Source organism: Mixophyes fleayi, chromosome 8 (assembly GCF_038048845.1).
Source record: "Mixophyes fleayi isolate aMixFle1 chromosome 8, aMixFle1.hap1, whole genome shotgun sequence".
NCBI classification, from domain to species: Eukaryota; Metazoa; Chordata; class Amphibia; order Anura; family Limnodynastidae; genus Mixophyes; species Mixophyes fleayi.
The window spans coordinates 22650603-22722691 of record NC_134409.1 but is presented as its reverse complement, the minus strand read 5'-3'; the positions used below and the strand labels follow the sequence as shown (position 1 = coordinate 22722691).

The 72089-nt window shown below is 41.1% G+C and overlaps 3 protein-coding genes across 12 annotated transcripts in view; 2 read left to right on the top strand and 1 right to left on the bottom strand.

Annotated features, from left to right (window-relative positions):
• The window catches only part of RAB3B (RAB3B, member RAS oncogene family), a 72420-nt gene extending 47460 nt beyond the window's left edge, over positions 1–24960 (top strand). For both annotated transcript variants that reach the window (XM_075182082.1, XM_075182084.1), the window contains exons 3-5: positions 7612–7730; positions 9779–9903; positions 24321–24960. In XM_075182082.1, the coding sequence (XP_075038183.1) occupies positions 7612–7730; positions 9779–9903; positions 24321–24508 (432 nt within the window). In that variant the 3' untranslated portion in view covers positions 24509–24960. The remainder of the gene's footprint in view (positions 1–7611; positions 7731–9778; positions 9904–24320) is intronic.
• Positions 24961–35676: 10716 nt separating this feature from the next.
• Positions 35677–60412, top strand: NRDC (nardilysin convertase). Its single transcript, XM_075182081.1, has 31 exons — positions 35677–35945; positions 37335–37593; positions 37923–38004; positions 38376–38529; positions 39980–40053; positions 40152–40247; positions 40914–41036; positions 41162–41219; positions 41401–41474; positions 42701–42770; positions 43037–43114; positions 44389–44509; positions 45873–45931; positions 46010–46064; positions 46303–46407; positions 47658–47781; positions 47891–47977; positions 48080–48199; positions 48510–48561; positions 49607–49757; positions 50489–50616; positions 52161–52323; positions 52662–52693; positions 53045–53183; positions 53331–53378; positions 54074–54126; positions 54546–54629; positions 55937–56027; positions 58313–58429; positions 58689–58778; positions 59464–60412. The coding sequence occupies exons 1-31, from the start codon at positions 35800–35802 to the stop codon at positions 59662–59664; spliced, it is 3234 nt and encodes a 1077-aa protein (XP_075038182.1). The 5' UTR covers positions 35677–35799; the 3' UTR covers positions 59665–60412.
• A 4472-nt stretch (positions 60413–64884) lies between these two features.
• The window catches only part of OSBPL9 (oxysterol binding protein like 9), a 95929-nt gene continuing 88724 nt past the window's right edge, over positions 64885–72089 (bottom strand). For all 9 annotated transcript variants that reach the window (XM_075182075.1, XM_075182071.1, XM_075182072.1 and 6 more), the window contains 7 exons: positions 71704–71814; positions 71266–71329; positions 70769–70909; positions 70205–70283; positions 68716–68807; positions 67560–67695; positions 64885–66527 (listed from right to left, as the gene is read on the bottom strand). In XM_075182075.1, the coding sequence (XP_075038176.1) occupies positions 66453–66527; positions 67560–67695; positions 68716–68807; positions 70205–70283; positions 70769–70909; positions 71266–71329; positions 71704–71814 (698 nt within the window). In that variant the 3' untranslated portion in view covers positions 64885–66452. The remainder of the gene's footprint in view (positions 66528–67559; positions 67696–68715; positions 68808–70204; positions 70284–70768; positions 70910–71265; positions 71330–71703; positions 71815–72089) is intronic.

The following is a 72089-nucleotide window of genomic DNA, read 5'->3' as shown; positions in this document are numbered from 1 at the left end:
GCCAGGACTACTCGTCTTCCAATCTATCCTGCAGTGGTTCAACTGGACACTCAAAGGAACAATCACCACATCAGACATTACATCAAAGCGCAAGTATATTAACCAGTGTACTGTGGACATCAATTTTACACGCTGGACATTTTCTATCTCTAAAGACTATTATCCGTTCTGCTATTATATATATATATATATATATATATAGGGGGATTATCTGATCCTATCCTGGATCACAGCTTTTGTTCTGCCAATAGTGCACCCTGCACTCCACAAATAGGTTTAATATATGAACTTTGACATTAGATAATGTTTGTAAGAGATGTGCATTCTGTAACTTATGCTTATTATTCATGTTGTCTACCCATGTTTTTATCAAACCCTTGATAAAGGTTTTTTTCCCTCATACATTAGGGTCATATTTTAGTTTTCAATTTAATTTACATTCACAATTTAGATTCAAGCGCAGAATATTCTGTATTAACATAATTGTCCTTCACGACTTACCTGAAATGTTTTATTAAATGAACCAACTTCCTGTTCTGGTTCCAGAGAAGGCTCTAACTTTCCTGCAGCTCCAGCGCTCTTGTGGCTCTCTGCCAACTTGTAGAAGCTGCGTGCAGCTCGCTGTTTTTCGTTGGCATCATTCCTGCTGCTGGAAACAGAGCCGGGACAGTTGTTCCCCATGGTCGGTGGCAGCTGCTGAGGAGTCAGTGGAGATCATTGAAGGAGGAACAGAGATAGCAACAGCAATGACATTGAACTAAGATGATATTCAGTAGGTTTTCTAAACAACCCAGTGTTTTATATAATGACTACAATGTAATTTCCCATTAAATACTGTGACATCAGAAATACAGAACAGAAGGCCAGAGAGAAATCCAATAGCTGGTCAGCAGAGTTGCTTGTGACTACTAGAGACGTCTGCAGCCACAGACTACCTGTTCACTACTGGCATAAATTATAGTACAAAGTACACACAATAATCTTATTGGGCAACGGTTACATTCAGGGGACGTGATGAGCCTGCTGCTACTCTGACCACATGAACATTATTATATTTAAGCCAGCAGCATTTCTTGGTATGCTGTGTACATATCATAGTTATGTTCTTGCAAGCCTATACCCTCTGCATTTCAGCACTAGTCCCAGGAGGGGGATCATGTCTAATAATGGCTGGTAGTGCAAAACCAAAATATAAAATAAAATAGCATGTACACACCAAAAACACTTTTATAAGTGTTCAGTAATGTGAAAAAGAAAGGACACGATCTTTTACATCTATGTTTGTACCTATCAGGACATAATCAAAAATCATCTAGTCCTTACTATGTCTTAAAACTTCAAAAAATTTAATTTCATGTGATGTGTGAAAAACTAAGTACACCCTTGCAGCTTCCTTATACAAAGATACTTTGAGACATAGGCTATTAATCACGTGGAATTTCTTATTTGATCAGGAAGAAGCGCTACCCTCTATATATAAAAGCAGAACTGTCATCAGTCCAGTACGGAGCATTTAGCTTTGTGTTAACACCATGCCAAGGAGAAAAGATATTTGAAACAATTTTCGAGAAGCAATTGTTGCTGCTTATCGGCCTGGGAAAGACAATTTCCTTACAACTGTAAGACCATCATTGTACAATTAGAAAGGCTTTACAGCAGGCTTGTCCAACCTGCGGCCCTCCAGATGTTGTGAAACTACAAGTCCCAGCATGCTCTTCCAGCTATCAACAGGTTGTCTACTGGCAAAGCATGCTGGGGCTTGTAGTTTCACAACACCTGGAGGGCCGCAGGTTGGACAGGCCTGCTTTACAGATTAAATCCACTGAACATGGTCCCAGGGGTGGTATCCCAGCAAATTCACCCAAAAATCATAGTAAATGTATATTATACTAAATAACTAATGCTCTCATGGAAGTGGAGCCAGGAGAAAGCCACCTCTCCAGCATAAACATTGGAAGTAAGCAGCAGAGCTGAGGGGCTAGATTTACTAAGCTGCGGGTTTGAAAAAGTGGGGATGTTGCCTATAGCAACCAATCAGATTCTAACTTTCATTTATTTAGTACCTTCTACAAAATGATAGCTAGAATCTGATTGGTGGCTATAGGCAACATCCCCACTTTTTCAAACCCGCAGCTTAGTAAATCTAGCCCTAGGTCTTCAAAGTTGCACCAAAATAAAGCGCAAGGCTTCTTAAATGTGCAATGGGCTTCGTACAGATAAGAAGAGAGTGGAGTTGTTGTAATGCAGAGGAGAATGTAACACAGATTGGTACTGGACTATAGGTTTTTAATTAGAACCTCTGGGCTAGATTTACTAAGCTGTGTGTTTGAAAAAGTGGGGAAGTTGCCTATAGCAACCAATCAGATTCTAGCTGTCATTTTGAAGAAAACACTAAATAAATGATAGCTAGAATCTGGTTGGTTGCAACATCCCCACTTTTTCAAACCCACAGCTTAGTAAATCTAGCCCTCTGTGTCCAAACTCCCTGCTATGGAGAAAGCTGAGCAGTGCTGATGGTGAACATGAAAGGTCCAGACAGGGACCCCAACCAAACTACTATTATTGGTTAGGGAACACCCTTTAAGGTGACATGGGTCCAGGTAACCCTCTGTATGTGCTATCCATATATAATGGGTACTTAGAGTATTGGGTTATAATGCTTCATCACAGCACATACCGCTGAACAATTTGTCTGAAACAAATGTTCTAACACTGAAAGGATCTCTCACAGCTGTAAAGAATTAACATACAGCCTCTCCAGTCGTTTTAATACCTTTTAGCTTTTGTGTCATTTGCAGGATATAATGTGATATTCAGGTTGTCCTGAGTGTAAGACAAAATGAGACACCTGGTTTATTTTTGTCTCTAACACATAACTGTTCCTGTCATGTAACATGGAATTATTCTGTGTTTTTAAATAATTTATGACAGATGAACAGCAGTTACATTAGAAGGTGAACAATGCTTCTCTTTCTGTGATCTAACGGTTTCTTTCTTCTGTTATTGGTGATCTCCTCTAGTGCGCTGCTGTGGGAACCGCGTGAGGAATTCTCTATGCGTCCTGACCTCACAGCACAGTGGCTTAGTGATTAGCACTTCTGCCCAACAGTACTGGGGTCATGAATTTGATACCCGACCATGGCCTTATCTGTGTGGAGTTTGTATGTTCTTCCAGTGTTTGCGTGGGTTTCCTCCGGGTGCTCCGGTTTCCTCCCACACTCCAAAACCATACTAGTAGGTTAATTGACTGCTATCAAATTGACCCTAGTGTGTTTGTCTCTCTCTCTCCCCCCCCCCCCCCCTTAGAATTTAGACTGTAAGCTCCAACGGGGCAGAGACTGATGTGAGTGAGTTCTCTGTACAGCGCTGCGGAATTAGTGGCGCTATATAAATAACAGGTGATGATAAACGCTAAGAGATTGCATCGCAGCTCATTAGAAAACCTTGGCTTCCATTACAGCATTGGATCCTCATAACCCTGGCACTGCCAAGGCTCATTTATTAACAATATTTTTCTCTAGTCACTGACTTAAGATTTAGGGCCACAGTTTATGTATCTCTACACACTCTGCAACTGCTAGATCCGCATACCTCCTGACATTTGGGAATCTGGACAGGGCATGGCCACATCAGATGGGGGAATAGCCACACCTCCAGCGGCATTGTCTGGTGCTTTTGAAGTACAAGGCTGCCCCGTACTCTCCCCCCTCCCCAAACACCTTCATTGTCGTGTGCAACTCTGGTCAAAAATTAACAGGAACATGTTGGGCTTCAATAATTTGTTGTCATAGACTTTAAAAAAATGACACAAAAATATAACGCAAAGTTTATTTGTATGTGTGTCTAAAAAAATATATAGATAGATAGATATCTCTAGCTATCTAGATATCTATCTATCTATATGGATATATATCACAATGTATAAAAGAATATATAAAGATGCCACATGTACTATATGCACACTGATCAACTGTTTCAGTTTAATAATAAAATCATGATACAATTTAATTACGCAGAATAACTGTTCAGAAATAACAATATTAAATTGATTTTAGCAGCAACTTGAGGTCAAATGAAAATAGTTATTTAAATTAGGAGTGTGCAGATTAATCGGAACAGTCCTGTCCCTGATTACAGAGCAACAGTCTCATCACTCCAGAATGACGTGAATCCCCCTCTATAATTGCTGCCTTATAGTAGTCCTGGGTCTTTGTAGTCTCACCCATGTTGCAATAAGGACGAATCGGTCTCTTTGCATTGATTTGAGTCCCGACTAACTGTGTCAGAAAGACACTAGCGCTTTCTGACACAAACCCATTTCTGTGCAGTAACCCTTTCCTCAGGAGGGTTTGTTATGGTCCATGTGTTCCCGGTATTGCCCCGTGGGACAGAAAGTTGGGCGGTATGTCCCATTCACAGCTGCTGGGCATAGCAGAGCAGTTATGAGCGGGTGACTGGTGCACTGGTCACTGGTGGGCATAACAAGTGTGCCCATACTTCCATGATTCCCAACGCTCCATTGTTCCAGAGGTAATTGGGACAAGTTTAGAGCACTGTATTCCAGTGATACTAACATAAAAAGGGGTTGTGACCACATTGGAGCAATCGTTAATGTGTATCCTTGTTCTAGGAGGTCCCAAAAAGTAATTACTCCCGATAGAATGTAATGCATATTGGGGGACCCCCAAAAAACAGATTCATGCCTCATTTGGGGTTCTGACATCCGGAATGTGCACCTACCCTCTGTATCAGAAAAGCTGCCTATTTTCAGAACTTCCATTTGAACAGATTGTTCGGTGTTTTGTCACTGGCTGTGACAGCTCATCAGTATACACAGCATAGGGAAAGTGTGTGTTTGCCTGATAAGGACCTGATTGTAGCCAGTTATTCTGAGCCGAGCTTGGGGTGTTTCACAAAAACATGTCAAATAAGACACTTTTCATTCCTCTCACTTGCAGTTATCTTCAATAGAACAGCAGCTAGGTATACCACTGGTGCTGGCATGTCTCTGTGGAGAGGAAACAAAAGGACTTGTATTATTATATATCTATTGCTTTTAGCTATTTCTGAGAATTAATAAGTTGTTTGTGTGTGTGTGTGTGTGTGTACATGTAGAAACAAATGTAAAGCAAATGTAGAAACAGTAAGTTGTGAGGTCATCACTTTGATGTTCATTCACAAAACCTGGGTATTAAAAGGAATAATACATCCAATACTGTAAGTTATTAGGGATAGTGGCAGGGGCAAACGCAGGATTTGTAGAGGGGGGGTTTCCACACCATGCCACCAGTAGGCGTGACCAGTATGCATGGGGGCGTAGCTATAATTTTAGACAGTGCTTGGTTGTTCTTTAACTCTTCCTATCCCCATAATATACATGGGCAATGCTGCTTGCACTACTGTTAGATGCACACAGCTCTCCCTTTTCAAGCAGAGCCGGGGGCAGGGTCTAGCCACTTCAATTATACAGTGCCCCAGGTTTGGAGGGGGGTTTTCCAGGCACTGGGAAACCCTCCCTCAGTTTGCCTATGAGTGGAAGTCAACTTGGATTCAACTTCATGCTTTTATACTGTCACACAACTCCTTCTAATATCCATATAGTTTACAGTAGGGAATGCACTCTCTATCTAATCTAGCTACCTGTCAAAAACTAGTTAGACCTATAAAATTGTTGGAGATAGCCCTGAATGCCTGCTATCCATGAAGTAATTATGTGTGTAAGCTCCTTTTGATGCGACTGTAGCCTATCCATCCACACTTTGGCTTTGCACCAGTGCACGTTCAAGTACAAGCCAACCCTCCGCTACCGAGAGACACCTCCCCAACCTAGGGGATGGAAACTGTATTCTCCCATAAATCTATTACCCTGGTTCGTTTTCTTTTTAGTGTTGTCCACTGATTAAAAAAAGCAATCATTTTGGAACCTCTCCCCCTCATCATAAGGGCATTCTTTATATTCATTTTGACATTAATAAAATTTTGAAAAGAATCAGTAACAAATGTGATGATGAGTGCTTATTTTATAGGGGATGCTAATTGCTGCGCATAATCTCTGGATCGTTATGAATCATTCTGCTCAACTCCTAGCAAATGTATCTGGTCATTAGCGAAATGACTTTTCATCAAAGATTGACTTGACCTGTACAGTAATTCACAGTGACCCTTTAAAAGAACAGAGCTGTACTGTTGAAACTGCAGCTCTTAAGCGCTAATATTAAGTACTTCAAAGGCAGATCATTAAGATATATCATATATATATATATATATATATATATATATATATATATATATTTTAATATCTTGTTCTGGGATCATACTTTTTTTTTCATCTGTGACATTGAATGCTGTATGGGTTGGCTATTACCATTTATTGAAAGATTTACAGATGTTCTCTAAGAGCCTTTTTAAAGGAGCAATTATGTTTGACAGGATATTTTCTCAATGTCTGTTTTATTTTAATTGTTTGATGTAACATGTAGTTACACTACAATGAAGGGTTAGAGGACAGTCTTTATAATACCAGCACATAGAGAAGAATGCACAATGAATCAGGGCAAGTTGAGCCTGTATTAAAGATTAAAAATGTTAAGTTTTAAATCTTAGAATTGTAAAGAGATTGGGATACCATAATAAGACACTAATAAGTAACAAAGCCTATGTATTTCTGATTGAATTATTATAATCTGTCCTGTACGCTGATTGTTGGATCCACATTTATATTTGCATTACCTGCAGCCGCCTTCCTATCTCATGTGTATTTATACATCTAGATAGGTGCTAATGGCAAGAGAAGAACTGTTTTGCACAAGCCAGTGTATTTGTTCAACTTTATGATTGTCGCTAATGACCTGTAAAAGTCATTAATGGTGCAGTGAGGTAGCAAAATATGTTGGCACAAAAAGCATTTGGTGAATTTGACAGGCAGTGCCCTGGGTTATATAACGGTATCTACAGACGCACTATAATCTAGGAAGAATGAGTGTCTAGGAGGCCACAAACTCCTTTTATACAGCTATAGACATGTGACCTATCTCAATGCTTAGTGATTGGTTTGTCTACATTCCATGTGCTGTGATTGGCTTCTCTACATTCCATGTGCTGTGATTGGCTTCTCTACATTCCATGTGCTGTGATTGGCCTGATGTCTCCAGTGGGGAACAATGTACCTCTGAAATTTGGTGGAGCCTCAGAATCGGCTGAATCATTTACCAATATCTGCCCCCCAGTTGACTACGTTGACAAGGGTTCAACATAGGTTATGTTCACCCATATATTTGTACGCGTTTGTGCTTGGAAAAGCAACCAGTGCGGCCAGATGGATGGGTGATAAACTGACAACAGACAGGGGTACTGGGCATCGGATCAAAGAGGTCTCTCTAGCTAGTTGGAGGGGGTTTATTGGTAAAATGGTTTAATTCAAGCTTGTATAGATGAGCCATAAAAAAACACACTTCCTTCTCTTCTTCCCCGCTGTTCGCAAATTTAAACTACATTAAAAACCGCACACTTGAAGTAAGGTTAAGTACGAGTTAAGTATACAGCAGACTCTTGAATGAAGAACCATTAGCGCTGATCTTGGTCTCTGACTCATCGCTCTGTGATTTTGTACAGGACACAGCTGGACAGGAGAGATACAGGACCATTACCACTGCATATTATCGAGGCGCCATGGGATTCATACTGATGTATGACATCGCCAACGAGGAGTCGTATAACGCTGTGCAGGACTGGTAAGTAGTTTCTACTCACTATAATGTACAATATGCTGACAGCTCCATATGTTGAAAAAAATATATATAGGACTTTAAGGTGTCCAAGGTACATTGTGTTGATGAATTTTATTAGCTATTATATTCAAGAAACATTTTAGAAAGGTTATAAGCAAATAAAATACTACAATAACGAACATAAAATTGATAAAACAATATAAAACCACGCCACTAGGCTCCCAGGGGTATATTTACTAAACTGCGGGTTTGAAAAAGTGGAGGTGTTGCCTATAGCAACCAATCAGATTCTAGCTGTCATCTTGTAGAATGCACTAAATAAATGAAAGCTAGAATCTGATTGGTTGCTATAGGTAACACCTCCACTTTTTCAAACCCGCAGTTTAGTAAATCTAGCCCCAAGAGTTGTCTTGGTGTGATCAGGCAGCAGATTTCATAACGTGTTCAGCATGATCAAAACGGTCTTTAGAATTATCAGGAATAAAGGTACAACACTCCTGGCTTATATTACAGAAGTCTCTCCTGTATCTGGCTAAAGGAGTTACAATCATACCAAAAGGGCAAGTGATGTAAAATATGTAATAGAAAAATAATTTTGTTTTGCTTTGATAAATGAGGTTCACATACAATGGGGCATATTCAATTCTCCGGAAGTCCCGTCGCGTAAAAACTACTACCATTATTACGGTAGTAGTTAGCTGGATTTCAGCTCGCGGCTCAGGGAGCTGCGAGCTGAAATCCAGCAAGAAAATTACCGTATTAACGGTTTTTCCCACGCACTATTACCGTAATAACGGTAATAGTGCGCGGACCGCGGGATTTCCGCCATTTCCGCCGACAATTGAATATGCCCCAATCAATGATGGATCGCAGGGATCCCACTTTGCCTACCCCCCTTCCCCCACCTCCAGGCCCCATAGCCGTTGCACCTCCTGCTAAGACCATAGCTTCACCCCTTATAGTACCCATAAGGGTATTTAGAGTATAAGCATGAGTAATGTCTAATAAGATTACCAGAGAAAGCAAATATAAACGAGATGCAATTCATGATGGTCTTATTCACAGCCTGACTTCCTGAAATCAGGGCACGTTGGCAATAAAGAGGATACTTTGGGGTAGACTTATCAAACCGTCTAAAAAAAAAAAAAAAAAGGAAAAGTGGATGTGTTGCCCATAACAGCCAATCAGATTCTAACTATCATTAATCTAGTACATGATTGGCTTCTATGGGCAACACCTACACTTTCCTTTTTAAAAGGTTTGATGAAACTACACCATAGTGTTTCCGAGGTGTAATGAGCCCAACTTGGTGAAGTTCTGCAATAAGAATATCGTTATACACTACTCTTAATATTTCCATTAGTCAAATAGAAGAAGAAAAAAGAGATTTAGCAGCGAGGTGTCTCCGGAACGTCCGCAAGACACTTTGCGGCGGAGATTCGCCAGAAAGCTCTGCTCATTTTTCCTCCCAACTGAAGATGAGCTGAGATTTCTGCTGTAATTGCCGGCAATGTGCGCGGCGCGAAGTCCACGCACCACATCGCCGACAATTCAATCTCCCCCTAAGCGTTGGATTATATTTCTATTATCACATGGTATTCTTCCTTGTCATTTTACCATATTTGTTTATTTATTGACCAAACCAATTTATGAATAACAGCAGCAACAGTGAAAGTTGTAGGCTATGTAACGGTAATGACCAACTTATTCAATTTGTGGACAATATTACAAATGAAATCTAATTAAAACTTGCAACAAGTATTTTTTTTTTTTCTAGTGGAAGGTTGTTATAATTTATATATTACACCATGAGCCATTGATCTATGAAAAATATATTGCAAAACATAACCTTAGGTTTAAGCAGTAAAGTAAGAGCAATAATGTTAACCTTGTAAATATTTTATATTCGGTGAGGTGTGATCTTTGGTCACATGACCTATTTTAAAGCGTTCTATATTAACACGTTGAACGTGATTTGCTGCTGATGTCAATAAGATGCAGACATTCTTATGAGAACGCATTTATTACTTTCCTATTTTTGTTTCATGTAGGGCTACACAGATCAAGACCTATTCTTGGGACAACGCACAGGTCATTTTGGTGGGAAACAAGTGTGACATGGAGGACGAGAGAGTGATAGCAGCTGAGAAAGGGAAGCATCTTGCTGATCAACTTGGTATGTGTTATACTGCAACACCCCCTGCTGGCTGTCAGCAGAATTGCATGCAGTTTAAATAGTCTGCTTGTTTATGTGCTGCTATATTACTGCAAGAGTCTGACTCACATTATGCATTTCAGCCCTAGACTGAGTATCTATTTGCCCTGTGTCTCCTTTAAACAAACTTACACTTCCAGTTTTGGATACATTTGTTTCCATTGCTTTTGTCCATATATAATGAGAAATTTGACATCTTGTTCCCTATTAAATTGCTCCAACATCAAATTATAATTCAGCTAGAGAAACCCGGGGGTAACCACCTCAAGCTGATATGTAATGACTAAATTACTTTATTGACAGAATTCAATAACTTTTTTTTTTTATACACTACATTACATGTAGAAATCTTAACAACGGAGTATAATGTATAAATAACTATATTATAAATCACTATATTAAAGGAAGTAAAGAATTTCTTTGCACACCACAATATATGTATAACTTCTTCCATCAAAGTTACATTGCTGAGCTTGGTCCCCGCAAAACGCGCTGTTATACGAGGCTGCAAATAACTGTCACAGTTTCCAGACCACCCAGCAGGTCACCTGTTCCAGGTCACCCAGCAGGTGCACAGGGAGAGTTCACTAACTGTCACAGTTTCCAGAGCAACCAGCAGGTGCACAGGTGTATTGCCAGCTGTCACATTTTCCAGAGGACAATGGTAATGCATTGTTGTAAAAGGGCGGGCGAACATTTTGCGAAAAAACTCAGTGCAACAGATTACGTCACCAGTATTTTTCTGCAACTCTACAGACTAAGACTTTTAACTTGGTCGTACTTATGCTATTAATATATAGATATGGCCCTATATTTGATTATTTATTTTTTTGTAATTCTGAAATATTAGTTAACAAATAAGACTGTTATTTTAATTGTAATTTTTTCTTAATCTTTAAATTCTTATCAATTCATAATTCACACATAATATAATTATAATATTTTACAAAAACAATGGCATACTCTCATAGATCTGAGTATACTTGGTTGGGAGAAAGCGAAGTTATTTTTTTTTATCTCCACTTAACGCAGCGATAAATTGCTGCAATAACTGCTTTTTTTATTATTAAAATCTCACCGAGGCAGATGAGAGGTGAGGAACATTACAACCCAGCTAGCCGATTCGCGCAAGCTGACCTCCATAACGTCGCTGTGTGTTATATTGGCTTACCTGTGCTTTGCATGAGGAACCTCTGGGGGAAACCAGGCGAATCTTATCGTCCACGAGGGTTTCCTATTTTAGTATAGGGTGATTTTACCGCCCTATGATAACTATGCCTTTAAATCTATTTACTGATATTCCGGGATATTTTTGCATATTTTTTTTTGAAGGGGATGGAGGAAATACTTCATGACACTTTACATTTAAGCAGAGATGCAAAGAAAAATCAGAACACAGCATTGTAACTCATGTTTCATGTATGTAAAGGTCTACATTTTCTTTTTAAGTTTTGTGTAACTCGCATGTATTTAATTCAGTAGGTAAACACAAATGCAGCCTCTACAGTTGAGCACAATTTAGCAGTACTCTGAGCCATCAGGACGATCTAGCTCAGTGTTGGCTAACCTGTGACACTCCAGGTGTTGTGAAACTACAAGTCCCAGCATGCTTTGCCAATATACAGGGTGATTCAAAAGTCGCAGTACACCCTTTTATTTCAAAAACTCTACAGGAATTGGGCAGATTGGCTGATTTTAAGATGGCGCCCATGTTTGGTACATACCGTAAAAGATAGACCACGTCACCCATACCTTACTGGAGTATTCAGGTTTCCCAATTTCCTGTAGAGTTTTTGAAATAAAAGGGTGTACTGCGACTTTTGAATCACCCTGTATAACAACTTATTGCTGGAAGGGTATGCTGGGACTTGTAGTTTTTTACAACACCTGGAGTGTCACAGGTTAGCCAACGCTGATTTAGATGGTATAGTCTATTTTTATTCACTAAACTTCTCTTATCGCTGAAGGCAAGGTTATGATTTAAGAGGGAGGATAAAATAACTCCTGTGGGGCCTGAGTGGGTCTTTCAGTATGCTCACTATAGGGATGATATGAGTGCCCCTAGTACATGTCATCACAGTCTCTCCCCCAGCGTCCTGCAGCTCAAATCAGCAATCAAGAACAATGGCGGCTGATGGCTTTGTAAAGAAGTTAGAAGTACAGCATCAGCTGAAACCTGGGATCCTCTTTGTTATCGTTCCAGCTGATTGTGTGCATTGTATTATTGCTCTATAGAAGATCCCTAGTCATCGTTCTACATTGTAATACGGCAGAGTTGCTGTGTGCTGAGTAGGTCCATGCTGGCTTCTAAACCAGGGACCCACAGGGCCAGACACACATCTCCCAGCTCTTTAATCAGCCAAGTACAGGCACTTAGAGTAACACAGCCCGAAGGGCAATACTCTTTTTAATTAGCAATTTAACGTTGGGAGTGTGTGTTCTATACTGTAAAATGTAGCACATCATTTATTAGCAGTGGATCCAGTTCAGTGGGTATCCTCCAGGTAGTCCACTTACCTCCCAGACTCCAAAACCATACACGTGGGTTAATTGGATTCTGATGTGTTTCTGTGGTAGGGAAATTAGACCAGTATTGGCTAACCTGTGACACTCCAGGTGTTGTGAAACTACAAGTCCCAGCATACCCTTCCAGCAATAAGCTGACATATATTGGCAAAGCATGCTGGGACTTGTAGTTTCACAACACCTGGAGTGTCACAGGTTAGCTAACACAGAACTAGACTAAGCTCCAATGGGGCAGGGACTGATGTGAATGAGTTCTCTGTACAGCGCTGCGGAATTAGTGGTGCTATATAAATCTCTGTTGATGATGATGAAACTCCACTGGGGTAGGGATTGAGGTCAATGATGTTCTCTGTAAAGCACAGTGTAACTTGTAGGTGCTATAAAAATAAAAGGTAAAATTAAGGAGCTGTGGCTGGAAATTTTATCTCATCACTTAAATGACACAATGCAAGATATGGTGCTTTCTACTCCTCCCCTTTACTTTCTGGAATTTCCCAGGGTCCTATGGGTAATAATCAGGTGATCAGGTGCATTGCCCATTAGGTATAAAACAGATCCTTTATCTTTTGTTCATAGATGCACCTGCGTATAGCTGCGTATACAGAGTTACAAATGCAATAAAACATCTAATAAATCACAGGGTGAATATGAGTATAGGATATAGAGGATTTGTGCAGCCAGTGGATGAGTTTATCCATTCAGATATCTATGTGTACATTGTAAATGAGTCATATAAAAGGATAGAGGGACCGTCAGGCAGATTCTTCAACAACACTGCTGTCAACCAGTAAAAGAACTGCTATTCTATTTGTGCATAAAATGCAGAATTGTTAGTTACACACACACACACACACACACACATTTGCAAATGCATGATAAGCCACCTGCCTTGTCAAGGTGCTTCTGCCAATAGAGTGGTCCTAACTCTAAACAATGGGATATACTGTATGGGATATACTATACTGGTCTTCATCACCACCATTTAGTTATATAGCGCCACTGATTCCGCAGCGCTGTACAGAGAACTCATTCACATCAGTCTCTGCCCCATTGGAGCTTACAGTCTAAATTACCTAACATACACAGACAGAGAGAGAGAGAGAGTGAGACTAGGGTTAATTTTGATAGCGGCCAATTATACAGTGGTTCCCAAACTGTGCGCCTAGGCTCCCTGGGGTGCCTTGGAGAACTCACAGGGGTGCTTCGGTCAGGGCCAGTGGTAAGCAAGGAGGTGGACTACTTGGTAATTATTTTGGCTAAGGGGTGTCTTGAAAAAATTTTGGAGACCCTAAGGGTGCCTTGAGCTGAAAAAGTTTGGAATCCACTGTACTAGTATGTTACGTGCGTTTTGACTGGGGTCTGACCATCTGTTACCTCTTCCCAAACTGTACCCATGGATGAACAGTGAGTGGAGTTAAAACAACCTGGAGTCATAAACTACCTGATTGCAATAAAGACACAAGTACATAAAGTTCAACCTTTTTATAAGTATTAGATGTGTTTTATCCAGAAGAAGGAGAAACAGAACCACTAGAAGCATCTGCCAATATATCTCCACAGGGTAGAAAAATGCCACAATGCCATATAAAAGGCAATCAGAATAATTTCCTGGATCAATAACTCCAACTGTTTATCAATTTTTAAATCCATCCATCAATTCATATCCATTCTGCCTTTATTACCTCTCTTGACAGTATACTCAAATGTAACGAACTACACACACTCACAGTGAAAAATACATGTCACTGGACGCCAACTTTTCTCCTGTACAGTCCTGGGTGTAAAAAGCTCACCAGACAAATCTTTCTATGGTCCTTGAATATATTTGTTAAATTTACATTTGCTTCTCGTGCATTTCTGCCCTTGTTTTTATGTATGCTAAGATTTCATCAGCTTTCGCTGCAGCCACCTGACCCTGGGTACTGCTATTATTGTCTACTAGTATACTCAAGTTCTTTTATATCTTGTTTAATTATAGAGCTGGGACATCCCCCTTGCCCCTAGTATCTTCAGCTGTGTTGCTCACATTTTTAAGATTTACCTTTAATAAAGGGACCCAATTCATTCTGCACTAAGGGGACTATTTATTATATAAACCCTACCTCCAGAGAAAACTGTTATGTTCGACAAAAATAGGGCTTCTCCCTGTCACTTTCGCTGGTTGTCTTCGGAGAAAACTTCCCCAGGCCAAGCATGTACTGCCCCGTCCTCCTACTGGCTCGGCAAAGCGGTAAGTTAACCCTTATCTGCTCCCGGCCAGTATTGGCTCTACTGTCTGGATTTTATTGTTTTAATTAAAGCGCCATCAGGTTTTCTGTTGCAACGATACAAAACTGGTCCCATCGCTTATTATTAATAAATAGACACATAAGACACATTCATGTTCTGCTTCTTGCGTTGTCAGATCAGTCATTTAAACATGCACATGTGAAATACATATGCTGCAAAGTTCTGTGCATGTTAGTCAAGATGTATGTAATTGCTGCATGTTGTTCAGATGAATACTGCATGTTAGCATGATAACAAAGCCATGGAAGATGCATATTTCTATTTCATATCTATCTAGAATTAAATAGCTTATTTTGCAGTCCTGCCTTTTCTGAAATTGGCTGTAAGATGTTAACTGGCCAGGTGGTTGGGAGGCAGCGACCAGACGCACATCTGACGTAGAGGGACCAGATTAGAGGCCACATGGGTCTGGAGGTGAAAATTATGAAGGGCCTATTGTGACCAGCACCGTTCTGGCCAACATCATAGAGGGCGTCTGGTTGTGCCTCACTCCAACCACCTCAGCTTCCTCTCTCCTCCTCTCTCCTCCTCTCGCACACTATGTACACATCACTAACTGGTTCATGCGGCATTTAAGGAAAGCGAAGAGTGGCAAATACCTCCTGTTACACAGGGTCCTGCCGGAACAGGACAGTCCCCCCAGATTGGGACTATCCTGATGGAATCAGGGCAGTGGAGAAGTGAAGTTGTGTTATTTTACGGACCTTGAATGACAATTGACACCATTTATATGCAGCTTCTGTTTTCTTAATATAGACCGTAGACTGCATATAAATGGTGTCAATTACTATAGACCGGAGCCTGCATATAAATGGTGTCAATTACTATAGACCGGAGACTGCATATAAATGGTGTCAATTAATATAGACTGGAGCCTGCATATAAATGGTGTCAATTAATATAGACCGGAGCCTGCATTTAAATGGTGTCAATTAATATAGACCGGAGCCTGCATATAAATGGTGTCAATTAATATAGACCGGAGACTGCATATAAATGGTGTCAATTAATATAGACCGGAGCCTGCATATAAATGGTGTCAATTAATTTAAACCAGAGACTGCATATAAATGGTGTCAATTAATTTAAACCAGAGACTGCCTATAAATGGTGTCAATTAATTTAAACCAGAGACTGCCTATAAATGGTGTCAATTAATTTAAATCAGAGACTGCCTATAAATGGTGTCCATGTATATAGACCGGAGACTGCATATAAATGGTGTCAATTTATATAGACTGGAGACTGTATATAAATGGTGTCAATTTATATAGACTGGAGACTGTATATAAATGGTGTCAATTTATATAGACTGGAGACTGAATATAAAATGGTATCAACCAAATTAGTGAGGAGTAAATTATGTCAACACAGATCGGAGACTGCACATTGCATCCTAAATGATATATAACAGGGTTGTATTGCTAGTAAGACCTAGCAGGTATTATACTTTTATGCATAATAATTTGCCCAGCGCTAGTGATAGATCTACAATACAGAGAGCATCCTAGTGACTGCCACACAATACAGAGAGCATCCTAGTGACTGCCATACAATACAGAGAGCACCCTAGTGACTGCCATACAATACAGAGAGCACCCTAGTGACTGCCATATAATACAGAGAGCACTCTAGTGACTGCCATATAATACAGAGAGCACTCTAGTGACTGCCATATAATACAGAGAGCACCCTAGTGACTGCCATATAATACAGAGAGCACCCTAGTGACTGCCATATAATACAGAGAGCACCCTAGTGACTGCCATACAATACGGAGAGCACTCTAGTGACTTCCATACACTACGGAGAGCACTCTAGTGACTGCCATACAATACGGAGAGCACTCTAGTGACTGCCATACAATACGGAGAGCACTCTAGTGACTGTGATACAATAGAGAGAGCACTCTAGTGACTGCCATACAATAGAGAGTGCACTCTAGTGACTGCCATACAAAACAGAGAGCATCCTAGTGACTGTCATACAATATGGAGAGTATCTTATTGACCGCTATACAACGCAAGGAGTATCCTAGATAGTGCCATACACTACAGAGAGCATTTTAGGGACTTACAGGCCATATAATGCAGACACCAGTGCACAGTCCATGCGCAGCCTCTGCTCAGCAGCCTTTGTGCAGGTTGCCCAAAGGATTCCCCCACCCCCTCCTCCTTCCCGATACTGAACAGAATCACTCCGCCTCAGTCTGTGCGCTGAGCCCCGATTGGAGGAGCCCAGGGCTTATCCACAGCACCTGTAATAATTATATTCATTCAAATAGATCGGTAAGAAATATTCCCAGGAATCACACAGAACCAGTATGTGAGTATAACCCGGTTCTGTACTAGAGTGTTAGTAATCACACACAGAACCAGTATGTGAGTATAACCTGGTTCTGTACTAGAGTGTTAGTAATTACACACAGAACCAGTATACAAGTATAACCCGGTTCTGTACTAGAGTGTTAGTAATTACACACAGAACCAGTGTATGAGTATAACCCGGTTCTGTACTAGAGTGTTAGTAATCACACACAGAACCAGTATGTGAGTATAACCCTGTTCTGTACTAGAGTGTTAGTAATCACACACAGAACCAGTATACAAGTATAACCCGGTTCTGTACTAGAGTGTAAGTAATTACACACAGAACCAGTATACAAGTATAACCCGGTTCTGTACTAGCGTGTTAGTAATCACACACAGAAACAGTATGTGAGTATAACCCTGTTCTGTACTAGAGTGTTAGTAATTACACACAGAACCAGTATAGGAGTATAACCCGGTTCTGTACTAGAGTGTTAGTAATTACACACAGAACCAGTATACGAGTATAACCCAGTTCTGTACTAGAGTGTTAGTAATCACACACAGAACCAGTATGTGAGTATAACCCGGTTCTGTACTAGAGTGTTAGTAATCACACACAGAACCAGTATACAAGTATAACCCGGTTCTGTACTAGAGTGTTAGTAATTACACACAGAACCAGTGTATGAGTATAACCAGGTTCTGTACTAGAGTGTTAGTAATCACACACAGAACCAGTATGTGAGTATAACCCGGTTCTGTACTAGAGTGTTGGTAATTACACACAGAACCAGTATATGAGTTCTGTACTAGAGTGTTCGTAATTACACACAGAACCAGTGTATGAGTATAACCCGGTTCTGTACTAGAGTGTTGGTAATTACACACAGAACCAGTATATGAGTTCTGTACTAGAGTGTTCGTAATTACACACAGAACCAGTATATGAGTATAACCCGGTTCTGTACTAGAGTGTTAGTAATTACACACAGAACCAGTATGAGTATAACCCGGTTCTGTACTAGAGTGTTAGTAATTACACACAGAACCAGTATATGAGTATAACCCGGTTCTGTACTGGAGTGTTAGCAATTACACACAGAACCAGTGTATGAGTATAACCCGGTTCTGTACATAGAGTGTTAGTAATCACACACAGAACCAGTATGTGAGTATAACCCGGTTCTGTACTAGAGTGTTGGTAATTACACACAGAACCAGTGTATGAGTATAACCCGGTTCTGTACTAGAGTGTTAGTAATCACACACAGAACCAGTGTATGAGTATAACCCGGTTCTGTACTAGAGTGTTAGTAATTACACACAGAACCAGTATATGAGTATACCCGGTTCTGTACGAGAGTGTTAGTAATTACACACAGAACCAGTGTATGAGTATAACCCGGTTCTGTACTAGAGTGTTAGTAATTACACACAGAACCAGTGTATGAGTATAACCCGGTTCTGTACTAGAGTGTTAGTAATCACACACAGAACCAGTATATGAGTATACCCGGTTCTGTACGAGAGTGTTAGTAATTACACACAGAACCAGTGTATGAGTATAACCCGGTTCTGTACTAGAGTGTTAGTAATTACACACAGAACCAGTGTATGAGTATAACCCGGTTCTGTACTAGAGTGTTCGTAATTACACACAGAACCAGTGTATGAGTATAACCCGGTTCTGTACTAGAGTGTTAGTAATTACACACAGAACCAGTGTATGAGTATAACCCGGTTCTGTACTAGAGTGTTAGTAATTACACACAGAACCAGTATATGAGTATAACCCGGTTCTGTACTAGAGTGTTAGTAATTACACACAGAACCAGTGTATGAGTATAACCAGGTTCTGTACTAGAGTGTTAGTAATCACACACAGAACCAGTATGTGAGTATAACCCGGTTCTGTACTAGAGTGTTGGTAATTACACACAGAACCAGTATATGAGTTCTGTACTAGAGTGTTCGTAATTACACACAGAACCAGTGTATGAGTATAACCCGGTTCTGTACTAGAGTGTTAGTAATTACACACAGAACCAGTATATGAGTATAACCCGGTTCTGTACTAGAGTGTTAGTAATTACACACAGAACCAGTATATGAGTATAACCCGGTTCTGTACTGGAGTGTTAGCAATTACACACAGAACCAGTGTATGAGTTCTGTACTAGAGTGTTCGTAATTACACACAGAACCAGTGTATGAGTATAACCCGGTTCTGTACTAGAGTGTTAGTAATTACACACAGAACCAGTGTATGAGTATAACACGGTTCTGTACTAGAGTGTTAGTAATTACACACAGAACCAGTGTATGAGTATAACCCGGTTCTGTACTAGAGTGTTAGTAATCACACACAGAACCAGTGTATGAGTATAACCCGGTTCTGTACTAGAGTGTTAGTAATTACACACAGAACCAGTATATGAGTATAACCCGGTTCTGTACTAGAGTGTTCGTAATTACACACAGAACCAGTGTATGAGTATAACCCGGTTCTGTACTAGAGTGTTAGTAATTACACACAGAACCAGTGTATGAGTATAACCCGGTTCTGTACTAGAGTGTTAGTAATTACACACAGAACCAGTATATGAGTATAACCCGGTTCTGTACTAGAGTGTTAGTAATTACACACAGAACCAGTATATGAGTATAACCCGGTTCTGTACTGGAGTGTTAGCAATTACACACAGAACCAGTGTATGAGTATAACCCGGTTCTGTACTAGAGTGTTAGTAATTACACACAGAACCAGTGTATGAGTATAACCCGGTTCTGTACTAGAGTGTTAGTAATTACACACAGAACCAGTATATGAGTATAACCCGGTTCTGTACTAGAGTGTTAGTAATTACACACAGAACCAGTATATGAGTATAACCCGGTTCTGTACTGGAGTGTTAGCAATTACACACAGAACCAGTGTATGAGTATAACCCGGTTCTGTACTAGAGTGTTCGTAATTACACACAGAACCAGTGTATGAGTATAACCCGGTTCTGTACTAGAGTGTTAGTAATTACACACAGAACCAGTGTATGAGTATAACCCGGTTCTGTACTAGAGTGTTAGTAATTACACACAGAACCAGTATATGAGTATAACCCGGTTCTGTACTAGAGTGTTAGTAATTACACACAGAACCAGTATATGAGTATAACCCGGTTCTGTACTGGAGTGTTAGCAATTACACACAGAACCAGTATATGAGTATAACCCGTTTCTGTACTAGAGTGTTAGTAATCACACACAGAACCAGTATGTGAGTATAACCCGGTTCTGTACTAGAGTGTTGGTAATCACACACAGAACCAGTGTATGAGTATAACCCGGTTCTGTACTAGAGTGTTAGTAATCACACACAGAACCAGTGTATGAGTATAACCCGGTTCTGTACTAGAGTGTTAGTAATCACACACAGAACCAGTATATGAGTATAACCCGGTTCTGTACTAGAGTGTTAGTAATCACACACAGAACCAGTATACAAGTATAACCCGGTTCTGTACTAGAGTGTTGGTAATTACACACAGAACCAGTATATGAGTTCTGTACTAGAGTGTTCGTAATTACACACAGAACCAGTTTATGAGTATAACCCGGTTCTGTACTAGAGTGTTAGTAATCACACACAGAACCAGTATACAAGTATAACCCGGTTCTGTACTAGAGTGTTAGTAATTACACACAGAACCAGTGTATGAGTATAACCCGGTTCTGTACTAGAGTGTTAGTAATCACACACAGAACCAGTATACAAGTATAACCCGGTTCTGTACTAGAGTGTTAGTAATTACACACAGAACCAGTGTATGAGTATAACCCGGTTCTGTACTAGAGTGTTGGTAATTACACACAGAACCAGTATATGAGTTCTGTACTAGAGTGTTAGTAATTACACACAATCCAGACATCTTATAAGTAATAGCAGGTTTCCAATACTTGTATACCATAATATAATTTAAAACCCTTTGATATTCCCCAGACACACTTTTCTCGAGTCTCTTGAGATTGGAAATCTTTCTCACTGCCTGATATGTGAATTTGTTTAAAATCCGTTCTTGAAGGAATACATCTCCGTATTAATGACTTTAAGCATAAATGACAGTTTTAATTACAAGTAGGAAATGTGGTTTTCCTGGAGCTGTACAGAGCCAGGAATAAGGTTTAATTACAGAAAACTCATTCACTGAGGGGTATTTGTGCTTCTTTTACATTTTTGATGTGATCTTTTTTAACCTTGTTGATGCAAAAATATCTTCAGCTGTAAAAATAAAATATCCCAGTTTTAGCTTTTAAATACATGAGAGATGATTCAAGTTTAAGGGGTATATTTACTAAACTGCGGGTTTGAAAAAGTGAAGATGTTGCCCATAGTAACCAATCAGATTCTAGTTATCATTTATTTAGTACATTCTACAAAATGACAGCTGGAATCTGATTGGTTGCTATAGGCAACATCTCCACACTTTCAAACCCGCAGTTTAGTAAATATACCACTAAGTATGATGCTTTAAGCCAATATAAAGGACATCTACAATAATCACCATAGGGGGACATGTGACTATGACAGAAATTAAGCAGTGGAATAAATACAAGTTGTATCTTTAGTTGTGACAAATAACTAAAACATACGGACGTCACAAGTTATCTAGTCATAAATATATGGGTCAATTAGTAATAGTAGACACACTGATGTTTCATATTGATCTGTAGGGACGACTTCCTATAACACGCTTTGTAGTATTTCTCTCCGATCCTAATTGCTGGTTATGTAGAGTGGAAAATCCTATATGCTGCCTGTCTTCAGCCAGCACTAAAGCTGGGTACACACTACAGAAATTTCAACCAACTTTTTATGCCAAGCGATTTTACATGCGATCGATGTTCCGATCGCTCGGTCCATGGACTGCATACACACTAGCCTATTTTAGGATGATAAAGGGAAGAACGGACGTCCCTTTAGCGACTTTTTACAGCCATGTTGTCGTGAGCAATGACTGTAATTTCGTACTCACTGTTGTGGATCGGTCGGAAGTTTATACACACTGCACAACGGAAACGAGATTGGAACGAAAATATTAAACGGTACGACCAACCAAATGAGGCGACAATCGTCCATTTGGGCAGACTTTCGACCATCGTGTCACTGCACACACTGACCCGACTTTTGAACGAGCGGTCATATGTCGGCTGATTTAGCCGATTATTGGATTAAAACTGTGTAGTGTGTACCTAGCTTAAATCTAGTGGCCGCAGAAAAATCCCTGGGACAGCTGTGAACATATAGGGCCTGAGTCATTAAGGAAAGTAAGGCAAAAAAAGGAGTAAATGTTCTTTGGGACAAACCATGTTACAATGCAAGGGGTGCAAGTTAATGTATTATTTTACACATACGTTAAATACTGGCTGTTTTATCATCTAGCACACAAATACTTGATAGTTTTATTTTTACACTGAAATTTAAAGTTGATCTATGACATGCCCTACCCCAAATATAAATCTGTTCCCACATTTTAAATTTACCTCCCCCTCCAATGCAACATGGTTTTGCCCAGGTGCAAAGTTACTCCTTTTTTATGCTTTACTCTTCTTAATGACTCGGGCCCATAAACTGCATCTGAAAACCCAAAGGAACAGAACCATAAATTGATATAATAGTTCATTTTTTTAGATAAATAAATAAGTTTAAAAAAGTAAGTACAAGAAGTGGCAAAGGGGAGATCATGATTCACTTTATGGAGCTCTGTATGTAGGAGAACCAGTTAAGTAGGAGGTACAGATAAAGCACCAATAAGTAGGTTGCGGTAAGAAAGAGTTCCAATGAGCTACATAAGTTAGATTAAGAGTGTCTTCCGCCTGGTGGATGGCAGTGCTTTGTGTCAGTCAAAATGAGGCCGTGCTCAGAAGCTGTGACATTGGGGGTGTCGTCAGTGCTTATGTTATAACCCCAGAATGAGAATGTGTATGTCAGGGGAGAAGATCGGTGAGAGCCAGAAAGCAACATTGCCAGGTCATTAGGAGGTTGTGCCCTCCAGGGGTTATAAATGACTGCAACGATGGTGAGAATAGGCCTATTTAGTGGAGGACATGGTAAGCCTAGTGGGGTGACCATTGCCGGGTTTGTCACCAGGTACTGAATTATGCATAAGGAACAGACCTGTGTTGGAGAGCGCTGCAGTAGAGGTGTTGTCTGTTGTCTGACTGACCGTTCCAGTATCCGGTCATTTGAGGTATCTGGACATAAACATAGTGTGAATGGAAGTTAACTTAGAGATAGAACAAGCATTACAGGGAACAGAAACCCGTAGGAAATATAGGTGTAAAGTCAGGAGAGACCCAAGAAACAGGTTCCAGATTACCGTATTGGCTGAGCTGTTTTAATTTATTCCCACACTGTCAAGTGCTGCTTAAAACAGAACTTACACTTGACCAGTAAGAGCCAATATCTGGTTGGTTGCTATGGATGGGTTGCAGTATTGAACAGGTTGCTTGGTGGTCAGGCCAGGTGACTGGATCACATAATCATTCCAATTAAAGCAAAGAAATCAGAAACAGATCTGCCATGCCCCCTATCAGCCCAAACCGTGCCCCAATTTACAAGGACCACATCCTCAAGCACTACACTCCTATAAATATGAACTTTCCCATGTAAAACAGGACCGTTGTATCATCCTACCCCCCTCCCCCAACTGTCTCTGACCCACTACAATCCCCACCCACCCTCCACACATCCCACCCATAACTGCACAAAAAAAAACCCAGTTTGTTAGTACCAATGAATTGTTCCCTCTTGTGCACAATCTTTTAAAACAGTCCTCACATATTATCCCTTGTTCTGTATTTTTATTTCATCGTTAAAGTTTTGAAAATGCACTAAATAAAGAGAGCAAAATAAAAAACAGGACTGTTGTGTGGATATGGCCCTCATGTGATCACAAATATTTGACCTAATTTATACCAGATTGTTTTCGGGCCACACAAATGTATTTATATATAACTGCATGTGTAGCCAGCATCAGGTAAATCATGTTTTTACTATATTATGTAATCTTCTGTTTAAAGAACAATTTTAACAGGAACAACAATCCATTAGAAATTTAGAACTAACGCATCTGAAGTAGTGGATAGAAAAGGAGGGGGGACATGGGGTTTTAATAAAAGGAGGGGGGAGAGCCAATGCACCATTATACAACTGTGGACAACACCTCTAAATTATTGCTCTGTTTTTACTTACAGGGTTTGAGTTCTTCGAAGCCAGTGCCAAGGAGAATATACAGGTGAAGCAGGTCTTTGAACGCCTGGTGGATATAATCTGTGATAAGATGTCGGAGAGTCTGGACAACGAGCACTCGTCGGGCAGCGGTGGGAAAAACATGCGTTTTACAGACTCTGCTCCCCCTTTGCAGCAAAAATGTTCCTGTTAACCCATTCAGCTCCATCCGTGGACCGACCAGTGCACCTTGAACTCCCAAGTTGTATTACCGTTACTTGTTCGCTGTTTAGCAAAACCTTACCAATCTGAGCTGGGCGTAGGATCGGAACCACTACTCCAAACCTCCGTAATACACCTCTCACAGATGTCCCCAGATACAACGGCTGGAATCTGATCCCACAAAACCCAACGTCACTGACCTATAGGTAGTAAGGATGGAAGATTACCGTAATTTGTAAAGTGACTAAACAGTCTTACTCGTGTGTGATTGTAATTGTGGTACAGAATTAGTCTTTGTTATGAGAATTGGTGTTTTTATTGTTATTTGTAATCTTTTAATGTCAATAAATGAGTGCGGTTTTTTTAAATGTTGTCATAGGATGTAAATATATAAATATATATTTCCATGTTCAAGCTGTGGACAATAAAGTCATTTGTTAGGAATGAATACGGGTCTTTTTTTTATTAAGATATGAGCAAAATTTTTATATAATGACTTGGTTATTAATGCAGAACAGCAGAACAACTGTGGAGGCAGCCATTTTCCTTGTGTCAATATTCAGTCTATTACTTAGGCGTAAGACAGGCTGCCTACATTCTATATAGGCAATGTAGCCTCCTCCATAACTTCATCATGTTGCCATGTACCCACACAAGCAATAAGACGTATAAAGACTCCATAACATTTTTTAGTTGGGTCATGCGGACTGAGAGGTATATTTACTAAACTGTGGGTTTGAAAAAGCGGAGATGTTGCCTATAGCAACCAATCAGATTCTAGCTGTCATTTTGTAGAATGTACTAAATAAATGATAACTAGAATCTGATTGGTTGCTATAGGCAACACCTCCACTTACTCAAACCCGCAGTTTAGTAAATATACCCCTGAGACTAAAAAAATAACCCTGGTATAAAAGTCCAGACAACATTTGCATGTGTATTTTCATGTTATAATAAATTATTGTTTTATGGTTTTATTAGCCATGGAGGGTTTTTGTTTTTTTCTTTTACTTTTTCCCGACAACTACATTTATCAATCTAATTAAGGTGTTATAAGGTTATGGGACATTACAGGAACTATTGAAGAGGGAAACAGTAGGGCAAACTTTCAGAGAACAGATCCTATAAGAAGAAGGAACATTCACCATATAGTGTAAGTTATAATTCACTAAAACTTCCATTAATTCTATTGGAGAGCAATTATTAAATAGCCAGTGATTGAAGACTCAATTCTGACCTTATTAATATAGTGATCCCACAAGGTGGTGTAACTTACGCTGGGTACACACTATACCAAATTTCTCCCGATGCGATATTGTTAACGATTTTAATAATGACTGCAAAATAGTCCCGATCAGCTGCCGATTCATGTCTACACACTAAACATGTTTTAAAAGATTTACCTTTACATCTGTGCTCTTCATCTGTCATAACCATTGTCTGAAAAGATGGTGACTCTGCACACTCCATAGAGATCTATGGACACTGCCGGTCCTGAGTACATAAACACTGCAGGATTGGAATGACATCGTCCCGTCAGTGAACAAGATTTTTAGTCCGGCTTAAAAATCATGTGAAACAATACGCTGTGCTTTGGAACGATAATCGTTCCTCATTGCAACGTACAGACTAATGCGATATCAGGCTGAATGGTCGTTTATCGTGTGATTGGCCTGATAATTGGGCAGCATGCTGGCTAAGTGGTTAGCACTTCTGCCTTACAGCACTGGGGTCATGAGTTCAGTTCCCAACCATGATCTTATCTGTGTGGAGTTTGTATGTTCTCCCCGTGTTTGCGTGGGTTTCCTCTGGGTGCTCCGGTTTCCTCCCACACTCCAAAAACATACTAGTAGGTTAATTGGCTGCTATCAAAATTGACCCTATCTCTATCTCTCTTTCTCTCTCTCTGTCTGTGTGTGTGTGTGTGTTTGGGAATGTAGACTGTAAGCTCCAATGGGGCAGGGACTGATGTGAATGAGTTCTCTGTACAGGGCTGCAGAATCAGTGGCGCTATATAAATAAATGGTGATGATAATCATCTGAACACCCTGTAGTATGTACCCAGCCTTAGTCACTGTTATCTGATCCCTTTGGAGTTGAGGTTGATAGATAGTAATTTTCAGATAGAAGAACAACGTGTAGATCCTACTCGGATGAACCACAAACGAGAACGGATGCATCAAGTAACCGATTTGGGTGAATAGGCAAGTATGGGCATTATACTTCTGTATGGTACACTGGGACAGTATTGTGCATAACCATATATGCTCTGCAGTATTAAGTCCCTGGAAAATATTACTATCAATCTAGCAACCGACTAGAGCACCCAGAGCGCTAGTGAGAGGTCATAATGTGTCACTAGCCACCGCAGGGGAAGGCAGAGATTACTCATGTTCAGCACTATTATTATTATTATTATTATTTATTTGTAAGGCGCCACAAGGTTTCCGAAGCGCCGTACATGGTACAAACAGTAGACTATACAGGGTAAAACAGTACAGAACAATAAACACAAAGTACCAGTACTTCAGAAACTCCAGGCAGGCAAATACAGTAGAGACGGAGCGTAAGAACAGGTATGGAGACAGGAGGGAAGATGGGCCCTGCTCATACAAGCTTACATCCTAACTACATGCAGCTTGGGGACAGGTGAGAAGAAAAACACAGAATAGTGATGAGTTAATAGATGGAGCTCCATGATGCTGGGCAGCAGGTTTATGAATACAGAACCAGGCTAATCTGTCTCACACAGTCCATTACTACACCTGACCTGTGTACTTGCCTACAATCAGGTGTAGTAGGTGACTATAAGAGGCAGACTTGGGGGTATATCATTTTGTAGAATGTACTAAATAAATGATAACTAGAATCTGATTAGTTGCTATAGGCAACATCTCCACTTTTTCAAACACGCAGATTAGTAAATCTAGCCCTTAGGCTGAGTATACACTACAGGTTTTTTACCAGATTATCACAAGATAAGTGACCATTTAGCCCAATATTGTATTCGTGTTTACGCTCAATCGATGAACGATTATCATTCCACGTTTGATTTGATTTTATAAACAGACTAAAAATGTAGAACAACGTTGTTCCAGTTCTGCAGAGTGTATGCTCACGATCAGGATCCCCATAGAGTTTACAGAGTCACGACCTTTTCAGCGATGGTTATGACAGATGAAGAGCACAGATCTGAAGGTAAATCTTATAAAACGTGTATAGTGTGTACACATGAATCAGCAGCTGATCGGGACTTTCAGACGTTGGTAAAAATCTTTAATAATATCGCATTGTGAGAAATTGTCTGTAGTGTGTACCCAGCCTAAGACTATTATCAATGCTCTGGTCGTTTTCCCTTCAGCGGGCTACGTTCCAGCACAGAGTAAGATTATGTTTCTGGTAATCTGTTGCTTTTCTCCAAACTGGGTGCAATATCTTTGTGACATCACTCTGGAAGAGACAAGTCTTTGCACAATGTAACAGTTGATTCAATTAATATTGAATTTCATGATTTCACACTTGAGACTATCTCCATTCTAGACTAATTAAAGGATAGACATACATATCTATTTCTCTCTACTGATAACCGTCTCTTGAGTTCCTGCTTAATCCTGGCTGATTAAACTAATTACTTCTTTATCTCTGCAGAGCAGCTAATCTCCTCATCCGCAGCCTTCAGTATGACCACTGTTTATATCATTATTACTTGTTATTATGGAAAAGGTCCAAGAGAATGATCTGATATGTGTGTGATGCTCAGCTAGCTCAATCTGCTATCTTCTTACATTTTAATGTATTACAAAGACAGCCTGGTAGAAAGAATGTATTTTTTTTTTTACTTCTTATATACCTCAGACCCAATCTTATCCTTAACCCAATTATCCACAGAAGGGTCTACACCTACATTGTCCTGAATTGGCCTCAATCATCTGTATTGGACGTCTACTAATAAAACAACTTCTTTCTGTTAAATTGTATCTATAGTGGCTATAAAAAGTCTACACACCCTTATAGAAATTGTAGTTGTTTGTTATGTAATGTTGCTGTGGACATGTCTGTAGCCTCTTTCAGCGTTCTCCTTGTCCTGACCTTGGCAATGTTCCTGTTGTGTCACAATTTCTCCACTTATTGATGATAGTCTTATTGATGATAGCTATATAAATAAATGGTGATGATGATGATAGTCCTTCGCAGTCTTCCATGGTACACGTAATGCCATTGAAATCTCCCGATTGGTACTTTCAATAATGAGTTCTCCTATATATTTTCTAAGCTCCTTACAGACCATGGCTGTCCCAGTAGGATGCGACCTAGAGAACTGCCAGGAAATCCTACAATAACAGCTGTGCTTTATTTGTAGGGGATTACAATCATTGCTGGCAGATGTATGCCAATTACCTGAACATGATTTTGAATGTGATTGGTTAACGCTAAAGACAGAGCTACAGCCCCATTGTGAAAGGGTGTGCACACTTTTACAGCCAGGATATTGTAGGATTTTTTTCACTTGTTTTTCCTATTGATTTATAAACTATTGTATAAATGTATTCCTATTAGTTGTACAGTACACCTGCTGCATACACCATTTTGTAGGCAACTTGCTGCTATAATATTTACCATGTTAATTAACCATTTGTTCTGAAAGTGGCAAACACATCCTTTTAGGTTGAGGGCACAGCAGGGGTTCGTCATACTTTGCATCCCAGGTGTTACACATAGAAAGCAACTATCTCAATAATGAAACAAGTAATTTGGGAAATCACAAATTGATGTAATTGTGAGAGAGTGCAGTGCATCCTGATGCTAAACATTAACTGTGATATCTCAGACTGGGTGGTGTCGGGTATGGGCAGAGTGTGGATTACCATGTGCCAACATGTGTAGAAACTGTATTGAAAAAAGGCAGTGGAGCCCAATGTAGTGGGTATTCTGTCTGTACTTCTGGATGATCACCGGTGCCTCTAACTGGTGTGAAACTGTCCTTAGAAGGACCCTTTAAGAGAAATAAACCATTATCTGTTTTTTAAGATTAGGCCTGATACCTATTGCCTGCTGTATTTCTGTGATAAGAGCTAAGACACTAATCCAGTGGATCTCACACTTTCTCAGTTTGAGGCACTCTTAGGGTGTCCGTAATTCTTTCATGGCACCCTGAAGCCAAAATACTTACCAAGTAGTCCCCACCGCTTTGCTTTCCACCGGCCCAGGCTGCGCCACCCGTGAGATTGCCGCTGCACCCCAGGGAGCCACAGCGCAGTTTGGGAACCACTGCAATAATCTGTTCCCCGGCGTCCTGCATTCACAGCTCTGCCTGCTATCCAGCAGTCATGATCCATAGTAAGTGGTCAGGAGGAACAGCCGAGGTAACCAGAGAAGCTGCAGCAGCTATACCAACCACCCAGAAGTAAGGCGGTTCAAGCTACCGTAAAAAGAATCCGGCAGCACGGTGGCTCAGTGGTTAGCACTTCTGCCTCACAGCACTGGGGTCATGAGTTTGATTCCCGACCATGGCCTTATCTGTGTGGAGTTTGTATGTTCTCCCCGTGTTTGCGTGTGTTTTCTCCGGGTACTCCGGTTTCCTCCCACACACCAAAAACATACTGGTAGGTTAATTGGCTGCAATCAAATTGACCCTATCTCTATCTCTCTCTGTCTGTGTGTGTGTGTGTTTGGGAATGTAGACTGTAAGCTCCAATGGGGCAGGGACTGATATGAGTTCTCTGTACAGCGCTGCGGAATTAGTAGTGCTAAATAAATAGCTGATGATGATGGCAGTGACTAACCTCCTACAACTAGTAAGCAGATGCCAATTACTGTGGAGGCAATATATATATTGGAATATATATTGACTCAGCCCTCTCCTTTAAACCCATATCCAGTCCCTCTCCCAAGCCTATAGCTTCCACCTTCAAAACATCACCAGGATCAGAACCTTCCTCATTGGTGACGCTGCATAACTCTTACTGACACTTTCCCCCCTTACTGACACTTTCCCCGCCACCAGTGTTCCCCACACCTCTTAGAGTGTAAGCTCATTTGGACTGGGCCAACTTTACCTTCTCTCATGTCAATGGATGTAATATGTCTCCTGATCCTTTCAATGTACCGCGCTGTTTAATATGTTGGCGCTTTTCAAAGGATAATTATAATCTACACTCCATTCACTCCAAGTATATGCACCTAACTTAATTCTAAAGTTACACCATTGTACTTTCACATCTCCTATTTATATTCTTAACACCCTGGTCTTTCTCCATCCATTCATCCACCGTGACTGGAACCCGGAGTTCATCCCCTAGCGATACCGCTACAGAACAAGCAGCAGAGAGAAACATGACCTAAACCAAGCATAGCGCATGAATCCGCTACCACTCGACCAGCGTTTCACGGCAGCAGTATGCTAAGTAACTGCCTACCAGAAACCTAACTTTTACGGGTATTTCCAGCATATTCAAGTAATATTTGCAAAAATGTCCACGTATTAACAGTATTGAAATATTTGAAATTTCCTGCTATTTCTAGCACTATAGAGAAGCGGTGATGCTAAAAGATTATCATTTTCAGCATGTTTCATCTCTTCAGAGGCACTTGGGGTATATTTACTAAACTGCAGATTTAAAAAAAAGTGGAGATGTTGCCTATAGAAACCAATGAGATTCTAGTTATCTTTTATTTAGTACATTCTACAAAATGACAGCTAGAATCTGATGAGATGCTATAGGCAACATCTCCACTGTTTCAAATCCGCAGTTTAGTAAATATACCCCTTGGTTAAATTGGGACACTAGAAAGAAACGGTATGGTTGAAGGTTGCTAAAGATTTGCATGTGGATAACAGAAATGTACATGTGATTTACAGATTAAATGAGCATGTGTTAGTAATGTAACACACGATCAAGTGGTGTGCATATGCAGTGTCTGTGGGCACTTTATCCTTGCAAGATCTCGCCATGAATATTCTCTACAAATGAAATAAAACATGGTTTGTAAAATGAAAATAACTGCAGAGTGTTCTTGAGTTTAGACAATGCTAAGAGGAGTGTGATTACAGAGAAAAGGCTGTAAACATTTCGTTTATGCTGAAAAGGAGGAGCCTGTGTGGGGGATGTGATAATATTCGAGGTCAGTACAAAGTTTCTGTGTGAGCCACCTACAAACAAGGACTAATGGGATACAAGGAAATCTCAGGAGTTAATAGAAAAGTAGATTTCATGTTCAGCAGCAGAAACAACCTTGTATTAAAAAGTGGAAGTTTTTTCTAATCTGAATAAATTAGGTGCTTCTGTGAATAATTACAATACAGAGATAGAAATACAAGAACTGATAGTGAACTGATATAGCAGCTATATTTGGTAGTCAGATTAGGCTGTAATGTTAGTCTCAAGTGTACAGATAGCATTTTAGTAGCTTATGAACTCGCCATCACTGACACATCATCATCATCATCATCATTTATTTATATAGCGCCAACATATTCCGTAGCACTTTTCAATTGGGGACAAACATAGTAAACTAATAAACAAACTGGGTAAAACAGACAAAGAGGTGAGAAGGCCCTGCTCGCAAGCTTACAATCTATTGGATAATGAAAGTTTGACACATGAGGTTAAGTCTACATTTGCAGTTGGCCCAGCCAGACTGCAAAGGTAAAAGTGACTCATAAGCTAAATGATCCTGTCACACAACAATGTTGGTCAAGGGGTAGTTGTATAACGGGTGGTAATAGGGTAATGTAGTGAGGTTAAGAGGGTGGTTGAGGAATATTATAAGCTTGTCTGAAGAGGTGGGTTTTCAGAGAACGCTTGAAAGTTTGTAGACCAGAGAACAGTCTTATTGTGCGAGGGAGGGAATTCCATAGAGTGGGTGCAGAATGAAAAAAGTACTGTAACCGGAATGGGAGGATGTAATGAGGGTGTAAGAGAGACGCAGATCTTGTGCAGAACAGAGTTGCTGAGTTGGGAGATATTTTGAGACAAGAGAGGAGATGTATGTTGGTGCAGCTTTGTTGACACAAAAAGAAAAGTTAAGATTAAAAAAAATAATAATAATTTTTTCCTAGTGGCAACATGTAAATAAGTCACTCCAATATAGTATCACAGACCTCCTGAATACATTTACTTTATAGCTTGCTTTATCCTTTGGGTCCTAAATTTAAGTACAAGATAATTTATTAACCTACATATTACACAGCGCTTTTTTTATTATTATTAATTTTTATTTATAAGGCGCCACTAGGTGTCCGCGGCGCCGTACAGAGACAAACAAAATAACAATACGAGGAGAGACGGCACAGAACAGTAAACAATAATCACAGTAACTCAGTGAGCTCAAGGCACAGCTAGAGGGGCGGGGGAAGGTCAGCCAAAAACGGCACCAAGGAGGGAGGGCACGGATTAGAGGGAGACCCCCAGGAGAAGAGGAGGAAGCGAGAGGGGATGGGGGAAGAGGGACCTCAAGGAGTAAGGCAAGGTAGCTGGCGAGCAGAGTTAAAGTGGTGAAGACAGGAGGAGAGAAGACCCTGCTCGAAGGAGCGTACAATCTAAGGAACGTACAATCTAAGCTTTACAGAGAACAATCATCCACATCAGTCCCTGCTAATGTGAATGACTACAGTCTAAATTCTAACACATAAATATTGAGTCAGAAGCCAATAACCTGCCAAAATTTTTGGCGATGGGGGAATGAAACCAGAGCACCCAGAAGAAACCCAAATATGGGGAGAACAAACAAACTCCACATATAGTGTGAAGTTGAACCCATGGCCCCAATCCTAACCACTGTGCTGTCCATCATTGGCTATGAGCATCCTTCATCCTGACTAGCTGATTGGTGGGGTCTGTCCGGTGAGACCTGTACAGTTCCTGAAAAAAAATCCGCACTTCCAGTCAGGTGGAAATGTAACAGGATTAAGTATTGCTGGATATGTTTAGGGTACAGTGGTGCTAGAAAGTTTGCAAATGATTTAGAATTGTCTGAATTTCTGCATAAAAGTGTTCACGTTTCTTCCAAGTAATAAAAATAGATAAACAGAGCACAATAAATTAAGTAACATAGACAAAAGGATATACTTTTCCACTTATTCATTGATCAAAATAACATGAAACTTCTTTGTCGGAAAAAGTATGTGAACCTGTGTTTCAGTAACTGATGTGAACACCTTGACCAGCAATGACTTCAATTAAATGCTTATGGCTATTGTTGATCAGTACTTGACAACGGCTTGGAGGAAGTTTTAGCCTGATAAACTGCTTCAACTCATAGATGATGGTGGTGGGCTTTCATGCACTGAACACTGCGCTTAAGGGGTGTTAATGCAATATTTAGATTAGATTAAGGTCAGAGCTGTGACTCGGCCATTCCAAAATGAGAAATTTATTTTGCTCCATTATTTTATAGACCAACTCGTGTCTTTGTCTTGCTGCCACATCCACCTTCTGTTGAGCTTCAGTTCACGGACAGGTACCCTGACATTCTCTTCCAGAATTTGCTGGTTCAATTAAGAATTCATAATTCCATCAATGATAGCAAGAAGTCCTGGTTCCATGGCAGCAAAACAGCCCCCAACCATGATACTGCCACCACCGTGTTTTATGGTTGGGATGAAGTTATGTAGTGTTTGGTTTTCTCCAAACATAAGGTTTCTCATTTAAGCCAAAAAGTTACATTTTTAGCAAATTTGAAATGGCTTTCTCCTTGCTATCCTCCCATGCACATTATTCTTGTTCAGTGTTTGACTGATGAACACTGACATTAGTCAGCGGAAGAGAATCTGCTGCCGCTATATAAATAAATGTTGATGACGATGATGAAGAGAGACGTGCAGATCCTTTGACGTTGCCTTTTGGTTCTTTGTGATCTCCTGGAATATTATATGCCTTGTTCTTGGGGGTGATTTTTGATGGACAATCTCTACTGGGGAGAGTAATAGTGGTGTTAGATTTTCTCCATTTCTATACTATCTGCCTGACAATGGACTGGTGAAGCCCAGAGTCTTTAGAAGTCTTCAACAACTCTTTTTCTGAGATCCTCAGAAATCTCCTTTGATCAACGCATTCAATATGCATTCACAAACCTGTTTGGTGAAGACCAATCTTTGATAGTGATGACTCAAATTTATGTTCTTTTAAATAGAGCAGGGCCACCCAAATCCACGCTTGCCTGTCATCCCACTGACACTCCTAACTCTAATTATTCCTTAACTGTTATGATAATACTAGAGGGTCATATGCTTTTCCAAAGAAATTTAGAGTTGAATTTGATCAATATCAGTATTTCCTTTTGCGTGTTATTTTATTTATAGGATTCTGTTTGTTGTGACTTAGATAAGATCTCAAACCATTTAAGGTTACTAACTTTCCACCAATATATACTCAAGGAAACAGTTTGAATGTGACTCCCATCACTATATCATTCTGCTCATTATGTGTCTCTTCAGCTGTTTTGGAGCTGCCAGGAAGCCTTAAGCTGGGCACACACTACATTGCTTTTGTCCAATAATCGGCTCAAACAGCCGACATACGACCGCTCGTTCAAAAGTCGGGTCAGTGTGTGCAGTGACACGATGGTCGAAAGTCTGCTCAAAAGGACGATTATCGCCTCATTTGGTTGGTCGTACCGTTTAATATTTTCGTTCCAATCTCGTTTCCTCTGTGTAGTGTGTATAAACTTCCGACCGATCCACAACAGTGAGTACGAAATTACAGTCATTGCTCACGACAACATGGCTGTAAAAAGTCGCTAAAGGGACGTCTGCTCTTCCCTTTATCGTCCTAAACAAGGCTAGTGTGTATGCAGTCCATGGACCGAGCGATCGGACCATCGATCGCATGTAAAATCGATCGGCATAAAGAGTTGGTGGAAAATTCTGTAGTGTGTACCCAGCTTTAGATTCCCTAAAATAACAGTATGCCAGGCAGAGGGCAGGAAGAGTATAGAGCTACAGATAAAGTAACAGTACGCCTTGTTATAGAGCCGAGCAGGGAGCAGGGACAGGACGGGGATATAGCTACAGATAAACGCCGGACATGTAGCTATGTGCCCCGAGCTGCCAGGAGTTCTTCTGCCCACATCACCATGTGCTCTCACTTCCTGGATGACGTCACACCGCTCCAGCAAAGCTCTCTGTGATTGGTCGGTCCGGTGCTCGTTTGCCGTTGGCAGGCTCAGAGCGAGACACGTGGTCACCTCCGTGGTCTGTGACTGGCTAGAGCCTTGATCCCCGGCACTGTGAGGCCTGGAACACCGGGTGGTGGCGAACTCAGGATACCGAGTCAGCACCGAGACATGCTCGCCAGAAACCCCCACAAGACCAGCCGCCCGTCCCCTGCCACCCAGGGCGAGAGCACCGGGGACCGGGAGGAGCCACATGAAGGCGACAACACCGAGGACATCGATATAATTAAATCTCCCAGTGACCCCAAGAAATACCGGTGAGTATCAGAAGCTTTTATGTACTTTACGGCAGACGTCACGCCTCCCGTCCCTGACGTCACGCCTCCCGTCCCTGACGTCACTTCCCCATCACTACGCCTGTCCCCATGGTCCCTTGTCCTGATGTCATCGTCCCCGTCACCACTCTTGACCCTGTGGTCACTCGTCCCGTCCCTCCGGTGTCCCTTACCCCATCACTCCTCCTGTCCCTCTGGCATCACTCACCCCGTCCCCATGGTCCCTCGTTCCTCCGCCGTCACTTGCCCCATCACTACGCCTGTCCCCATGGTCCCTCGTTCCTCCGACATCACTCGTCCTAGCACTACTCCTGTCTCTGTGGTCCTTCCAGCGTCACTCGCCCTGTGTCTTCAGCGTCACTTGCCCCATCACTACTCCTGTCCCCATAGTCCTTCTGGCGTAACTCACCCCATCACTACTCCTGTCCCCATAGTCCTTCTGGCGTAACTCACCCCATCACTACTCCTGTCCCCATGGTTACTCGCCCCGTGCTTCTGGCATCACTCACCCGATCACCACCCTTGTCCCCGTGGTCCCTCCTCCTTCTGGTGTCACTCGCCGCATCCCTCCGACTTCACTCGCCCCATCACTACTCTTGCCCCCATAGTCCTTCTGGCGTAACTCACCCCATCACTACTCCTGTCCGCATAGTCCTTCTGGCGTAACTCACCCCATCACTACTCCTGTCCCCATAGTCCTTCTGGCGTAACTCACCCCATCACTACTCCTGTCCCCATTGTCCTTCTGGCATAACTCACCCCATCACTACTCCTGTCCCCGTGGTCACTCTCCCCGTGCTTCTGGCATCACTTGCCCGATCACCACCCTTGTCCATGTGGTCCCTCGTCCTTCTGGTGTCACTCGCCGCATCCCTCCGAATTCACTCGCCCCATCACTACTCCTGTCCCCCGTCCTTCTGACGTCACTCGCCCCATCCCTTCAATGTTACTCGCTTTTTCCTCAATATTCCTAGGTCCGTCCCATCCCTGACATCACTCGAAACCCACGCAAAGAGAGGGAGAACATATAAACTCCCCAGAACTAGGGACTTGGTCAGAATCAAATTCATGACTCCAGGGCTTGTGAGAGATCAATGCTAACCACTAAGCTGTCTTAGTAACTCTGTGTGCATAGCGCTGCGTAAAATTGTATGCAGTATTTTGAAATAAACTAATGCTAATTAAGATTATCTAACCAGCTAAAGAGCCAGGTAAGTGTTTGATTTAGGCGTTTAGTCATATCATTAGTGAGAGTGGCGTTACCATTTCAGTGATATGTTTGTGTGTGCAGTTAGTTCTGCACCTTAGTACAGTATAACGTTTGCCTGATATTTTTTTCCCTTATTCTTTCATTTGATTTTTTTTTTCCAGGTTTATTCAGCTAGAGAATGGTCTTAGAGCTCTTCTCATCTCTGATATGGCCTCTGCGGGTCTCTCTGCCTGTGATTCCTCTGATGATGAAGATGATGATGGTGGGGAGGATGACGATGACAACCAGTGGGAGACTGAGGACGACAGCGAGGATGAGAGTGAGGATGATTCTGAAGATGAAGACGATGATGACGAGGATGAACATGAGGAGTCAGATAGCGTATATACAAGGCACAAGAAAGGCTGCACTGAAAAGCTGGTATGGTGAAATGTTGTAGCATCATTATTTGTGGAGCTGTTAATTGCATTCTGTGGAGCAGAAATGGATTTTGTAATGGGCATCTTTGATCCTTATTACAAGCTGTTTGCAAAATCGTCAACAGTATAGACAGAGAACAATAGTGCCTGGTCTCTCTCAGTAATAACTGTTTGTATCAACTACCCATTCAGATTTATTGGTTCCTATTTCAACATCTGTAGCTGGATCTAATAGATCCCATTATTTGTGGGAGCACAATGTTTCATGGGGATGTGTCGTCCTTCAGCTTCTTTAGTCCATTCAGTGCTTCCTTCTCTCTCTCACTATAGTCTGCTGCCGCCCTCTGCATTGGGGTAGGAAGTTTCAGCGATCCGGAGGATCTGCCAGGATTAGCGCACTTCTTGGAGCACAGTGAGTGTCGCATATGTTTACGTGTGTTTAATGATTACTAAAATTACAATTTCAAGAAATATAAAAACAAAGGAATTCATGTGCTACGTGTATATCTATCTATCCTATCTATCAGCTGTTGTATGACTTTGTGGGGAGTTTTGTAAAACTGTTCTGTATCAGAATTAATTTGTAGCTTCTATTGATTTCTGTATGTACTTACTAAATAAAATAAAGTAGAAAAGTACCACTGTCTAGGACAAATTGATTTTACTTGTATTTGTTACTGTCTATTTACCTCTTTTTACATACAAGTTTATAAGTTGTTTGGGCAGCAGAGCTTGCACAACTGAACCCCATAAATATAAAATATATTAATGTATTTGTTTCAGTGGTATTTATGGGCAGTGAAAAATACCCAGATGAGAATGGCTTTGATGCTTTCCTTAAAAAACACGGGGGCAGTGACAACGCCTCTACAGACACCGAACGCACCATATTCCAGTTCGACGTACAAAGGAAGCGTTTCAAGGAGGCCTTGGACAGGTACGTTCTCCCCATCAGGAAATACTGGTCAGACACAAGTTATTATTCTCCCTCCTTGGCTTCATAATTCCGTTTGGAACGTGAAACACTGGGGCTGCTTAGGCACTGCCTGATGCTTTGCGTCTGGTACTGTCTCGTTTGTGATATGTATTGAAAGCCTGTATCTGTTGCCAAGGAGATGGATTTGCTCATTTCAGATTGACTGTAGACCATGACTTTTATCAGCCAATTAGCAGTTTGTGGTAATATTGCAGTTATGTGCGTGAGCTGACCTGTAGCGCACAATCTGCCCGTTGAGAGGGATGACATTTTACAATGTTTGCATGTGATTACTTGTCTTTTTGTATATGCTTCATTCCTGTTTATACCGTTTCAGAATGTAAAACGCAAATTTGGTAGTGGGAGGGAAGCAACATGATTTGGTACAGTACAGGCAAGTAGGACACATGAAATGTACATCCTACGTCTATGCCAACCTGCAGCCTTTCAGTTGGCAAACACGATTATTTAAGGATGGCGCAAAAGTTGCAGATTGTCTAACCTGTGTCTATTGGAAGGTTGTATCGGGCACTAGTACGGAGGGCTGCTGGAAGCATTAACTACACATAAGCTCTGTGACCTAGTACTAGCATATATCTTAGTATTTTATAGTTTACCAAAATTAAACAGAAATAGGCAGAATACTGTATAGCTTGGTGCACACGGAACAGTCCCATTTGTCTTGTCTAGTGTCAGATCTTCTAAATCAGCAAATTCCAATAAAATTTCACTTTGATTAATCAAACTATTAAAAGCTGCAAAATATTTTAAATAAGGTGAAAATAAATGGGGTTTTAAAATACTGGCTGTTACTCTCGATCTCTTTATTGTGTTACAAATGGGTAAATTCCTGTTTAGGTTGTCTGTTAATCGTCCATTTTAAGTTTGTCTGCTATTAGAAGCAAAATATTATCCTGGATGATAGGTTTTAATTAATGAATGACTGATTCATAATTCAGTACCTAAGATCATGGGTTAATAATCATCCTTAATATAGTAACTGAACAGTCATTCCTAATGTTATATGAATCCCTCCTTCATTCAGCTATTGCTGTCTGCCACATTGTCTGTAATACATTTCTACTCATAGCGGTGACGGGTGATTTGCTAACTTCCTAATTGGTTACCAACTTTGGAATTGGGCTGTAAATGTCAACCTTCTCTATGGATCTCCCCGCTAAGGGTCTGTGATGCCATGGATCGGGAAGTAACACTTAGTCAAATTATATAATTAACTATAAGTAACACTTAGTCAAATTTAGATATTATTTAGACCAGTCACAGACAGTAATTTCGGCGCGTTTCGCTATCCCAGCTTTATCTAGGCAAGAACTACAAATAAGCTCTGTGACCTAGTACTAGCATATATCTTAGTATTTTATAGTTTACCTCTGAACCATTGTCTCCCCAGATGGGCACAGTTCTTTATCTCCCCGCTGATGGTCTGTGATGCCATAGATCGGGAAGTACAGGCAGTGGACAGTGGTAAGAGCATAGTATAACAAAGGCATGTATTGCTATTCCCCCCCCCACACACACACACCAAATAAACACATTTTGGTTATTTATTTTTCACGTTCCAGAATTTGAGCTTGCTCGACCTTCTGACTCTAATCGCAAGGAAATGCTTTTTGGGAGTCTGGCAAAGCCTGGCCATCCGATGGGCAAGTTCTTCTGGGGTAAGCTCTATTCACTCAGAATTAAACTTCACTTGTGCTCAAGTTCTTTGATGTTTATTAGACATTTATATCTCATATGTTTTAATTTTAATATACTCACAACTGTTGGGGGTTGTATGGTTTATAATTTGTTGTTGTATCTTTACCATATGAGGGTTTTTTTTGTGTTTTTTTTTTTTTTGTTTGTTTGTTTGTTTTACTGTTTGAAGGTTAGTTTGTTTTAATACAGGGGTATGTGTTACTTCAAGTAATTTGTGATGTTAACATGGTTCTATAGTACTTTTAAAATGTTTAAGATCACTGATGTAGTGTGACTTCTACTGCTCACAGAGATGGATTGACACATCCTGGGGGTATTCCTTTTAAAAACAAACAAACCCCAAAACAAATCAAAACTGTGATCTGGTGGTCGCCTACTACCGAAAGCTGAAAGACGCTCACTGTCTATTATTGTGTGCCCAAAGTGAAGCAATTCCTTTACAGCTACACCAAAACAGTTATCATCTAATCTAACCTGTTATGACCATAATATTTGCAATATTATTGCAGCCCCCCGTGGTCATACTAATTTACATTGCTCTATTATGTTCAGGTTCTCATACTGATCTAGAGACACACAGAATATATTGAGGATCGTTCCTGACTGCATTTGTGATGTTTTCATAGGAAATGCTCAGACTCTGAAATACGATCCCAAAGAGAAGAATATAGACACCCACGCCCGACTCCGAGAGTTCTACAGGACGTATTACTCTGCCCACTACATGACCCTGACCGTACAGTCTAATGGTATGGGGCACTGGATCCATGGTCCACAAACTGGTTTTATGGTTAAAATGGTTCTAATTATTATTATTCTATTTTTACTCTCTTTTTCTTTCCCTTTTTTTTTTTTTTTTTTTCTTCAAAATCAGAAACCCTGGATACACTGGAAGAATGGGTGAAGGAGATCTTCTGCAAGATTCCAAATAAGTATGTTCTGTAGGACACACTGGTGCCCTTCATACTGTGACTTAATAGACTTTATTGTTTTCAGTATTATCTGGCTTTATTTGTTCATGCTCTAGGGTTCATCTTCTGAGATGTCACATGTTATCTAAACATAGAGCAATTACTGTAGTACTAAATTAAATCTGCTCTTTTATCTTTATAGTGGTTTAGAAAAACCTGACTTTAGCCACCAGACTGACCCGTTTGACACACCCAGATTTAATTCGCTTTACAGAGGTATGAAATGCTGAAGTACTTGGTTGGTCTCCTTACAGCTTCCTGCCTAGTTAATTGTCTCAGCGTTGGTCTGATTACAGAACTTCTTTATCTGTGTCAGGTTTGGCTGTATGTGTGTGGTAAATTCGAAAGATCAGCTGGTACAAGGGCAGAAGGGCTGGATGCCATGGGGAACTATTAGCGTGATCTAATGATGACTGCATACATGGTCAGATGGGGTCATTGTTGACAGGATTAACTGCCTGTCCTGATTGATATTAGACATATCCCATTAAGATGTTGACAGGCAGTGTTTTTAGGGTCATACATTCTTTGATATTTTGCCAATACAATACATAACACTAGAAAGCATATATATATGTATCTATTTAAAGGCAGTTGCTGACACAATAAACTATTCCTGTTTTGAAAAATCTATCCACTTTGTCAGTGAAAGAAACAAAAAACATGAACAGTGCATGCAACTATTGTGACAGGCTGTCTTTGGGGGTGGGGTGCGAAATAATGATTGTCACTATTCCGACAGTACTTAACTTGACGTGGAGACCGAAGGGCTCCTTCCCCGACCAGCGTGCAGGACGACTTCTGTGTAAAGCGACTGCAAGTCACGGTCTCATCGGTACTGTGAAGGGGATCACAGCACTGATTAGTGAGTCGCGGTTATCAGTGACGTCATCAGCCTGATTCTCCAGGGGTCGCCGTGACCTGCAGTCGCTTTACACAGAAGTCGTCCTGCACGCTGGTCGGGGGAAAGAGCCCTTCGGTCTCTCCACGTCGGGGTAAGTAGTGTCGGGGTAGTCGGCATCGATATGCTGCGTACCACCGGCCTTTGGTCTATTGTTAACGATTATCAGCAAGGAGTAAGATTGACAGGAGGGAATTTTTGGAGAAATGTAAGTGATTATTTGACAGAAACATAACAATGGCACTTTAGCAAATTGTAAATTCTGCCAGCAGGTTAAGAAATAGCTTTTTGGATCCCTGTGGTTCTACTTCTTATGGGGTGGGGGGGGGGGGGGTTATTGATAAAATATATGATTAGAGTTGTCCCTGAACATTGATTTCTCCCAACTAGGATTTGTATTGAACCATTGACATTTGACTTCCTGCAGCTTTCCTAAACTAGGTGGTTTTTTAATTGCTTATCTTGATTGTACTTTGCTTATCTATGCATAATATATTGCTTTAATAATGCGTCTCTTTCTTGTATTGTCTTCTCATTGCAGTTGTCCCTATTAAGAAGGTTCATGCCTTGACTATAACATGGGCCCTTCCTCCCCAGGAGATGTATTACAAGTAAGTTTTTTGATTGGTTAGTGCTCTCTGGCCAGCTGTGTAATTTTGGATTACGAGTACCTGTCTGTTATATAAGATTGCTGGCACTAGGACTACAGAGCACACAAATGTTACGTTTGTATAGCAGCAAGTTCTACACAGAGAGGTACTATGTACAATAAACATTACAACTCTGCTTTTATTAAAGATTAAAAGTGTTTTTATTGAGTCTTTGATCTGCATTCAGTTCTAAAGAAATGATCTTATATCTTCTGATTTCATTTCAGGGTGAAACCTCTTCACTATATTTCATGGCTAATAGGACATGAGGGCAAAGGCAGTATTCTGTCTCTGCTGCGTAAGAAGTAAGTGTAGTAGTACGGTACTGGATGGGGGTATTGTAGTACTGTGGTTCTTGTACCTTATGTATTGTTAGAGGGAGAAAAGTTGTTTCTTGTGCAAGTAGGCGCACTAATAAGTAAAGCAGCTTATTCTTTGTATGGTTAGTAAATGAGATGTATAGCTAATGGGGAGAGAAACAGTATATTGTATAGGGTAGGAGTGGGAGGTGAACTAGTGGATTCCAGTTAGGGGAGAAGAGGGAAAGGGAAGTGGTTTGTTGCACAGAGCGGGAGAAGCAATGTATTTTATGGGGGAAATGAGGGAAGCAACATGTTGTACTTGGAGATGGTTAGAATGGTACGAGGAAAGCGGAATACAGTACTTGGGGGGAGGGGGTGGTATAAGGAAAGCAGCATATAGTACTTGGGTGGGGGGGAGGGGTGGTATAAGGGCACCAGTGTATAGTACTTGGTTGGTATGAGGAAAACAGCATATAGTACTTGGGGGGGTGGGGTATAGGGAAACCAACATATAGTACTTGGGGGGTTGGGGTATAGGGAAACCAACATATAGTACTTGGGGGGGTGGGGTATAAGGAAATCAACATATAGTACTTGGGGGGTGGGGTATAGGGAAACCAACATATAGTACTTGGGGGTGGGGGGGGGGGAATAAGGAAAGCAGCGTATAGTGGTGGGGGTGGTATAAGGTCAGCAGTATATAGTACTTGGTTGGTACGAGGAGAGCAGCGTATAGTACTTGCCGGAGTGGTATAAGGAAAGCAGCACATAGTACTTGCAGGGGTGGTATAAGGAAAGCAGCACATAGTACTTGCAGGGGTGGTATAAGGAAAGCAGCACATAGTACTTGCAGGGGTGGTATAAGGAAAGCAGCACATAGTACTTGCAGGGGTGGTATAAGGAAAGCAGCATATAGTACTTGGGAGTGGGAAGCAGCATATAGAGTACTTGGGGTGTAATAGTGAAACTGTGTATTGGGGAGATGACGGAAGCAGTATTCTGTAAGGAGGATATTGTATGGGAGGAGCGGTTGAGGATGATGTGTTTAATTGGGGGGATGATGGATATAGTAAAGGGATGTTTAGTGAATCAATCTAGTTTAGTCGGAGGGATACAGTATGTTTGTATGGCAGTAAGTGAAATGCTGTACTGGGCAGGGGTTGGTTTGCTGGTAATCCTTGGTGATAGAAATGAAGACTATTTGGGGAACACTGATCAGCTGATGGTATGAGTTTGCTGTGCCCTCTGTGTCAGTATTGTTTGCTCTCCGCTCTCAGGTGTTGGGCGCTGGCTCTGTTCGGAGGTAACAGTGAGACTGGCTTTGAGCAGAACACAACGTACTCCGTGTTCAGTATTTCTATCACATTGACAGATGCCGGATATGAAAACTTCTATGAGGTACGCACCAAAGCAAACCATGCACAAAGCGCTTCTCACTGTAAGAATAGTCAGACTGGGTAATTATCACTCAGAGTAATAACAGTATAAATGGGTTTAATTCCTTCCTTGCAAGAAAGTGATTATGTAGCTGTAATAACTAAATAGCTTAATTGTAGTGCTTGAGGCAGGGATGCTATTTTCTTAAACGAAGGAGGAGTTTTCTTCCTCCTGTTGCGTGTGATTGGTAGGGAGGTTCCTTTGTCTTCTACACAGCACTGTTAGAATTTGGAAAATAGTTTAACTTGATGGTGGTTTCTATCTTCATCATGTAACATGAGCATTAAAGCAATACTGACCTCCTTATCACAAGGTTTCTATTACAATGCTGTGGTATAGTTCTGCTGATATTCCTTGCCTACTACTGCAAATGCTGCCAGCCCACGTCTGCCTGATGCGATTTCCCCTGGTTGCTCTGAACAATAACCTATACCAGGGGTAGGCAACCTGCGGCTCTCCAGGTGTTTGTGAAACTACAAGTCCCAGCATGCTTTGCCAGTAGATAACCAGCAGATAGGTGGCAAGGCATGCTGGGATTTGTAGTTTCACAAACACCTGGAGAGCCACAGGTTGCCTACCCCTGACCTATACCATCCAGGCAGTGATGACACCGGCCTATCATTCTGCTAACACGGTTACTGCCACTGACTGTACCACCATTGGTGAATGTTTTGGAGCACATTGAGTAATTATTGAGTGAACAAGGAGGTTGTCTGTAAAACATATTGATATATTAAAGATAACTTCTATATACAGAATTATTTTGAGTTCCTAACAGAAGACATCCTGTAATGTATTGTTCTGTACCAGACACAGAACAACATAGGCAACTGGGTTACAACTCCTGTCTTTTAACTATGGAAAATGTCTTTTGTATTTATAACCCTCATCTACAATAGGATGTGGACCCGTGTTATTATAGCAACAGGTCAGCTTTTCTAAACCTCTTTGAGATTGTTAGTTGTGCCGGATATGTTGAATCATCTACTAAAATTTAATTTAGGTGCAAAATTTGCACTGAGCAATAGCAATCATTCAGCTACACGTCTCCATTGTCTAACCTGCACTAGGCAAATGAAATCTACACTGAATGTTGTCATTCAGTGTACAAGTATGTGCTATGTTCAAACTAGACTGTAGACTTGGAATATGGGTGGATAGTAGATTTAAAAAATCTTGACATCTGTATTTTTAAGATAGATCATGTGATATGAATATATGCAGAGAAGCCTGGTGTTATCATCAAGCATGTATCTAAAAAAATGCATGTTCCTTTCCCTGTCCAGCTCTTAAATCTACTGTTCTTTTGTCTTTAATCCTCCAGGTTACACATATTGTGTTTCAGTATTTGAAAATGTTGCAGCAACTGGGCCCACAAGAGAGGTAACTTTAGCGCTATAAAGAAGGCCCTTGTTTCGTGTTCATGATCTGTGCTAAATCTCTGCTTCTTCTAAAATGTAGGATCTTCCGGGAAATACAGAAAATCGAGGCCAATGAGTTTTACTATCAGGAGCAGGTACAACTATTGACATGATTTAAACATGTGGGGGGCAGTTTTGTTTTTACATTTCAATAAATGTTTCTCCGTAAACCACGGTATAAGTTGGTGGTCTCAAGTCCCACCTTCATAGGGCAGAAGAGGCAAGAATAAAGTGTTGGCTCCTCTTCCCTTTACTGATCCACCCTTCCAGCATGGAGGCATTAGTTGTTTTTTTTTTAAGGATTATTTATTATATATTTTTTTTTCTGCTTAGACTGACCCTATAGACTACGTGGAGAACATCTGTGAGAACATGCAGCTATTTCCCAAAGAAGATTTTCTGACTGGCGACCAGCTTCTGTTCGAGTACAGCCCTGATGTGAGTGTCTTTGTGCTATTATTATGTGTAATGTAGGAGTGAGCGGAGACCGGCTATAACTATGGTATTCGCTTATATATATTGTCTGCTATTGTTGTTCTAGATACACCAGTGGCTTGAATGCGAGAGTAGATTGACTAAGAAGCGTTTAGCAGTGTAACACAGGCTGGCATTGGTTATTTTTGTTTTATTTTTTGTAAATAGTATTTTATTGACATGTTATAAATTGTTTGTGATGGGGGGAGGAACCGAATAAAAGAAGTGAGTAAGGGAAATGTACAACATTCAATAAGAGTACATAAGCTAAAATGGCATGAACTCTAAGTAAATACTTCAACACAGAACAAGGAAATAGTCGGAGTTCTGCAACATTAAAAAATATAAATCTGGGGGGTAAAAAGGGAGGAGGGGATGTTAGTAAAGGGATGAATATAAATGGGGTGGGATAGGAGAGAAATGAGATGCTGAGTTCTCAGGTTGTGTTTGCGCTAAAGGTTATGGGAGATGAGAATATCAAGGATTAAAGATCCCGGCACTGCACACGGACAGTAAGTGATTGGCACCATCATGGATTATGCTGCTGATATGTTCTAGTTTATACAACTGCCAAACATTGTTACTCAGGGCTAGATTTCCTAAACTGCGGGTTTGGAATAGTGAAGCTGTTGCCTATAGCAACCAATCAGATTCTAGCTTTCATTTATTTAGTGCATTCTACAAAATGACAGTTAGAAACTTATTGGTTGCTATAGGCAACATCTCCACTTTATTCAAACCCGCAGTTTAGGAAATATACCCCTTAGAGGTAGGATGGTGGGGGCCATTGTTCTTTTGCTGTAGTTTCTGTTTATCCTGGTCATCTAAACCAAAATCTTCTTGATGTTGTGTCTTTATGTAGATACTTTAAACTATACCTGTTGTCTACACACAGTTGAGAGAGCCATTTTTAGGATGAACCCATGAAAACCCATTGGCTGGTAACCTCTGTATGGAAGTGATGTCAATAGTTGTGTATTGGTATTCCGGAGATTATCGCTCACACAATGATTGATTGTTTCCACTGTCTAGGCAGAGGGTCCACGTAACCATAGCACAACTAGTATAATGTAACCTATAAAAAAATAAATAAAATAAAAAATCGGTATCTAACGTTCATTGTGATGTGAGTTACACTAATGGTTACAATAAGCACACAGTGTAGCCTACAGGATGGCTGGGTGTGATGACTCACTACATCCTTGTGTGTTTAGATCATTGCAGATGCTCTTAGAGATCTTACTCCTGAGAAAGCAAATCTGCTCCTCCTCTCCCCGACCAACGAGGGCAAGTGTGACATGAAGGAGAAGTGGTTCGGTACTCAGTACAGCATCGAAGGTAACGCCTAGAGAAGGTTTGGTGAAAACCTGAATGTTGGATATTTATCATTTTTAGGATACGGGATATCAGCCGCTTGGTTCATTGTATATTTTTGTTTTCTTCACAGACATTGATGCAAAATGGAAAGGACTTTGGGCAATAGACTTTATTTTAAACCCGGACCTCCATCTCCCAGCAGAGAACAAGTTCATTGGTAAGTAATGCAGTACAGAGAGACTGTGGGTTCTAATTCTGCCTTACCCCCCCCCCCCCCCCCCCCCCTCCGGGATTTACAATCATTGTATCTCTTACACAGCCACCGACTTCACTGTGAAGAGCTCAGACTGCCCAGACAGAGAATATCCTGAGAAAATACTGAACATTGAGCAGGGCAGCCTCTGGTACAAGAAGGACAACAAGTTCAAGATTCCTAAAGGTACGAGTGGATGTAGGTCCGATGGCAGAATCCTGTACAGAGGGTGGTGGAAACTCTAGTTCAGGGAGGAGTCAGACCAGTATATGACGAGTTTATCCTCGCCTCATACCTGCTTTGTCACAGGTAGTGGAAAATTTGCAAATGTTATTCATCGAGCATATGGCATTTACACAGCCTGCAATATGCAGGAATAAGGAGAGTATAAACTCAGGATTCATGGAGCAATTTGTATCCTGAGCACAGAAAGCAGCTGTCTAACACCTCCATAAAAGTTATAAAATGACATCTTACAGATTTTGTTTCTTTTCAGCTTACATCCGTTGTCATCTAATCTCCCCCTTAATCCAGCAATCGCCTGAAAAGTAAGTTAAATGTTTTCACTTTATCGTGGAGAATGGGGTATTGGCATGATGGAGGTTTACAGTCATTAGAGTGGGTTGGAGTTTACCCATGTCAGTGCCGCCACCTTAGGATTTGACTCACGCTTAGGATACTATTGATACTGAGTGAGCTAGAAGGCATCAGATTCACATGTTGGAAGTGATCTCTGTCTCTGGGGACCCTGTTGTTTCCCAAACGTACGGGGACAGTGATCTAGAGACTGCTGTTCCCCATCGGCCACAAAAGGCCTCCAGTGATGCAATTTACGGAGGTTATTGCATTGGATGAGCTCTGTCTAGTAAAGGTGGTGTTACATGGGTGGTTTAAACAATAGCACTTTTCAACAAGGAAAGCGCTAACATTCATAGCGTCGCCCGCTCCCGTACCGGCAGGTTGAAGTGACGAGGGATCGCTCCTTCCTTGTGACACAGGGGTGATAAAGCTCTGAAGATCCTATCTGAGCTTCATCACTGTCATGTGACAGGGAGGGAACATTCCCCATTCAGTCTGACCTGTCATCACAGGAATACCAGCACTTTACTATCTGGAAAGCACTCGCATACAAAGACACCACCCTAGTACCATAACGCCACTAATTTTAGATCATTGCAAATATTTAAATGCTCAAACATAGGCTTTAATATCAATCGTTTAAGGGTTTGTCCAATAAATGATTAGTTTACTGCACTAAAAAATATTTGTAACTACATTAACAAGAAAATTGTACTGAAATGCAATGGTTCTCAAGGTTATAATTTTTTTTTTATTATATCAATATTATCTTTATTATTAGTATTATCATTTTTTATCCTTATTATCTTGGTTCCATATTGACATTTTTTACAACATTTGATACATTTTACTGTTAAGGATATTAAATTATTTGCAGATGTTGCCCATGTTTTCACTGTGATACCTGACTTAGTGCTGTAATTGCACTGGTCTAAAACCTGTATTACAAATGGATGATATTGTGTCTAGTCTGGACTTGTGGTGACCTTCTCTTCCTACACTTTGTTCTTTCAGCTTGGTCCTGTTTGACTTATTTGTTAATATCCTGGCTCACACACTGGCAGAACCGGCCTATGAAGCAGATGTTGCTCAACTGGAATATAAATTGGTGGCTGGAGAACATGGATTAGTCATCAAAGTGAAGGGATTCAACCACAAACTGCCAGTGAGTATGATGTCCCTGGATCCCCTGCAGATCCCACTACTAGAGATCAGTTAGTGCTTGCTCGTTGCTCACAATTCTCTGTGCCAGAAGGGTAGACTAGGTGTGTTTTCTTTCTTGAGAACCATTCCCAAGTTGCCTGTTATGTGACATGTGAAATGACATGCCTATGTGTTGTATGATGACGTCTCTCGTTACATGTGAAATGACATGCCTATGTGTTGTATGATGACGTCTCTCGTTACATGTGAAATTACATGCCTATGTGTTGTATGATAATGTCTCTCGTTACATGTGAAATGACATGCCTATGTGTTGTATGATAATGTCTCTCGTTACATGTGAAATTACATGCCTATGTGTTGTATGATGACGTCTCTCGTTACATGTGAAATGACATGCCTATGTGTTGTATAATAACGTCTCTCGTTACATGTGAAATGACATGCCTATGTGTTGTATAATAACGTCTCTCGTTACATGTGAAATGACATGCTTATGTGTTGTATAATAACGTCTCTCGTTACATGTGAAATGACATGCTTATGTGTTGTATGATAACGTCTCTCGTTACATGTGAAATGACATGCTTATGTGTTGTATAATAACGTCTCTCGTTACATGTGAAATGACATGCCTATGTGTTGTATGATGACGTCTCTCGTTACATGTGAAATTACATGCTTATGTGTTGTATAATAACGTCTCCCGTCACTTGTTTCCTCTCCACGTAGCTTCTCTTCGAACTGATCATTGACCACCTGGCTGACTTCACGGCTTCTTCTGACGTCTTTGAGATGATCACAGAACAGCTGAAAAAGACCTACTTCAATCTTCTCATCAAACCAGAGAAACTGGGCAAGTGAGTGCATGGTGCCCCTGTGCTGTAGCTATTGTAGGAGTACCTGATACTCCAAAGTGCAACTACTGTGGCGCACGGATTCCCTGCCCGGTTGGATCTCACTTTTTGCTGTTGTTATTGTTGTTGTTGTTGTTGTTGAGATAAATAAACAGTGAAATGAAGAGGAGGGGGTTACATAAACCTTTTCCCTGGACCTCCGCGCTCACCGGCATCCAGCAAAAATAAGTTTGTATTTTGCAGGCACATTGGAGAATTTTCAAACCTGGTATTTCTATATTGTTGAAAGGTGACTTCTGATTTACCACTTTATCCAAATCTCCTACCAATTTATCTAAACGCTTGTATGACTATCATTATACACCATTTAAATGACCTAATCTCATGTGATATAGTAATTTGATAGCTCATCCTATCTGTGTTTGAATTAACTGGCAAACAACGGCCGTTTGTTTTCTCCCTCAATTGTCTCAGCCAGTTAGTAAATTTGGTCATCTGTCAATCCGTTTCATTGTTCTCATCTTGCCAATTGCTAACACATTTTCAGTGGTGTCCATTAATTTGGTGGTTTAGCAGACAAAGTAATGAGTTGTGACAGGATGGGCTTACCCTGCCACATTGAGGAGGGGTTTTGGGGTTCCTCTTACCGTCAGGAACGTGCCGCTACTGACCACTCCAACTAGTGCCACTTGGTCACCAGACACTCGCCGACTATATGTAAACTGCTCATCACCGTGGTACCCCCAGTTGTAGGAGAGTAGATGCTGCCATCACCAGCCAGAACCACAAACTTCTGGGTGGTATTTGCTAGTGATTTGTGGCTGGTTCTTCCTGACGCTTACTGTGGTTACTACCCTGCAGTTCTGATCCAGAGTGTTGACTTACGATGCTGGGGATACGTCTCTTGTTACATGTGAAATGACATGCCTATGTGTTGTATAATAATGTCTCTCGTCACTTGTTTCCTCTCCACGTAGCTTCTCTTCGAACCCGTGTTGACAGTGATCCCCCACTGTCAACACGGGACAGTGGGGGATCAGATTACAGGCTTAGTTATTATGTGTATGTTGCAGGAATTCAGCTGACTATAGGTGTCTTGTTGATGTATAGCAGGAACTTTAAGAAGATTATTGTTTATTGCTCAATATTATCTCTTAAAAGAGTTATTCTATGACATTAAACAGTTTCAATGACACCCACACATACAGATGGAATACACTTTACACTGGGCTTTGATTCCCTTTTGTATATATATGATGGCAGGGGGTAAATCTGTCCCTTTAATTAGTCCAGGTTAATACACTTATTTTGCGTGTGAATCAGCCTGGTCCTCGTTCACACTTTGAACACTACACGGGGGTCTGTTTATCCTTCTGTGCTCACAACCAGGGCTCCGCCCCCTCTCCACCCCTGTGCAGGCAGATTTGTCTTTTAAATCTCCCACCCGCAATCTTCCAGGAGACCTGCTGAAGTCACCTCCAGAGGGATGGGATGAACCCCTCTAAAGATAATTAAATCTAAGCGCTGCCATTTTCTCTCCTCTCCAGGGATGTGCGTCTGCTAATCCTGGAACGTCATCGCTGGTCCATGGTAGAGAAATACCTGACCATCCTGAAGGGGTTACGCTTGGAGCAGCTGCTCTCTTTCTATGACCAGTTCAAATCTCAGCTGTACGTTGAGGGATTGATACAGGGCAACTTCACCAGTAAGGTGAGTGTGCGTCTTCTGCTGGTGATTGGATGTTACAGATGAGCTTGTATGCTGCGATTTCTTTATAATGTGTGTTTATCATAAGACGCTGCTCTCCATTAAATACTGCGCTGAACACTGTTTAATATTGATATATATTAGAGGTTTGGCTGCTTTACTTACAAGCTTCCAGTGCTTTCCCATTAGCCTAGCAGCATTAAATACCCAGTGTTCCTTCTCACACTAGTTATTTGGGTGGACAATTGGTCAGGGTAATTTGAAAAGTGCAGGTATTTGAATTGATTATCGATATTGTTGCAGCTTTTCTGTAACCTATTTTTACTTTTCCCTCCACCCAGGAGTCTGCAGAGTTCCTGAACTATGTCGTAAGGTGAGACTATATATGTTCTACAGTAAGACAGGGACCTGTAGATGTAGATCAGTCACTGACACATGGGAATATATTCTGTGAAAGTGGTGGAAGTAAAGGGTGGTGCCGTCTTCTGTGAGCATAATCCTCTTAGTCGCCATAACATGTAGGGAGGGGAAATTGATGGGGTCTAAAACAAAATGTATCCCTGTGCCCACCTCCTACGCAGGGCATCAGGGAAGAGAGCGGAGGAGGAGCAGTGTAACGGGTTGTAGTGATGCCCTAAAGCTGCGGAGGAAGGGATTGAACAAGCAGCGATCTTCTTGTGGTGTTTTGACACTTGCTCTGTACTCACCTGTTGTTCTTCATCAGGAAGCTGCAGTTTCTGCCTCTGAAGAGCACCGTCCCGGTGCAGTTCCAGGTGGTGGAGTTGCCGACCTCTCATCACTTGTGTAAAGTCAAGTCATTGAATAAAGGGGACTCTAATTCTGAGGTCACTGTGTATTACCAGGTGAGGGCACCGCAGGAGCTGGATTTAACCTAGGACTATGCCACGAAGTCCCGTGAAACCTCTGTGCCAGAGCAGATCCGTGGCGCAACTTGAGCGATTTCAGAATTATTTGCATTTATTAACTTGTGTTTTGTTTTTTGTTTTCAGTCTGGTGCTAGGAATTTATGGGAATACACACTGATGGAGCTGCTAGAGGTAAGTAGTTCAGCCACTTCTCTAGGACCCTTATTGGTGCCTGCTATCAGACGTTAAGTGGTATCTGTAAGGTCGTAGGAAGGTTTTAATAGTGAAGTTGAGTTTCATAAAATAAAGCCTACACTAACCATTGTATCTATCCTTCTGTGCCTCTCCTGGCATACATTGTGATGCAGTCAGTCTTGTGGCTACCCTTCAGCTGTGGAACTACAAAGTCCAGGCAGGCTCCGTCAGCCAGATTACAGGAATATATACGCAGAGGAGCCCTGTCCCATGGCCAGAATAACCTATTCTTCATACACTGTTCTGCTTTATCAATAATACAATATATGTAATAGATCTCATAAACTGTTCTACTATGTGAACATGTGGACTTGTATTGAAATTTCTGAGCCCTATGGTAAAATTGCAGCTCAGTAGGTCTAACCTTCTTGCATTTCATAATGTGTTTTTGTTTTTTTTTTATTATTATTTACTTGAGATTTTTAGATTGATTATTCTTTTTAGAACAGAGGGCTTTCTTTTGGCATCATAGCAAAGCAGATGTTTTTTTAATTTGAGTATTATATTCCCTTAGATGTTTTCATGAAATAAAATCAACCATTAAAGCCTCGTAGTCTTAGTGAAAGGGTGAATCTAATCTACTGCATTTGCTTCTTTCCAAAGGATTGATAGAAGTCTTTGTTTCCTTTCAGATGCACATGGAAGAACCTTGTTTTGACTTTCTGAGGACGAAGCAGACTCTGGGGTAAGAGAGAGAAGTAACAGTGTAGAATACGGAGTCCGAGTCCTTACACTGCCCAGCTGTTGTGGAACTACAATTCCCGCCGTGCCTTACCGGCTTCTGACTGGCCGGGCATGTTGGGACTTGTAGTTCCACTTCAACTGCAAAGACACATATTACTTATAATCCTTTTCACAGTTTCTTTATTGCCCTAGGGAAGATTAACTCTCATTGGCCCTCTAAACTGCTGTATCCATTCCTGCCAGATAGTCAGATCATTTGTTTAAGTTCCACAATTTAAACTTTTTAATACTTTAATATAGCGCTTATATGCTCCTTCCCAGCAGCAAAGTGGTCCTGAAAATTATTTTAAATAATGCCTTACTGTGGTATTTTAATTTTGTTGTAATCGAGTCCAAAATACTTCTCCCCACTCTCAATAGGTATCATGTGTATCCGACCTGCAGAAACACTTCTGGCATTCTGGGTTTTTCAGTCACCGTGGAAACACAAGCCTCTAAGTACAAGTGAGTGAGCTGGATGTGATTACAGTTGTAATTCCCCTCAGTGTGCGGACTGTTCTGTAATGTCGCTGTAACTTGCAGGGTCAGTGTGCGGACTGTTCTGTAATGTCGCTGTAACTTGCAGGGTCAGTGTGCGGACTGTTCTGTAATGTCCCTGTGACTTCCAGGGTCAGTGTGCGGACTGTTCTGTAATGTCGCTGTAACTTGCAGGGTCAGTGTGCGGACTGTTCTGTAATGTCCCTGTGACTTCCAGGGTCAGTGTGCAGACTGTTCTGCAATGTCGCTTTAACTTGCAGGGTCAGTGTGTGTTTTATTTTATTACCTTGCTAATTGACTACAGAGAATGTTTCGGATTTCTGGGGTTCTTGTTTGTACCTTTCATTGTGACTAAAGCAATAGACTGGCCTGGTCAAAATAATCTCTTTTAAGGATTATATAGTGATTACACCTGTCTGTGCCACGTAAAAGCACTGCGCACCAGCCTGTCCCCTGACAAAACAAAGCATCCTTTAAGATTACACAGCACTGTATTCTTAACCTATTGTATAGGTTTGCAATTCTTTGTGCCCTGCATACAGCTGGACGGGTAGTGGGCGAGTTTTTACTCTAAGAACAGCGGACAGTGGTTCTCCAGAAAGTGTTTCGGTGTTATTTCACAGTCTCCCATACGCTTCCTATGGCTCCTGCTGTAGAGACACACAAAAGCTCACACACGCTTTGCAGGGTCTTGTCAGGCAGGGTGCAGAGCCAGGAATGTTTTCTTTCAGCCAAAATTGATGAAGTGTTCCGAGTACACAATGTATTCTTCTAGGAATAGCGGAACATTCTGTGTAGAAGCTCTCAACTCCATTAATGCTATTGATCTGCCCATAAATTAATGGCTGAATTGAGACACATTATGTCCACAGCAGAACTGCTGGATCAGTGTGGTCACAACTGAGAGAAGTGAAGCTGGAAGCTATAGCTGTGCTATCTCTGGTCTACAGGTCATTGACAAGGAAAGATAGAATGGTCGGATAGATAGACCTATTGGTAGCAGCAATACTGTGGACCCACAAGAAGAGGATTTACCAGTGGGTATATAAATCCCCTTTCCCTAGGACAGTGTTGGCTAACCTGTGACACTCCAGGTGTTGTGAAACTACAAGGACTTAGTTTCAAAACATCTGGAGTGTCACAGGTTAGCCAACACTGGCTTAGGACAAAGAACCACTACATTGCTCAGGGCTGTGTATCTTCCCTCACTCCCAGCACGTGGTTTTGGTTTACGTGAAATAAATCAGAATGGTTTTTGAATCTTTTTCCTGCAGCTCGGAAGTGGTGGACAAGAAAATAGAAGAATTTTTCGTCTGTTTCGGAGAAAAAATTGAGAACTTGACTGAAGACTCTTTTAAAACACAGGTAGCTTAAGCCTAGAATTTAATAAACAGGCTGATTGGAATCAGTACCTTGAAATAATAATTGTAAACATAAGCTCCACATTAGATTTTCTCATGGCCAGTTGGTTTATGCCCTCTTGTTAGTTCCCTCTCATTAGCTGGTTGTGATTGTGCCACATATTATTGGAGTGCCTGTATTTCCATTCCATGCCCATATAACACTGCAGAGCTACAACGCGCTTTACAGCTGGAGTCGTCACAGTGTAGTGACGGATTGGATAGGAGAGATGCTACCCTCTCTATGGCTGGAGTCGTCCCAGTGTAGTGACGGATTGGATAGGAGAGATGCTGCGCTCTCTACGGTTGGAATTGTCATAGTGTAGTGACGGATTGGATAGGAGAGATGCTGCGCTCTCTACGGTTGGAATTGTCATAGTGTAGTGACGGATTGGATAGGAGAGATGCTACGCTCTCTACAGCTGGAGTCGTCACAGTGTAGTGACGGATTGGTTAGGAGAGATGCTACGCTCTCTACAGCTGGAGTCGTCACAGTGTAGTGACGGATTGGTTAGGAGAGATGCTACGCTCTCTACAGCTGGAGTCGTCACAGTGTAGTGACGGATTGGATAGGAGAGATGCTACGCTCTCTACGGCTGGAGTCGTCAGTGTAGTGACGGATTGGATAGGAGAGATGCTACGCTCTCTACAGCTGGAGTCGTCACAGTGTAGTGACGGATTGGATAGGGGAGATGCTACGCTCTCTACGGTTGGAATTGTTATAGTGTAGTGACAGATTGGATAGGAGAGATGCTACGCTCTCTACAGCTGGAGTCGTCACAGTGTAGTGACGGATTGGATAGGGGAGATGCTACGCTCTCTACGGTTGGAATTGTTATAGTGTAGTGACAGATTAGATAGGAGAGATGCTACGCTCTCTACAGCTGGAGTCGTCACAGTGTAGTGACGGATTGGATAGGAGAGATGCTACGCTCTCTACGGTTGGAATTGTTATAGTGTAGTGACAGATTCGATAGGAGAGATGCTACGCTCTCTACAGCTGGAGTCGTCACAGTGTAGTGACAGATTGGATAGGAGAGATTCTACGCTCTCTACAGCTGGAGTCGTCACAGTGTAGTGATGGATTGGATAGGAGAGATGCTACACTCTCTACAGCTGGAGTCGTCACAGTGTAGTGACAGATTGGATAGGAGAGATGCTACGCTCTCTACAGCTGGAGTCGTCACAGTGTAGTGACAGATTGGATAGGAGAGATTCTACGCTCTCTACAGCTGGAGTCGTCACAGTGTAGTGATGGATTGGATAGGAGAGATGCTACACTCTCTACAGCTGGAGTCGTCACAGTGTAGTGACGGATTGGATAGGAGAGATGCTACGCTCTCTACAGCTGGAGTCGTCACAGTGTAGTGATGAATTGGATAGGGGAGATTCTACGCTCTCTACGGTTGGAATTGTTATAGTGTAGAGACAGATTGGATAGGGGAGATGCTACGCTCTCTACAGCTGGAGTCGTCACAGTGTAGTGATGGATTGGATAGGAGAGATGCTACGCTCTCTACAGTTGGAATTGTTATAGTGTAGAGACAGATTGGATAGGAGAGATGCTACGCTCTCTACAGCTGGAGTCGTCACAGTGTAGTGATGGATTGGATAGGAGAGATGCTACGCTCTCTACGGTTGGAATTGTTATAGTGTAGTGACAGATTGGATAGGGGAGATTCTACGCTCTCTACGGTTGGAATTGTTATAGTGTAGTGACAGATTGGATAGGGGAGATGCTACGCTCTCTACAGCTGGAGTCGTCACAGTGTAGTGATGGATTGGATAGGAGAGATGCTACGCTCTCTACGGTTGGAATTGTTATAGTGTAGTGACAGATTGGATAGGGGAGATTCTACGCTCTTCCTAACTCTGACAGAAGATATTGCAGTAACAGGAAGGATTATAGTATCTGATCTCCTGTCTAATGTATTGCAGTAAACACGGACATTGCAAGTTCAGATAAATGTTACCTGAACTACCGGCCGTGTCATTAACCCAGCGCGTTAATCAATGTGGGTACCTTATATAATTCAGACAACTGTGAGGCTCATTATCCCAAGTTGGTTTGTAAAACATTACACTAAGCAGAGTAGGTATTATAACACTATATTAGTAACTCAGATTCGTTTATCACTTGTCATTAGACGCGCAAATCCTTCAAAAAAAAATCTGATTACTTTTTAGATGTGGAGAAGTGCTCCTGGTAACCTTGTAGCATCCATCACGTTGTTGTCTTTCTCTTTGCAGGTTCAGGCGTTAATAAAACTGAAGGAATGTGAGGACACCCACCTGGGAGAGGAGGTGGACAGGAACTGGAGTGAAGTCATCACTCAGCAGTATCTCTTTGACCGCTTGGAACGCGAGGTATAAGAGGCACTTTAAGCAGTTTATCTTGTAATGTCTTTTAAGTCAGAGGGGACAAGTTGGTCTTTGGCTGCCACCAAGTAGGAAAACCCACAGATGCTGCACACATTCAATATCTAATACAAACTAAATTATTATTCTAATCTCTTTTTACGGGCCTCCTTTTAAATTCCCCTCAATCACTTTAACAGGCATTATTAGAACACAGACCCCTCAGCCATTTTACATGACTTTAAAGAACTCCATGATTACATTTCAGGTGGACGCCCTGAAGACATTCAAAAAGAGCGACATGGTCAACTGGTTCCAGGCTCATCGAGGCTGTGACAGGAAGGTCCTGAGTGTACATGTGAGTATCCCTTCAGTGTATTTAATGTAATTCATTTTACGCTCCTGTCTAAGGGGGCGACAGCGGGGGATGGTCACTGATATATGACTGTAGATGCTGCCATTTGGAAGTGGACAGTAAAGCGCTGACCAGGGTAACTCTCCCGCTGCAGGCCATGATGCTGAGCTAACCAGTTTTAGCTTAGTTTCCTTAAGCTGTATTTTGGATGTCGGAGCCTGGACTCTGGTTCTCTAAAATGTTAGTGAAGGTTATTGATGGTATTTCAAAGCAGTTGTCCTTTCTTACCAATAATTTGTTCCATGGTTGGACAAAACACATTTTTGATCTGATGGTTTATTGGGTGTATTTGCTATACTTTTCCTCATATTAGATTGTTTTATGACTTCCACATGCTATGACTCCAGCTTTGATACGAATGAGAAAATCTAGGTCACTGTGGCCTGCAGAGAGGAGACCTTTGTTTAGACCTTCGTATACCCATCGCTACCTAGTGCCACGGGCTATACTCCCATGGTCATTAGCCCCTTGCTTCATATACGATGATGTTATTGTTGTGTTGTAGTTTAGTTTGACACAACTGCACTACTTAAGCAGAGTAGTTCTAACAATGGCGTCAGCTGAGATCTGTGTTAAGTAAAGAGTCTCATTAACATTCCGCCACACTGGTCGTCTCTTCGTCTCATAGGTGGTTGGATTTGGCGACAAGGAGCCAGATGTTGTGGCCTCTCAAACTCCAAGCGGGGAGCCGGAATCAGCTTACGGAACCATCACCAATCTGACTTTCCTCCCCCCCTCTCCTCTCATGGCGGACACTGTGCCCATCTACGACATCCGCAGCTTTACCTCCACTTTAAAACTGCTGCCATATCACAAAATAATCAAATGAGGGCGGACGGGAGGCTGTAGGTGATGGAGAGTGCAGTTCCACCAAACAATCGTTGCTTTACTGGGTGCTTTTAACAAGAAGGTCTCTGCGCTCTCCACACCACTCTCTCAATTCACAAAAATAACATTAAATGGAAAAAAAAAAAATGAAACTTTGAAACATCTCACTGTGCAGGTAACCAGAATTTTTAAATCTAGAAATATTTTATGCTGCTGCTGTTGGACTTAATACTAGTTTGCAATTATCAATTGTCTAAATAAGTGAATACCTCAGCTGGGTATTTGGTACATTCACATATATAAGGTTAGAGCTGAAACGCTCTGACTGAACGTGATATGTATGGGTGTTGTCACATAAAGATATTGCAGGAAGAGACATGGAGAGGAAGTGGTATCTTTTTGGATAATTTAAACACCATATCATGTTATGTATATGTGAATGACCCAATACTGTGTCTGAGAGTATTTTTCTTCACAATGTGTATATTTACAGTTTATTTTTCAATTGAAGTGGACCTACACCCAGGGGAGATGGCCATTTTGTATGCCTCAGTAATATCATTAGTTCCGATTGAACTGACCGCCTGAATATTGGTTCAGTGCACAAAATGGCTGCCGCTGTGTGTGAATGATAGTCGGTCTGATGTTTTTTTTAGGTCGGTTGAAGGAGTTTTTATTTATTGATCTTACAATGTAATGGAGTGTTATATAAGACTATTTCCATTTTATTAAAAGGGGCTGCTGTGTAATGGAGTGTTGCCTGTACATTTTTATATAACATCTGCCACCTAAGCGTGTTTCCAGTAGGCTACAACCAAGTTATTTTTTACTAAAGAGCAAAGAACTTAATTTAATGCTCATACATTTAAACTGCGCATTGGAAATGATTAAAAAAAAATATTTTGCAGAATATTTGCCTTGACAAACTTGGTCACGAAATTTTGCTTAATGCACTATCAATTCTACCACAGCCGCTCCCCGGTTCTGTTCGTAGATTATAAATTCCATTAAATACATGTGTACACATAGAGAAGAGAGCAAGGCAGAAGAAGAGGGGATTGTAGTTGTACATATTGTTCCTCATCTCTCCTGTGCCCTGCAGGCACTAATGTGTATATAGAGAATCATCAATAGTTCAGTAATGCTAACAAGAAACATTTTCCAAACTTAATATGATCACACAGTAAGTCAGGTCAGGTCCAATATGATCGGTGGACTTCAGTTAGGAAGAGATACCTATACCAACAGTATAAGGAATATTATAGGAATCAGAGCTTTATGCTGTGGTTCTTGGAGAAGGAAACGCACACAGGGAGGAGTAACATGAACCTGCCTTTGGTTGAGGGTCGGACACTGTCCTAGCAAAAACTGCTGGTTTCCAAAATCCCCTTCAGTAACCGCCTATGTCAGTGATGGCTAACATAGGACACTCCAGGTGTTGTGAAACTACAAGCCCCAGCATGCTTTGCCAGTAGATAACTAGTTGATAGCTGGCAAAGCATGCTGGGCCATGTAGTTTCACAACACCTGGAGTGACACAGGTTAGCCATTACTGACCTATGTGTTCAAGTTTAAGTGACTCCTTTATTGGCTTGTACATGTCCTCCTGTGATCTTTCCCCAAAACTTTGCTCTGACATTATACAGTCAAGCAGCGTTTGTTTACATTTCGTAAAGCTGTGTCCTATCCAATGATGGTAATGGTATTTACGATAATGCAAACACAGAGAGTGTTTACAGCTACATAATTATTACGGAACTGAACACAGGGACATGGAAAAAAATACCTACTTACCCGTAAACAGACACAGCCCAGATCCGATATCAGGAGAGGGCGACACTTCCACATGACGTCACTTTCAACTGCGACTTGGACATTTCAGGTTTTAAAACGGCAACACACGGCCCTATATAAGTATTACCTTTACCTTACTGGTTAGAGTTAGGAATACAATTAACATTACCATCATGAAACGGGCCCATTCGTTGCCGCTTTAAAAAAAAAACCAAAAAAAAAAAAACCAAGTGATGTCATTTGGAAGTGTTACCCTCTCCTCACATCTGATCTGACCTGTGTCTGGTTACAGCTAAGTAGCTCTTGTTGCTGTGTTCAGTATGGTAATAATTATGTAGTTGTAACCACTGTCTGTGTTTTACAGCATCGTAAATTCGTACTGCACCTCTATCCAAGCGCAATGGAAATAAATAGTCTGATGGTATAAGAACACTGTGCAGACCCACAGCAAGAGAAAACAATGTATCTAGATAGGAAATGTGGGCAAAGGCCAGGTAAAGCAAATATTGTCAACAGAAGGTCCCTGTAATAATTTTGATTTATGAATATTGTTGCATTAAGTGGTTTTTTTTTTTTTAATTATTTGAATGTTACTTGTATAAATAATTACTGATCTTTGTCATAAAAACTATTAATCATTCCCCAAATGACACGTGTTCCCAAACAGGCTAAAACTAGGATTGTCACACAAAGTGTTTTAATAGACCCATCCTTAATGTGAACCTTTGTATAATGTAACAGATCCAGGGGCCTGATTCATTCAAGATTTTAAATGAAGAGGTATCTTATTTCAGTCTCCTGGACAAAACCATGTAACAATGCAAGGGGTGCAAACTAGTTTTCTGTTTTGCACATAAGCTAAATACTGACTGTTTTTTTCATGTAGCAAACAAATATCAACTTTAGATTTCAGTGTACAAATAAGCTATCAAGTATTTGTGTGCTACATGAAAAAACAGTCCGTATTTAACTTATGTGCAAAACAGAAAACTAGTTTGCACCCCTTGCATTGTAACATGGTTTTGTCCAGGAGATTAAAATAAGAAGTTTCTTAAGTTAAGATCCTTAATGAATCAGGCCCCAGGTTCTCCCCATCAGGAAGATGAACCGCATGGCCTTAGCTGAATGCTTCTCACCTATGGTTCACAACCCCCATAAGCCCCTTTCTGCAATACTGCATAGTGCCAAATAGTACTATTTATTAACCTTCTGGGGAAAAGTGTATATATATATATGTATATCTATCTCTAGGAGCAAACTGTAATATCAAAGGCAATGTATTAATTCAGGATTGTCATCTTTGGGAACCATCCACTAGAGTTAAACTGGGTCTAGGGCTAAAGTTTATAAAGAACACCTTCTCTAGATAATACCACTCATAACTATTACTACAAATGTGTTCTGGTTTTTTTTTGGGCGGCGCAGATTTACATAACGATCTGAGACAGAGATGAGTTCTAGGCATATTTTAATGGTTTGAGTTTAATAAAAAAAAAAAGTTTTAAATAAATGAACTTGGGTGATTCAGTTATTGAATTGATTTAATGTTTTGTGTATGAGTTGAATGAGCCTGTACTATATTTTGTAATCAGATTATTGGAAAGATTCCCATAGCTTTGTGCCAGCTCTTGCCTTGCTTTTAGTTAAAGATGAGAGGACAACTAGCATCCTGGGAAATAGCACTGATGGGATTTCTTATGGACATATTTCTTCTTCAGCCATGCTAGTAATTGACTAAAAAGAGGGGGAAAAACATCCAAAAAACAACAAATGCCATACATTACACCCCACTTCAAGCCAAAATAATCTGGTTTTTTTAAGTAACCTTGCTACAGAGGTTAGACTTACTGTACTATTTTCCTTTGCAAAGGATGTCATCAGTCAGGCTTTGTCCTGTGAGCCTGTGGCAGAGGATAATGGAAATGGACTTCGGAATACTAGTTGATAGAAAATGGAGGCACAGCACTCAGTGTCAAGCAGCTGCCGCAAAGGTGTATAAAATCATGGGATGCATAAAAAGGGAGATAACTGCGCATATTATTATTGTATAAATCACTAGTTCATCCACATCATTGGTAGGGGAGGGAGGAGTAGAGCCTTTTTTTAAAAAAAAAAAACTAGAAATGTATCAAGCTGCGATTTTGAGACTCATGTTCAAAATCGCTGGTCATCTCTGGCGATTTTGAGCGATGTAAACACTGACGAGTTTAGCAAACTCTCCTGTGTTTGGCAAACACATCACTGTTACACTGCCCTGGTAAAAAGTAAAAGAATAGATAAGTTTAAAAAAAAAAAAAAAAAAAAAAGTGTGGGTTCCCCCTGCTATTTATGCTTAACCCTAGTGCTGCCTGACTAGTGCTGGTCCCGTGAAAATCGGGGAAAAATTTTGCGTGGGGTCCCCCCGATTTTCACTTTACCAGCCCTAGGCAAACCAGCCAGGGTTGGCGGCACTATAGCAGGGGGACGCCTGGCAGGGGTCCCCCTGCCATAATGACTAACCAACCCTAGACTGTTCAGCGCTAGGCTGGATTCCCTAGGGAGTGGGGTCCGCTGAAAAAAAGAGCGTATTTTTGGAGTGTGGGAGGAAAATGGAGCACATGGAGGAAACCCATGCAAAAATGAGAACATACAAACTCCACACAGATAAGGCCATGGTCGGGAATTGAACTCATGACCTCAGTGCTGTGAGGCAGAAGTGCTAACCACTAAGCCACAGTGATGCCCAATCAACCCTTAGAACATGTTCCCAACAGTTGAGGTCCTCCTGCAATGGATATAAAGCTAGATAACTTTGCGGTATAGTAATTTCCTGATCTGGATGTTTCCAGGATGCTTCCACTATTTCCTTCAGTTCCACTGATGGAGGAAAGCGGATTGCATGTCTCCTAGCTTTTTAAAAGAGAGCGCCTGTATAGCAGTCCTTGATCAGCGTGGCAGCGGCTATAAGCTGCTTGTCAGCGCTGAGTTTTGTAAGTGAAAAAAAAATGAAATAAAATTTTCCGATGTTAGTGTGAGCTACTGTCTGAATAAGTGTGCTCTGAACAGAGAACACTGCTGAAAAAAGAAAAGTAAAATAAGGAAATTCTTCTTATCATTAAAATAAGCACAACTCCCTTGGGCACTTAACTAAGACTGACTACAGGGGGTTGCAGAGGGGAGGGGGTTGTCAGCATTGATACAGTAACAAAGTTACTAGGTGCTATAATGTCATACCATCATCTAGTGCTAAAAACCACACCCCAAACACTGCTTATTATATAGCTATAACGGTGCCCTATTGAAATGTATAACAATATTCTCATCTAGAATGCTGTGAATATCACAATAAAATAGCGATAGGTAATTATCAGAGGAACCATTGTCTGTATAATGTAACAACACATTCTTTGTATGTTAGTATGTAAAGAAGATACTACTCATACAATACTTTTCTGAAGATTAGATTTTAATTGCAAATCATAAATGCAGATCTAATAAAATAATTTGCTCTAATATTTTATTAGGAAATAAATAAATACAAAGGCAAGACCAGTTTTGGGGAGAAAAAAATACTATATGTGAAGTAATCAGTGGGATGGAGGAGGCAGTTTTACATGTTGGAGGTCTAAAAAAAAAGAGAATTTTGGGGGAGCTGATAGTGCCGTAAGTAAAGGTGTACAATTTTCAGAATTAAATGTTCTGTATCTATTAAAATGCCAGATTCATATTGTATATACAAGAGAAATTGAAAAGATTGAGATATTGATATAGTACAGCGATCAAGTCCTGTAATCAGAGGAGAAAGAATGTAATGCTGGGCAAGACTTTGCTTTACAATACATTGTACACAGTTGCCCCAGCCAATTCTTTACATTAAAGTGTACCTGTTGCCTATACACAGAGGCAGCCATTTGTGGGCCTGACCAATATTCAACCCATCGATCACCAGTTCCTAGCGTTACCCGGCAGGGCCTTATCCCTCCTCAGTGATGCCACCAGTTCCTAGTGATACCCGGCAGGGCCTTATCCCCCCTCAGTGATGCCACCAGTTCCTAGTGATACCCGGCAGGACCTTATCCCTCATCAGTGATGCCACCAGTTCCTAGCGTTACCCGGCAGAGCCTTATCCCTCCTCAGTGATGCCACCAGTTCCTAGCGTTACCCAGCAGGACCTTATCCCCCCTCAGTGATGCCACCAGTTCCTAGTGATACCCGGCAGGGCCTTATCCCTCCTCAGTGATGCCACCAGTTTCTAGTGATACCCGGCAGGGCCTTATCCCTCCTCAGTGATGCCACCAGTTCCTAGCGTTACCCGGCAGGACCTTATCCCTCCTCAGTGATGCCACCAGTTCCTAGTGATACCCCGTCAGGGCCTTATCCCTCATCAGTGATGCCACCAGTTCCTAGTGATACCCGGCAGGGCCTTATCCCTCATCAGTGATGCCACCAGTTCCTAGTGATACCCGGCAGGGCCTTATCCCTCATCAGTGATGCCACCAGTTCCTAGTGATACCCGGCAGGGCCTTATCCCTCATCAGTGACGCCACCAGTTCCTAGTGATACCCGGCAGGGCCTTATCCCTCATCAGTGATGCCACCAGTTCCTAGTGATACCCGGCAGGGCCTTATCCCTCATCAGTGACGCCACCAGCTCATAATGAACGGATAAGCTGCATTCTTGTGTCTATTTGTTCAGGCCACAGAATGGCTGCCTCCACTGTATATATAGGCAACATGTACACTTAAAGTGGGACAGGGAAAGTACAGGACCTTTAAATCATCAAGGGTGGAACGTGAACATGATGCGGTCAGGTCACCATGCCCTGCTTGAATTGTCACTCTGTAGAAGTCCAGTATCCCTGAGTAAGGAACCGCTGCAGTGTAAGCTCTCAGCACCACAGGGAGAATCTGTTCATCTGGAAACGTGATAATACCACCTTCTTTATTGGGCTTCAGATGATACTTTTGATTTTTTTTTTTCAAGAAAAGGTTCTGCTACAATTGTTCTGTAAGCCACTTAATGTCTGAGCGAAGGCTGTCGTTTAAGTAATGGTTCATCATACACCCAGCATTCTCCGTCCTCATGGAACAGCTAAGGGAAGAAGACACAGTTCAGGTATTTTATCATACAATAAGTAGCACATTTTAGATTCTGCACTTTTTACTTACCGTTTTATAATAAATGTTATAGTTAAAGGTCTTACAAGGTCCTCAGCACCTAAACGGGGTCACACATTTTTAGAGACAGGTCCCAATTAAAGGGACCAGTTCTGTGCCACCAGCCATGGATTTGGGACAACAGAACACATTTAAACAGCATGAGCAGCACAGAGTGTTAGCCTGTACAGTAGTTTAATAAGTGCGCGTCCAGTTATGGGCTATGCAATTAAACTATGCTGGTATTTTGCAATCATACTCACAGGCATACCATATTACTAGTAAAATTAACAGAGGTAAAAAAAAGTTTAGGGTTAGGTAAATGTGTACCTCAAAAATGGAGCTGCTTTTATGCTTGGAGGACCAGCCCAGCATGACTGTCCAGGATGTGTGTAGCAGCCTCTGATTGGGTTCTATTATCATAATGGACTTAGGGGTTCACGTATAAGAGGTTTCTCTGTTGGCTGAAGCACCATGCCTAACATATATAATATATTACATTGAACCAAAAATAAATACCTGTCATTCTCTCTTATTAAAAAACCAGTGCTCCTCATAGTTACAGCTGGAGGATGAGCACAATGAACTCTGCATATCACATTATTACAGAGTAGCAATACGAATGTCCTTGGTTTCTTCCTGGTTTTCTGAACTCTTTGGATAATCTGTTTCTGCATAAGAGATCGCAGTACATGTATGTTGTGTTGGCATCTCTATAACCTCCTTCGATACAGGCACCATCATTTCCGCAAAGCTGTGCCTGGTTTTTAAGTAACTGGGAGAATTAAACCTTAAAACAGATTTTAAAGCACAATAAACAAGTACAAATGGACTTATGGCAGCAATACTGACTGATCCAGGGAGAAGGTGCTGAAATATATGCCCTGACTTTATACAGCCAACAATGCGATTCAGGGGACACGTTCTGATTAGCCCATCCCGTCACTAGTGAAATGAATGCACTTACCCTGGTTTCCCACTGTAGCTCCTTCTCTTTGCGCTCTCTAGCTTCCGCCCGCTGCCTCTCTTCCAGACGGTGCTTTGCATCCGTAGCAGCATCGATGTCTCTGATTTTCAAGTTTAATGTTACATCTTTCCATAACCTGATGAAAGTTTAAATATAGATGTAATTGAGATTAGTGAATTCTGTCGCCCTCTACAGGTCTCAGGTAGAAAGAAGTTACATCTCCTCTACAGCAGTGATTCTCCATCTAAATTAACTAATTAAAGGGAAAACACTAAAAACAAAATTAAGATAGGATACATACTAACAACTTTAATATACAGTGAGATACAGTGTGCATCTCTTATACTCTTCCCCTTTCAGCTCCTTGTGTCCCTCCTATTTCCTTTCCTTTGTAGCTGTCTTCTCTACAATGAAGCCTAGTTTCAGTTTGAGAACCGCTGCTCAAGAAACCACCAGTGGTCTTCAAACCTCTTCTAAGGCCACGTCACTAGTATGCGTTTTGGAGCACTGTAATATGGAAGTTACTTGCTCAACTAGGAAGTCAAGTTGAGCTTTAGACTGCGATATAGTTTCACCAAGGTCAGCTTCCTCCCCTATTGGTGGACTCAGGGGATCTGTGTGACATTGTCCACCTGGGAGAGGGGACAGCACAATCTAAAACTTGACTTACACTAAAGCAGTTAGCCTGTAATAGGTTTCTCCTGGATGAACAGAGTGAGATTTTTGCTAATACACAGTGCACAAAGCCTTACACAATAAATAACCTCTCACTGGGTGGATCAGTGTTTTATCTTTAGTCTATCTATTATTATTATTATTTTATTTATCTGTGCTTCTGTGAGGAGATACACAAAACATGCAATATTGGTGAGGCCATATTTGATAATGCTCATCTGGGTGTGAGCTGGTGTTTGTTTCCATAAGAACTCAATAGTATTAATCTGACACAATGCCCATAGCTTATATGGTCCACAAGTATGTAATCACAATATATAGGAGGCCCACCACCTCGTAAAAGTAGCCAGCAAAGTTTAACTAGCTAGAGCCCTTCCTGGCAGTTGTGTGCGAAGTCTGCATATTATGTCCTTACATTAACATTCTATTCATTGAAAAAGAAAACCAAAATCACATGCGGTGACACCACAGGGAAATTCACCTCCTAGATTCATAGTCCATCTGATCCTCCAATTTACGGACCTTTTTCTTTACAGTAGGCATTTTCTTGGTATCTATAAAAACTGCATTCTCCTGTGTAAAGGTAGATAATACACATATTAAAAAAGTGGCATAAAGACATAAATGTTAATATATGAAAAGCCACATATAACAGAGCTCAATAACTAATTTCCTGGGCATTAGATCTCAGACATGTAATTGCACCTACTGATTCTTCCCCACCTCCTCCCCAAAGCTTCAAATTAGCTATGCAGCACGGTGGCTCAGTGGTTAGCACTTCAGCCTCTCAGCACTGGGGTCATGAGTTCAATTCCTGAACATGGCCTTATCTGTGTAGTTTGTATCTTTTCCCCGTGTTTACGTGGGTTTCCACTGGTTTCCTCCCACACTCCAAAAACATACTAGTAGGTTAATTGGCTGCTATCAAAATTGACCCTAGTCTCTTCCTCTGTCTGTGTGTGTGTGTATGTTAGGTATTTTAGACTGTAAGCTCCATGGAGCAGGGACTGATGTGAATGAGTTCTCTGTACAGCGCTGCAGAATTAGTGACGCTATATAAATAAATGATGATGACGATGACGACGACGACGACATGTAATTGCTCCTACCATTTCTCCCCCACCTACTCCCCAAAGCTTTATATTAGCTATGGAGCCCTGTCCAGTACCAAAGGGAGAGCTCATTAGTCCATATGATGTTTTCAGGAAACTAGGAATTGGGTTTAGACAACCTTTACAAAAGAAACATGTTTCATATGTACCACATCACTAGTAAGGAACCAGAGGGGGAGCAGTGTGAGTAATACAAGAGTCTACTCCTGCTCGTACCATGGCTGCAATCAGATCATAAAGGAAAATATATCTGGGGAGTGGTCCTTATTTCTTTAAAAAAAATGGACAGGTGTAAGGGTTGCTGTAAACTAGTCGCAATAAGTCATCACATTATTACAAATTCTAAAAAATACAGCAAAACACTGCTACACATCTAAAGAGAATGGACTACAATACAGATTAATCACTTGGGTAGGTTGTGTCCTAATTCTTGATGGTTATCTATAAACCGTTGATGCCACAAGTATGTCAGTTATGTACCTACTGCATTAATTTATTTGTTTGACGCACTTTTAATGCAAGTTAATTGCACGGAAATGGATGTATAGATCAAACGTCACTGTACTAAATGAGACCACATATTTGAGTTTTAATGTACATTTAACTTGCGCATTGCAAACGCAATGAGATTTGGTTAATAAGCTGTTCCATCTGCATTTGGCTATAACAATATAACTTCTTGCTTTGTCAGACACATTATTAAGAAAACACAGATTGAAAGCACTTATAAGTACATAAGAAAAGTGAGCATAAATACAGTGCAATTAACAGGCTTTAAATGCCAGAGGGTGCAAAGCATTAGACAGTGTAATATTAGAGATGGCCATTATAAATTCTGCTGTAAATAAGTTCCATTACCCCATTTGCATATTTCGCATACATTACACCATTCCACTCTCCTTCCACCGAACATAAAGATTTCTTGTCATTAGGAGGGCTGTGGAAAATGAAGAAATACAGGAAGTTACTAACAAGTCTTAAAGAACATGAGTTCTCTGTACAGTGCTGCGGAATCAGTGGCGCTATATAAATTGTGATGATGATGATGAAGGACAGAGAGAATAATAATATAAACATGTCAAGCTCACAATTCAATGTAGAAATATAGAAGGTTATACAGACCCAGGAAAGTCTGTACCGTGGTCAGCAGAAAAGTTTTATATTCAATTTATCTAGTGATGGACATACAGTCAGCAGACAATAGTATATCGGAGACTCTGAAGGGCTCATGCACACAAGAACTACTGTGATTGTCCGCATTGAATCCGGCAACCATGTACAGCATTGGTTAATGCAGCAGATCATTCCCAGAGCACAAGGGAGCCTGCGTACCTGATCCCCAATACATACCACACAGAAGAGGGAGCGATTCTAGCAGTGATACTGGGCACAAACTATCCAAATAAAGCCTTAAGAACTCACTAGATTTCTGCGGTGATTCTGTGCTTCTTGCCGCCGTAGAAGGGTTTGGTGTGGAACGTGATGGTTGCACTGTAGCCAGTTTTGGAACAGTTAATATTGCACTCTCCTCCCAGCTCCACCCAAGGTACTGTCAGTATAGACCTGAGCACACAGACACATAATTCAATCATATTTAGAAATCAGCTGTTCAAAGATAATGTTACATTTAAACAAAATACAGAATGGGGCTAACGTCAGAAGCCTAATCATTAAACCTAATGATTACTGCTTAACTATTTATACAATCTCCCTTTATAATACATCATGAAGTATTCACTCTTATGACACCACAATCATAAGGTCAGGTTTATTCTCTGCCCTAAGCTGGCAGCACAGTGACCACTGCATTGTAGAATACGTACTAAAAACAAAGATTTCATTAATCTATAACAATAGCAGCTAGTTCCAACTGGGCAGCTGTTTTATATCGACCACACATTGTAACTACATCTACTCACCTGCCGTAACCATTGGGGAAAGTTAGAATATAGTGTTCATCATAGTCCAAACAGGTCACACAACCTGTAATGATACAGATGAGAGTTTCATCATGTGGGATGTAGACTCCACATAAAAGTCAATTACCAGGGCATTAAGAAACAGTGTTTGTATGGTCATTTAAATGTTCATTGTATACAAGGTTCATGGCAGATATTTAGTTCTAGAACCTCTTTCCCCGTTTGTCATTCTCAAAGTTCTGCCATGCACGGATAACAATAACAAATATAGAAAGACTCCCCTTACATGCTATAAGAGTGTTCCATCATTATGTAGAGATTGTGATTGAGCAGGGTGGACATTTAGGAAAAGACTGTCCTAAATCCTACTGCTGCGTGCTTTATTACTTTTATATTATTTGGGATCCATTCCAACATAGCAGTAGTCTTCTTTCTTACCTTGTCCAATATTATGCACCCCAATAGACATTCCCAAGAACTTAGATTTTGTCCAGATGTGAGCGTTGAACTGTATCCTTTTGTTGTAACATTCGGCATAAAAGGCTGAAACTATAGAAAAGAAGTTAGCATTGATGTATGAGCAGAAGACAACCCACATGTCCTTACTATATTTACCCAACAAAGTAATTATCAGACCATGCACATTTTGTAAAGGTTTTCCTGCAGCTTGGAATAAGCATCCTTCAATGTCAATATCAAAGCATAAAAACATTCAATTTATGACGGAAATGGCTAATGGTATTATAAGCCTCATGTTATTGGTAGTCAACCTCTAGTAAATTAATTTTTTATATAATTATTATAATGATCTAGCCACGGTTAAT

Coding starts and splice junctions, on each gene's coding strand:
- NRDC (XM_075182081.1), top strand. CDS start 35,800: ATGCTCGCCAGAAACCCCCACAAGACCAGCCGCCCGTCCCCTGCCACC. Junction 41,475..42,700: donor ATTTAATTCGCTTTACAGAG/GTATGAAATGCT, acceptor TTCTCATTGCAG/TTGTCCCTATTAAGAAGGTT. Junction 54,630..55,936: donor ACACAAGCCTCTAAGTACAA/GTGAGTGAGCTG, acceptor TTTTTCCTGCAG/CTCGGAAGTGGTGGACAAGA.